This window comes from Peromyscus eremicus, chromosome X (genome assembly GCF_949786415.1).
Source record: "Peromyscus eremicus chromosome X, PerEre_H2_v1, whole genome shotgun sequence".
NCBI lineage: Eukaryota > Metazoa > Chordata > Mammalia > Rodentia > Cricetidae > Peromyscus > Peromyscus eremicus.
In genome coordinates, this window is record NC_081439.1 from 110405004 (window position 1) to 110477092 (window position 72089).

General features: G+C 40.6%; 1 protein-coding gene across 2 annotated transcripts; it reads left to right on the top strand.

The window, feature by feature from the left end:
- Window positions 1–6976: 6976 nt before the first annotated feature.
- Window positions 6977–37552, top strand: Arhgap36 (Rho GTPase activating protein 36). Of its 2 annotated transcripts, XM_059250615.1 has the most exons (13): window positions 6977–7123; window positions 29472–29630; window positions 30826–30891; window positions 31399–31637; window positions 31851–32043; window positions 32263–32318; window positions 32542–32692; window positions 33225–33373; window positions 33507–33683; window positions 33890–33987; window positions 34114–34220; window positions 34666–34842; window positions 36319–37552. In XM_059250615.1, the coding sequence occupies exons 1-13, from the start codon at window positions 7066–7068 to the stop codon at window positions 36447–36449; spliced, it is 1761 nt and encodes a 586-aa protein (XP_059106598.1). In that variant the 5' UTR covers window positions 6977–7065; the 3' UTR covers window positions 36450–37552. The 2 variants fall into 2 exon arrangements, with proteins under 2 accessions (XP_059106598.1, XP_059106597.1); XM_059250614.1 differs by lacking the exon at window positions 6977–7123 and having other exon boundaries at window positions 29378–29630.
- Window positions 37553–72089: the final 34537 nt, after the last annotated feature.

The following is a 72089-nucleotide window of genomic DNA, read 5'->3' on the forward strand; positions in this document are numbered from 1 at the left end:
GTTAAACCAATGAACCAGAGTGGTTGTCCTTAAAGTAATAAATAAATCATTGGGGTCCAAGAGAAGTAGAAAACTCCCCAGCAAACAGTGCTCAGGACATTTACCATGACGTCCTCTGCCTTGAATGCCCATGGTATATCAGCCACACAGGCGAGACCTGATTGCTCTCAAGGTGCCGCTCCCAGATTCCTCCTGGCCCGTCTCAGTTTCAGAGGGAGCTCATTCATTCCAATGGGATGTGACAGGTGTCATCTTCAGGCGCCTGGCTCTGCCCCCAGCAGCAGGGACTGTCGCTGCCTGCAAATCCCCCAAGTGCTATGCTTGTCTGAAGAGAGCAAGCCCTGAGGTGGGGAGATGACCTTTTGAGAACTCAGGAACTCAAGGTGGGACGGCAATGTGGTGTTACAAAAGGAGCCCTGGGCTAGAAGGTTGGACATCTGGCTTCTAGTCTCATTTTATCTACGAAATTGCTAGATGAATTTGGGTAAGTCACTTCCCTTTTCTAGATTTCTGTGATGCCCCCTGTGGTGTGAAGTTATACTAGATTGTCTCTAATGACACTCTCAGCCTTAATAAATCCTGAAACTGAAAAAAATCACCTATTTTTTTTAAATCTCCATCTCTAGTTGGAATTTCTTTGGGGATACCTTCTCTAGGGCTTCAAATCTTTCACTCCCAAATGGTCACTTAGTATTTGTTAACATTACTTTCAAGTTCCAGCTAAGAAGCAGAGTCCTTATAGATTATGCCTTGCCTTTTCCTTCCTGGTGAGCCAATTCTGCCTTTGGGGCTGGGCCATCCTGATGGAGTACTGTGTGTGAGGAATGAACCTTTGGCACTCAGACTTTAACTTAGGCTAGCAAGGAAGCTGCCTAAGAGAAGGTTCCCCTCAGCTTTATATTTTTAAATATTTTTATGTTGAAATAATGGCACAATAAATAGTTGTTTAGAATATTAAAATGTTGATTTCATGGAAATTGAAAACAAGGTGATTGTTATCAGAGGCTGGGATTTAAATATTATAATGCATGTGTATATCAAAGCATTACATGGTATCTTACCAATAAGTACATTTTTATGTTACTGTGTACCAGTCAAAAGTAAATTGAACTTGAAAAATACTTGTACATACCACCATATTAACAACTGTCCCCTCCCCCTTGTTGGGAAGTGTATTGCATTTTGATTCTGCTTCTAAACATTTTGGGATGTATCTAAGAATAAGAAAATTTGTAGTTGGAGATTGTTAGGCTTCCGAACTCTAAGAAAGGGGAATGTCTTCAGTATCTGACACTGGAGGTACATACAGTCTAAAGAGAGTCGATAAGTATATAATGTGTAGATTTCCGTTTGCATGTGAATAGCATATTCAAGGAACGCAGGCACAAGAGGAGGAAACACACATGACGGTTCAAATATAGGCTTAAAATAAAAGGCAGTGACCTTGGACAAGTCATTTATCTTACTTGATCTATAGTTTCTTCATCTGTACACCAGGGGTTATGTTACTCTTTCCTTCACCAGCTTTCCCAACTTCCCAAAGCTGTAGGAGACTCAGATTTGAAAATAGAGATGAGAGCACTTTGTAAGCTGCTTAAACACATAAGGGCCATTGATTTGCAGAGATGAGCTCCAGAGCTAGTGAAGGTCAGGTGCTTCTCTGGCCACAAGTCTGGAAGACTCTGGTAATACATTGAAGTGGATGCTTCCCTTGCTCATCCCCCCAAGCACTTGTAACTAGAAGCCACAGAATTTTCTAGATGAAAAAAATCTCAATAGTTTGTATCTTTTATGGTCTTTCAAGGATGTAAGCATACGATGTAATTCTATCTAGTTCTCTTTATGTAATGCCATTTGCTCTTATTGATTGTGGCAAAAAAAGAAATGATCACCTCCCCAATTTTTCTTCTTTGTGACATTTTCTGTGTCCCCTCAGTTTGTACTGTTCTCTCTGCCCCACCCTGTTGAGACTTAAAGAGCAGGAAAATTCTTCCATCCTGCCTACCCCCTCACTCAAAGAACAAAATGCTTTACAAAATTAAGTGAATATTTGGGATTTTTAACTTGAGTTTTATCTTTTCATTCAACCAGAGGGGTATGTGTGTGGGAGATGCACTTGTCAACTAAAAGCAATTTCTCTGCCTCCTTGGGGACTGAAGCGTAATCGTGGCTCTGTCTTTCTGATGTCAGGATGAAACTTGCATTTTCTTGAGTGGTGTCAGCACACTGACAGACAACTCCTGGGATCTAGCAAGGAGTACTGGCAAAGAACGGGCAGGGGGGTGAGAGAACTGGAGACTGCTCTCAGCTCATCTTTCTTCCCCTGGGTGACTTTAGAGCAGTCACTTAGTTTACCTCACTTTTGTAACTTAAAAACACAAGAACAAATCTCTCCACTTCTATATTACAAAGGTTAGTAGAGGACTTTCTCAGGCAGTAATAAAACAATAGGGTGGAAATTCCATGGAGGCAGTATATTCTAGAATGCTATTAAACAGCTGGAATGAAAGGTCCAGTTTTCCTTGTACAATTCTACATAACAGATAAGAAAGACAAGACCATCTGAGGCTCAAGTTCCACAAAATTCCCTCGTGATTTCATGGATAGAGTAACCATGATCCCAGACAGACTTCCCATGCAGAAAAGCAAGGAGGGAGAATCTTGAGGTCCTTGGTACTGGGGTTTCCTTTATTGAGTATGTATGATTGCCATATGGACATTCTGATAGGTCTTCTCAAAACAGGATGTGTTGGGAAGCAAGGTTGCTAATCCACCATTCCCTTCATAGGCCCATAGGTAGAGGACTGTTATCTCTCCTGCAGGACTGGTGGAGGGGGGCAATAGACTTGCTCTCCATTTCATAGAGCTCAGGGAAGCCACCATGCCCACATTTATTCACCTGATCATGTAGTGTGGTATTTCAGCCTCACTCCTGATGTTTTAACTCAAACACTCTGCTCTTTCTACATTGCTTCACCTCCCTCTTCCCTATTGCAAAGAGCCCAACACATAGGATGTTCAAATGACCTGACTAGGCAGTACCACTATACAAGGATTCCCAGAAAATTCAACCAGATGAGCTGGTGTGAAGTATGCTCATTTTGAATACACCCTGACTATAAAGATTAAGTTTTAAGAGTTGGACTATTTCTTATAGTACATATTTATCCATTTCCCCAAAAGGAGTGAAGTTAACGTGGTCAATTTTCCCAGATGGCTACCCCAAGGTTTCTTGTAGCTTGGATACAGTGGGAAAAGAATGGCAGAGGGTGCGCAGGGGCAGATTTATTTCCTTGGTATTACACCCTTTCAAATTTTAGCAACCATAAAAACTCCAATGAGTAACCTGTGAAATATATTTTTTTCTGGTCCTTATGTCCAAAATATTTTTATTTGTTTGTTTTACAAGGAGGATTTCCTGAGGATTGAATACAGGATGTCTCACATGCTAAGAAAATTCTTATTTTGAGATAGGGTCTTATTTAGCTGCCTATACTGGCTTGGAATTTGTGATCCCATGCTTCAGTCTCCTGAGTGGCTGGGATTACAGGTGTGTGTCACCATGCCAGGCCAGAAATTTTTATTCAGCAGAACTAAAGTGAGAGCAAGTAGTTAGTGTGCATTGTGATAGCACCTCCCAGTTGATGCTTCTTTCCCATAACACCATACCTTGAGAAACAATGAGCAATGACAAGTTTCAGTCTTAGAGTTGTACTTAATTATCAATTATTGTTTACCTGGGTAACAAGTACTTTTTTACTTCAGGGGAAGAAAAGTCTGAAGCTTTCCTTTACTTCTGGCCAACAAGTCCGTAGAATGACTTCATCACTGTGGCTAAAGACTTCACAGTAGACTATGACCTACATTAGGAACAGAGTTCATGGCTGAGACAGTTAATAGTCAAGCTTTAGGCCTTGAACTATCAGGACAAGGACAAAGATACCCAGTATGCCCTTTATTAGCATACACTTAGGAATGATGGGTTGCAGGTCCATGCCATTAGACTCCCGACTCCTTGATGGGGCTTCTAAGGACTCCTGTGTACTAGGAAAGATGCCCTAACTGAGTATGTGCCCCCATACAGCAAGTGAGTCCTGCATTTTACTCATAAACCAACTTCTTCAGCTTTTTCCTAGTCTCCAAAATGACCAATGCTATTAGCACAACCCCAAACTACAGTCCCAAGTCTTTAGTATATCTGGATTAGTCCTTTGATCAGCAGAGATATTATTGTTTTGTTTTTATGAGTAGAATTTTCTAACTCTAGAGAATAATGTGTTTATTAAAGAAAAATTGAAATATGCTACAATATGAAAATAATAAAACTGTTAAGATTGTCCATAATTACATTGCCTAAATACAATCATGACTAAGATTCTTCTGCGCTACCTCTTCGCCTTTTTTCTACATATAGACATATTATTTATTTGCATTGTCTGGATTATAGTGTTCACACATTTTGCATTCTGACTTATTTTCACTTAAAAATATCATAAGTGTATTTTCAGGTTATCATATAAGCTTCCAAATTATATATTTAAAAATAATTGCATAATAATTCATCCACTGAACCAGAATTATTTGCACGGCTAAGTATCTGGCACCAAGAGGACATTTGGCAAATATTTGTTGAATAAATTAGGAGATTGACGGATGAATACACTGCCCTATCATGTGACATTTAGTTAAAGATAAACATTTTCACATGGAACTTTATTATTTTCTTTTTAGAATCGTGAACTCCACGATTTCTGTTTCTCCCTTTACTGTCAAAAGTGTAGATGCTTTGATTTGCCTGAGGCTTGTTAATGACTATTAGCATCCACACTTTACATATGAGAAAACCAAGAAGTTGAATAATTCTCTCAAGATTACATACCTAGCACACAGCACTGCTGGATTTCCCATCTAGGTTTGTGAGTATTCTGGCATTTTTTTTTTCCTTTATCACATCACACTTCTTGAAAAACAACAACAACAACAACAACAACAACAACAACAAACCAAAACCCAAAGAAACAAACAAAAAATGACCATAGAAAAGGATCACTTTCTGGGTTTAGACTTCAGTTTGAGATATTCTGAAAGCAAGACATTCAGTTACCAAAGACCTAGAACAGGGGCAGGTAGCCTTTTTGTCAAGAGCAAGTCAAACAAAATTTCATTTAGTTGAATTTTTTTTAAGGAGGGAATCTGTTGAGGTCATTAAAGAGGCTGGTGCTGGATGAGCTCTGAGAGGAGGTCAGGTCAATATTCAGAACCTGAAGGTGGGCTTTTCTAGGTGGCAGCCTTGTTTGGCTTGGGGTATTTGCACAGCAGAAATTGGTAAAGGAGGAGGTATAGTGAATGTTTGCTATCTTTGATTGCTTTGAAAAGATATGGGAAATTGCAAATGGTTTAGAAAATGGTGCAAAGGGTGAGGGGTACTATGTTTCCCAGAAAGAAAGGAAAATGAGTTGAAGCCCTTTAAATTCTAACCATAGCTCTACTCTGCTAAGAATTGCATGGCTGAGTACAGGTGATTTTATTCACCCCCTTTGCCACATTAACACTAATATCAGTGGTTAGCCAAGCAAATGTAATAACTACCCTCCTCAAAGGACCTGTGATTGCAGCTTCCACTCTTCAGGTCCATAAACTAGCTGTTGGAATAGGATTTTGCTTATTTCTTTACACCTTCTCCTGCATTTTGACTGACAGAGCACCGTTTTCCCAGTGGAGAAAAACCTGGGTGCAGAGTCACATCTGTGCATCTAGCAATGAAGAACAGGGGCAGAAATTAATGTGGGTCTTTGGACTTGAAGGGAAAAAAGAAACTGGCTTTAGAAATTCTTCTTGCCCAGTGTATTTTGCAACGTAGTCCATCTCTGGTGGCTACGTCTACCTTAGGGTTGGGGAGGGGTAGAGCTGGTTTACCTCCACCAGGAGTCCCAGACACTGAGCCCACCTCAGCACATGCCTTGCATATGTATATAACAATTAAAAATACAAAGCCTTAAGAGAAGTGCAAAGAAATTTAATATAGTACCACTCCTCACTGAAATATCAAATATCAAATTCTTTCTAAAAATAAATATGGATGCCCCTCCTGTGCCAGTGTTCTGACAAAAGCATAGGCCTTGGCTGTAAGTTAGAAGCAACTGAAGGCACCCCACATTTGTAGGTACTCGACATTAGGGTAGGTAGGAATCAAACTCCTTAAAACAAAATTTCACAGGTAGAACATTGCTCACTTTCCTGAGAAAATCTCAAGGCCAGGGCTATAAAATTCCTCTCCGATTCTTCCTGGGGGGAAAACAAAACATGTCTTCTATTTACACTCTAGGTCCTCTACAAAGAATCAGTGTTTTAAAATCCATATAGGATTTGGCGCTACAATATCTGAGGTGAGGATTCTCCGAAAATGGGTGAGGGGAGTCGTAGACAGGAGTGAGAAATGTTCCCAAGGATTCAGGCCTCATTTAGATTCAGGGGTTAGGGGGCCAGTACTAATTTCCGCTGAGACTGAGCCTCCTGACAGCTGAGATGACCTCCCTAAAACGTGGGATTTCTAGGGGCTGGGATAAAGTCTCACCCTCAGAGCTGAGGTTCCCTGGGACAGGTGCACCATGTTGTCCTCAAGCGGAGCTTCTGGAAACAAGCCTGATTTTAAATGTTCCACCAAGGGCAACTGGGGGTCCAGGAAGGACCTTCACTCCTTCTCAGATTTGGGGCTCACCAGGGCTAAGGTGTCTTTACCCTTCAAAATGTGAGCTGCCAGAGGGTAGGGGCAGGGTACTGTCTTCAGAGTCACAGCTTCTCTGGACAGGAGCTGTGTCTTGGACTCCCTCTGCATGGGTGGGGGAAGGGGCTGCAGGGCCAGAGGCCCTCCCCTCCGGAGGGAGGGGGCCTCCCATGAGGCCCTGCCCCCTTTGTGACACGCTTGAGGTGTCCGGTGACCAAGATTCTCAGAGCTGGGTGCAGGGTGCGGCCTAGGGCGTGGTCACCGGGGGCTACTTAGAGCAAGCCTTGCGGGGCGACTGCACGGAGGTTAGCTGCGAGGCTGCCGGGCACTCAGCACTGGTTATGGCGTGGATGCTGGACTGCCTTTTCGCATCGGCCTTTGAGCCCCGCCCCCGCCGTGGTGAGTGGGGCCCACCTTGTCGCAGGGCTGGGGTGCTCAGCTGGGGGCTGCCGGGGGCTGCAGCCCCGGCTGGGTGCCCTAGGGCTTGGCTCCCCACCCCCTCTTGCCTCCTTTCCCGCTGGCTTTTAGCTAATTGTTCTTGGCTCGAGGGACTGCCCCGTCGAGGACCCGCATAAATCACCAGCTTTGCCGGGAACTCAGAGCAATCGCACTAATGGTTCCGCGGGACGCGGGGCGAGTGCGGGGGAGGAGTCCCTGGCTCTATGCTCAGGCCGGGACAGCCAGAGCCTCCTGGCCAGCAAGCCGTCCCCCAACCCAGGGGCTCTAAAGGTCCCAGGAGGACCTTCTCTTGAGGGGCAACCAGAACCCAGAGACCCCGACTTGGAAGTGGGGTTTCCTTTCGCCTTAAAGCTTGTCCCCACTGTCCCAATCTCAATTAAAGTATAGCAGCCCTGGCCCATTTGAGTCGTCTAATTCAACCCCTCCATTTAAGAGATGATGACATTGAAGCCCAGACAAGGGAAAGGCCTGCCCAAGGTCCCCCACGGAGTTGGCAGTAAATCTGGGACAGTTTAGGCTCTGCTAACTGCTCATTGCCCCAAGTTCTCAGTTGTAGAGAGGCCTGGGGTCTTTATTCTGGGTCTTTTCTTGGGTAACTGAGATCAGTGCTTGGTTCCCTTACCCCCATGGAATAGAGGGCACAAATATGTAAACTTCACGGCTCCTGTGAAAGTTGTGAATCCCATTTCACCCTTCTGGAAATGCCTTCTTCCACACAGCAGATTGGGAAAACTTTTCTTTTTTAAAGTTTCAGGAGGCTGGTGCGTTATTTTGGAGATTCCCTAGGAATCAGCCCCCACACTCCAATCTACACTGTCCTTCACTTCCCTTTGACAAGCCCCACCCCCTTCATGCTGCCACCTGCCCCCAGCCACCTGTTTTTCCATAGTCTCCAACTCCAAAATCTATATTGGTGAGAATGCGTCATTGGTCGCCAGCCATAGACCAAACCTGGAGTTGTCTCTGCTTTCTTCTGCCCCCTCACTGGCAAGGGAGGGGAGGCAGCAAGAGGAGAGGCCAAAGAAACTTAATTCATCAGAGATCTGATTTTAGTTCTTGCCAACCCCAGCACCCTGCTGACAACCATCCCAGTAGTCTAGTTTCCTGCTAAGAGACTGGAACAGCTTAGCCAGTTCAAGTACATACTCTGAGAGGCCATAAGCCCTCTGAGCTTAAAAAGGAGAGTGCAGCCACTGAAGGTTAAAGGTTTTCTTTTCTATGTCTGTAAAGTGTGAGACCCTGGTGAAAGAAAAAAATAAAGAAGTAAGGAAGGAAGGAAAGAAAAGAAAAGAAAAGAAAGAAAGAAAGAAAGAAAGAAAGAAAGAAAGAAAGAAACAGAGAGAAGCTGGGTGTAGTGGCATTAGCCTGGTAAAGTCAGAACTAGGAATGTTGAAGCAGGAGGATAGAGAGTTCAAGGTCCACCTAGGCTAAGTAGGAAGTTTGAGGCCAGCCTGAGCTATAGTAAGATGGGGGAGGAAGGGAGAAGGGGAAAGAAATAGAAAGAGGGAGAAGGAAGGAGGGCACGAGGGAGGGAGGAAAAGAAGGAGTCTTATGCCTTTTAAGGCCTTAAGTCTTGAACACCCTTGAAGGCTGTTGTGTGACTCCAATAAGATCAAGGTTATGAAGGCTCCTCCTTATGAAGGAGGAAGTCAGTATCACACAAGAAATCCCATTCCCATCATAAAACAAGGTCTATCATAATCAAAGGGTAATTTATGTCCTGGGGGTTTCTACTTGTGACTCTGGAATGGGACACTGTCAACCTTCTCTATCCTACCACTTTTGGCCAGTTCTTATCTCGTTCTAACCTCCCCAGTTTCTTCATTGGTTTGATATTTGCAGGGCCCACCTCTAGTTGCTCCTCTTGGAACATGCGCCAAGTTATAAATGCCAACAACCAGACCAAAAGAGGATTTCCAGCTGTGCCCTGTAAATATAGCCCTAAATGGCTGACTTACCCTCTTCTGGAAGCCTACACTGCACCCAAAGCACAAATGTACATAGTCATGAATGTGTATATTTGTACACATCCCAAATCCGTGCATACTCCCTCACAAAGCATGAACAAACATAAATGCACTATACATGGATTACATAATTCCCATACAACACAATACTACTCACATCATACACATGTGCCATGCACACATCCTATGCAAGTTCTACACATTTGATAGAAAGACTATTCATAGTGCAGTTATTTTCAAGTAAAGCTACTTTAAAACTTAAGTAAACACAAGTTCTTTTCACAGTGGCCATTCTCTGTTTAGTCAGTATTTAAACACAAGTGCAAGACTTTCTCTTTTCTGCTACATTTCCAACTAGTGAGCTCTGTCCATCAAATGTTTCTATAGTACACAGCACTGCCTACACCAGGTCTATTACCCACACAATAACAGTTAGTGTATAAAAAGTGCTACCTAAATGCTGGGACTTTGAGCTCAGCTTTACATGCATGGTCTCACTTAAGTTACACAACATCACTTTTAAATATAAAATAAAGGCTAGGGTACAAATTTTGACCAGGTAAGAGTATACTATATTGTACCCCCACTGGAAAAACTGCAACAGCAACATGAAGAGTAACTTTGGGAGTGGAATAATTATTGATAGTCTATGACATTATAATTGCCCTTGGCTCCTCTTTCCAAATGCCTTTTAAAAATCTGTAGACATCCGAGGTGTGAGAGATAGACGGCCACAGATTGAGCAGAATGTGGGAGGTATTCTAAATAGTTCCTTTGTCAGAGCAATCTTTTGAGGTTGGCAGTGTCAATGGATAGTTAAATGAAGGCCTTTGGAAAAGATATCACTAAGATCTGGGAGACATGGGGATGGCAGAAAGGCCTTCTTTCTCAAGGAAAGGGACAGCACCATTGACCCATTTGAAATTCTCTTCCCAGTTCACTCTTGGCTTAAGATTTGGCCTTAAGCAATAGAACTTCCATATTACAGCCCAAACTCTGAAACTGGAGGGATCCTGAGGTCCACTTCACATACAAATTTAATCTTTTCCTAGAGATGATACCTATTTGCTGAGACCAGGCCTAAGTGGGCAACAGTAAGATTATTTTCCAGATCAAGAGCAAAATTGTCAATGAGACACCACACTCCCCTGATCAGGGGATCAGATAAATATGCAATTCACTAAGGACATCAATTTCAAAAATTTCTTTGTGAATGACTTCTTTCCACCTCAAGACATTTCCTCATAAAGAAAAAAAAAGTATGAGGGCTAGAGTTAAGCTTAACAGGTCCAGCCACACACTTGTTACCAGGAGGATGAAGTGCAGAATTTGCGTGATGAAAGCTGGCAAATGTACCCCAGGCTCTAGCAGTAGAGCTCACATTCATCAAGCTTAAATATCAAATGACCGAAAGCACATTGAACATTGGGAGAGCAGGACACCAGGTCCCTGAAGGTGATTATGGCAATTGTGAAATCAACATCATTCCCTTGTTTTCACACTTAGCTAGTAAAACAACCTAAATGTCCAACAATAGTGCAGTGGCTAAATAAACTTTATGACATATCTACTTGATAGATAGTATACAACCATAAAAATGGGGTCCGTGAAGAACACATCATAGCATGGCAAATGGCATGATCAGAGCTGTCACAAGTGCATTTGGGAAAGACCAGAAGAAAATTCTGGGAGATTCCATAAAAGTAGCAAACCAGTACTTGGGTTCTTTTGTTTTTGCACTGTTTTCTTAAATCTGCATAAAATTTGTCCTTAAATTATTCTTTAAGCTTTAAAAGGTGATAAAAGGAGTAATCAAAGAGCTGTGACATACAATCAATTTATACACTAGACATAAATTCCATTATACATAGTTCATTCTAAACATTTTTCCCTTTGAGTTTTTGTTTAAATATAATGACTACATCAAGTCAGCTCATCATTATCTTCCTGATGTCTGTGAAATGTCCCCTATTGCTGGGTGAGAAAAAGGCACAACTGGTTGGAGTCCTAGCCTCCTAAGCCTGATCCTACAGTGTTGTTACAAGCCTGTTACTTCGCTTCTCTTAAAGTGACATGCCTACATTGTTGGGTTATTAATGACAGTAATACTTATCATTATTGTTGCACATGAAATTATATGAAATGACTTTTATGTTTTAGGTATCAAAAGATATATATTCTGTTTCTTCTCCAAATATTTACCAACAACCAGGCACTTTACACAAACTACTTCTTTTTACCTCTAGAACAACTCTCCAAGGTATTATTCTCCCTGGTTTAAAGAAAAAGCCAGAAAAGTTCTGTAATTTGCTCATTTTTACACAGTGACTGGGGAAAAATTACAATCCCTTTTGGTCTAACTTAAAACTTTGAGTGAAAGTAGAAGAGACTGTAACTACAAAAACTCCAAATACACTACTGCCATACAGCAGATATTTCCAAAGTGGTCAATATGATATCATTGGCGATGCCTTGCCCAGGCTCCAAATTCTGGAGTTTGAATTCTCGGATGGCTTATAGATCCCTTTCTGTGAACAAGTGCACATTTCAATGGGGAGGTGCAGTGCAAATACCACCTGTGTCCTTAGAGCTGGGACTATGAGTCACTAGGAAACGAGTTCTGTTTCCTTCTGGCAGTATCATTTGTTCTCACATGCATGCGCAGAAGTGGTAGATGGGATGTTTGAGGAGCCTTGGCAAAGCCTGTCACGTCTCAGATACACCTCTTGAGAAACCACGCTACTTCCTGGGATGGGCATGCAGTACCCAGCAGCCGGTAGGTCTCTGCTTTATAAGGAACCCATGCAGCTCTTTGGGCTTGTCCTAAAGTGCTGCTCCAACTGTTCTCTGTATGGTTTGGCTGACTCTTGTTATCCCTCTCACTTTTCCTCTCAAAGCAGAGGCCTCAGGACCATCTCAGATGCACATAGAACTACTGCTATAATAATATCTTGCAGAGTGGGTGCCAAGGGTTGGTGAGGGACAGGAACATGTATGACACTTTGGTAAAGGAGAGGGTGGGATTTAAAGCATCTTTCAAAGACAAAGAACATCAAAAAGCTGGCCTCTCAGAGCTCTGGCCCCTGTGAATATCAGTACTTTTCTCATCTTTTGTAGTTTTGGTCCCTCTCTAGAAATATACCCACCCAGACCATCAGCCACCCCCATCTCTTAGCCTTACTCTTGGCTCAAGTGTAACTCACTTTAGCTTGTAGTAAACTTGCTTTGGTCTCTAGAGGGAGGCAATAGCATCAGGGAGGAAGGGGCACAGAATAGGGTCTTGTCCCATGTCACCATTTTTGACAAAGGGGAGAGTTAGTTTTCCTTTAACTGGGAACAAATATGTACTCAATAGAGACTTAACTTTGATTCTGTCATATCTCTCAGAGAACCATGATTCCCCCCCCCATATTCCTCTTCCTCTTGGGGTTTGCTAGAACTTAGGAACTATTTCTTGATTTCCAGGGTAGAGATGAGGGGAAAATACGAAAAAATTGTAAGGCAATCTTGGCAAGAAATAGTCTCTCATTTTTTTAAAGCACAATAGCACCTATTTAGGAGGCAAGATTGGGGCTGGAGCTGCAGCTGGGGTTAGGGAAGTCTGAACATGTAGTAAAAGGTTTCAGAAATTCTTTTGTGGAGTATTACATCTCAAACCCAGGTCTCATTAACACTGCCAGGAGAAACTGCAGAGTGAGAATTGGACTTAAGGTCCAGTTCTTCTGGGTCTGCATTCGGCTGGCCAATACATCATCCTAGAAGAAGGGGGGTGTTTCAAGAGTCAGATAAACTAGTAATGATAAACATTGTCAGCTTAGTCAGTGGCACTAACCTCCTGGCTGAGATACTCTGTGCTCCATGAGAAAGGGCGGGAAAATGAAGAAGGGGGTTAACTAACCTTTTCTTGAACATTGGTTTTGAGTGTCAGGTTTTTGGCTGGTGCATTCTGTGGTTCATCTCCTTTTGTCATCTAAGCAATTCTAAGGCAGCCATTTTGCAGGTGGGGAAACTGAGGCTTAGAGAAATGAAGTTACCTTCCCAAGGCTACACAGCAAGTGTGACCTAGCTGGAATACAACTTCAGAGCTCTCTTACTCCAATGCCTGTGATTTTTATCAGCTCCCACAGAAAAGATAAAAGACCTGATGCTCAATGACGTTATTTTCATGGGGAAATGAAGATCTCTTTCCTCAGTAAGATTCACATTTTATTGCCTTGAGCCTGTAGATCCTTATGGTTTTAGGATGAAGGCAAACAAATCTCAGTTTATGTTGAAAAGTAATCTGGAGGCACTAAGGTACTTTCATCTTTACAATACTTCATTTAGTCCTCATTCTGGAGGGACAAACTTCCCATACTCCAAAGAAAGGGAAACTTATGGTAGCTATTTTAAGATATAAGGAAATTGGTGTACGGTGTGTGTGTGTGTGTGTGTGTGTGTGTGTGTGTGTGTGTGTGTGTGTGTGTGTTGGGAATGGGACACAGGACAGGAAGAGAACAGAGAGGACACAACTGGTTGGCCAGAAATGAAGCTGGTATGTTCAGAAGGGAAGGGTGGGGTTGTCTGAGTGACCTGTGCAGGGCTGAATGCCTAAGACCAGCTGCTGAGAGAGATGAATTTTGTCTGAGCTCCTTGTACAGATGTAAGTGTAGTGAAATCAAAGGTTTCAGGTGGTCTCTGTCCTGTGAATCTCAGACCTTTCACCTCTAGTCTTTTTCTACCCCCAAAGAAGCCTTTCTGTGTACCTAATACTTTAAGCAATGCTTTTCCTGCCCCGCCCTACCCAGGATGAGGTGCTGACCTAGGCCCAGCTGGGGGGCAGCTTTATGGATGTTCCTACTGCTTTTCATCCATACACGAGGCTCATTTGTGCCAGTTGAAAGGGCACAATAATAACAGTGGCAATTTAAATCGTGCTTCTCACTTTCCCCCCTGAAAAGTGGCAAAGTGACTCACCACCATTGAATTGTCCCTCTCTCTCCACCCCCTGACCTCTTTGCAGCAGTCCAGGATGGTTCCCTGGGGGCTCAGTTGGGAGCCAGTGCTTCCAGCCATCCTTTGGCTGTGACTAGGCTGACACCACGCCCCCCATAAATGTGTTCTCCCAAATGCAATGTATTGTTTTAATTAGAATTTCTCAGATGAAGCCGATTGGAAGGCAGTAGAGCAGCATGAGCCTCGTTAGGCAAGCACAGTGACCCCCCAAGCATGAATAACACAAAATAGGGCCCATTCAGTAATTATTTTGAGGGGGGTTCTACTTGTCTTTCTATGTGAAGTTTGATATGCAATTCACTGAGTAGCAGCTTCTGCTAGGGCTGCTATAAGAACAGGTCTGGGGGAGCTGTGAAACAGTCCCATACTCCCTCCTTGTCCCTTACCTCCATTCCTCCCCATTTTCAATTCTGCCGTGCTATGACCAGAGAAAAACACTCATTCTTGCTTTTCTTTCAGCACCAGCCTGAGGAGAGCTCCCAGAACTGGAGGGGGTGAGGTGCAATTAGATGGTGAAGAGAGACAGACAAAGTAATTATGCTGAGTACTCTTGGTACTGTCAGTAAACTCAAAAGAAAGAAGCCCTGGGAAATGATACTGTTTGATAAAGACTTCACTGTCTAGCAGGAATCAGAGCACTTTTATTGAAGCTGCCTGCTATAGCAGAATGATTTTAGGGAGCAGGGCAGACCTGAGTTCAAATACCAGCTCTGCCTCCTGTGATCTGCATGACATTGGGAAGAGGACTTAACTACTCTGAACCTGATTTCTGAAGTGTAAAATAGTGATAATTATACCTCTAACTACCTCTCAGCCTCATTGTGAGGACTGAAGGAGATAATACATATAATGACACTTAGCACCATGCCTGGTACACAGGAAGTGCTTAATAAATGAAAACAGTATTATGATGATTATCATCATTCCTCCTATATACCAGGTGGTCTCTGTTGCAGCCCCACATTTGAAGGGAGGGTCTATTAAATGCAATTATGTATGATCACGTCATAAGTATGAAGAGTGTAATTGTGATAGCCCAGAGGAGGGAGCCCTCAACTAGGAGGGAGGGGTAGAAAAAAGCAGAGAAAGTTTTATGATTCTTGAGTTAAGTCTTAGAAAAATAAGTAGGAGTTTGTCATTAGGCCCAGGGGGAAAGGGCTTCCAGGCAACTGAATCTGCCCACACAAAGTCAAAGAGGTGTGAAACAGCCAGGCCTTGAACAAATAGTTGTGCTCAGCTGGAGACTAACTGGGACCTCCTGGTGGGGTGGTGGTGACATGGGTCAGGGACCAACGATCTTTCCAGATTCCTCCCACTAGCCCCTGTGCCGCGCATTAGGCACCCTACCTGGTCAAATCCCGCGAAGCCCCTCCTCTTCATTCTTTAAGCAGCAGGTAAGTTCACACCCTGCCTCAGCAAATTTGGCAGGCACAGCGAGGCGAGGCGATGGGAGAGCTGACCTCCACCGAGGAGATCAAGCCTGTTGGTGCCCCTGCTGGGGTAGCCAGCCCATACCTCCTTCCTTGATCAAATCTTGGTGCAATGTACACACACACACACACACACACACACACACACACACACACACACAGAGAGAGAGAGAGAGCATGCAAAAGATCACCTGGGTTCTTCTAAATAACCCTGTGCTTGTACACACACACACACACACACACACACACACACACACACAGCATACAAAAGATCACCTGGATTCTTCTAAATAACCTGTGCTTTCACACCCATACACTCCCATGGTCTCCCTCCAAGACACACTGTATTCAATCCTCTGTGCAAGCATAGAAACGGACACACACATTCAAACCACATACTTGAACTTATCAATTAAAATACACATAAAATCCTCACATGCACAAATCTTTGAACACAAGCATTTCAGTACACTTATAGAGGTGCCTTACTCACAGATGCACACTCTACACACCACAATAAACACTACCTGTAAAACCACACTGACATACTACATCTGAGTGTAAGCACACACCAAATATACATATGCACACAAGCTTCAGTAGGCACACACACTGTTAACCTCCATACACTCACCACAGCAGAACCACAGACCCCGGCAGAATTACACATCGAACACACCTATATCCAGACCGCACCCTCATAGTCACTCAGTCAGGCAGAATCATACATCCTACAAGCATGCACACACAAACAGCACAAACACATGCCTCCTCCTGTCAGAGAGCAAAGACACCACACCAAACACTTGGGTTAAAACATGCACCTCACCCCCACCCCCCTTGCACACATACGTCTGGCCACACACAAACACATACACAGATGTATGGTACCCGCGCGCGCTTACACGAGTACATGAATACATACATACACATACAGCCCGCCCCCTCCTTCTTTCAGTGCGGAAGAGAAGGGGGCGAGGAGTGGAGGCGGGGAAGAAAGGAGGGAGGATGGGCGTGCAAGGCGGAGCGGGCACAGAGGCTCTTTTCCCTTTGACCTGAGGGTGTAGCCCCTCTGTCCCAGGCCAAGACAGTGAGTTGGGTCCAGGTATGGTCCAGTCGGAACCCAGGAAAACAGGAAAGTCCCGGGATTTCGCTAGCAGGCGCGAGCACTCTGCGAGGACCCTGACTCAGATTGTGGTCGACCCCGCTGGAAGCTCCTCCTCCAAGTACCCTCCCCCTGTCCCATCTATTTGACCTCTGCCCCTCCCCCAGGGTGTGCAACTTCTTTTTTATCCCTAGGAGTGGACATCTGAGGAGTGTGGGGCTTTATTGGTTTCAAAAAGTAAAGAGTTGAGATTTGTATAGAAGCTTTTTTTGCGAACCCCCTAGCTTCTATCTCGAAGACTTCTCTTAATGGAGAGCTCATTATTTTGCACAGCAACAGATTTACTACATAAAAGATAGTGGCAATTAGAAATCACTGACTCTGTGCTTGACACACAGTAGGAAGCAATAAAAGACCCCCCTCCCTTTACAGCAGCAAATCTGGCATGGCTTTTTGCAGCCTAGCACGAGCTTGTTTCTGCTCTCACACAGTCAGAGCGCTCGCACTCTCTCTCTCTCTCTCTCTCTCTCTCTCACTCTCTCCCTTCCCCCCTCCCCTCTTCTCCTCCCTTCCTCCTCCCCCTTCTACCCCTTCCCCCTTTCCTCCCTTCTCCCTCTTCTCCCCCTTCTCCCCCCTTCTCCCTCATCCCTCCCTTCCTCCCCCCATCTCCCCCCCTTCTCTTTTTTCCTTAGCACTCAAGCCCTGCGCTCCCTGCACATATGGACCGCGGACTTGAAACCACCAGCGGCAGGGGGCGGCAGAGTAGCTTAAGGTGGTTTACACTTCTTGCACCTTAGCCTCAGTCGGAAACTCCAAGGTCCCATCCTGCTGTAAGCAGGCTATCGGGGTCATTTCACAGTTTTCCATGGACAGATGACGGTTTAGGCTCCCGTTTTTTTTTTTTTTTTTTGCTTGTGTTCTTTTTCTGTGGAGATGGACCACGGGCAAGGGAAATGGAGGAAGATAAAGTCTTTCCTTCCCGATACCGATACCGAGAGCCAGTTCGCATAAAGTTATGTGCAAAGCCTGTGGGTTTCCAAGTGGTCAGTGGTTCGAATTCTCATGCTGCCACTTTGTAGATGACTACGTTGGCAAGTCGCTGGCTTAAGAAGCAGGGCAGTTGGGGCGTTGACATATAAAAGACATCTTCCTTCAGGGACCCTTATCAAAAATATAAGGATATGTGGGCTTGGGGACAGGAATCAGGACAGTTTTGAAGGTCTTGGCCACTAGCTGATGCCACTAAGCCAGATCAGGAAGGCAATGAGTGGACAGGGGTTCAATTAACTTTTCAGTTTCTTAAGCAGTGTTCTGTGTTGAAGGGAAATACCTGTGTGGATGACTTAGTGATGTCACTCTCCAACCATAAAAAAACTCCTAGTCACAGCTCTAGTTCTTGAAGTTGCCCCATCACAGGAACTTCTTACTCCTCTCACCTACTCTCCCCCTTACCAAGGTGGTACATTAACGTTCGTAAATTTATAGTGAACAATCATTAGTTCATGTTCTACCAGTGTCTAACACAGTGCTAGAAACACAGCCCAACTGTAATGCAGAACAGACATGTCCTGGGTGAAATCCCCTGGCAACACAGACTTGGAGGTTCAAAAAAAATATTGTAAAGAACACAGAAGGGGGACTCCAATAGTGGCACTACAGGCATTGTGGGGATAAAGGGTATTTATCCATTGTGGGCAAGGGGCTATTCTATTCCTCCTCAAAGCCCTTCATCTCTAAGTCTGGCTGGAAGGGTGTTTTTTTTTTTTCTTTTCCTTTTTTTTTTAAATGCAGCTGAGGCTTCTGCAATCAATTAAGGAGAAAGCCTCTTTCCTGGAGGGCAGAGGCCTTAGCCAGCCAAAGGGTGAGTCACCACCTAGGAGTTGGGCAGCAGAGTTGGTGCTGAAGTGGCAATGAATCAAGATAACACAGAGAGATTACCTGAATGGTGATGAGAAGGGGGATCAGACAGGAGCCTGAGCCTCAGTCCCCTGAGGCTGAGACTAAGTGATAGAGGGACTACATTTATATGCACAGAGTCAACTCCTAACTGGCCTCCCTACTTCTACCTCATGAAATCCCAAAGGACAGTCCTGGCAGCCTTCTTAGAGAAGAAAGTAGGATGCAAAGCACTCCTCCTAGGGCCAGGGGTGTGCGAGGAAGAGTTGGGTTCTCATTTGATTCTACCATTTGTTTGGTGATCCTGGACAAGTTCTTTTTCCTCTCAGGGCTTCAGTACTAAAGCAAGTGCTCAGTGTTTGCAGATGCTATCTGCTCACTTTTCTACAAAGCACCCTGAGGGTAAACATGTATTCTCCTATTTTGCAGTTGAGAAACCTGAGGCCAGGCCTAGCAACACTCACTGTTGGACCTATTTAATACTTAAGATCGCCTCTGTGTATTTATGTTACCACAGCAATCATTGCAATTTACGCCAGCAACTTGCCAGTCTTCTGCCTAAATTGGCTTCCTATGAATTCAGGTTTAAATTATGCCTCCCTTCTGCCTTCCAACACTAATATGTTGCTGGTTACTTAAGTGTTTTTTTTCCATCTCTGATAACATACCCTCCTCCCCAAATCTAGTCTTTCTCTGTCATGCCAGTCTAAACTTCCACCTTAAAAGACAAGCACCATAACTAGGATGTAGCTCAGTGGCTGGCCCAAGACCCTGAAACAAGTCTCCAGTACCACCCAAAGCAAATATTAGTAGAAAGATGAACCCAGTATCAGCCCCTTATCACAAGGAAGAGGGAATTGTCTGCAGGCTGCTGCAGTGAGGACTAGGGACAAGGCTGCCAGGGCCAGAAGGAGGGGCTGCAGGAAACTCTAGAGAGGGAGACAGGGAGAGAGAGAATGAGGATGAATATGCCAGAGACAATTGGACCAGCCTCAAATACTCCCTCCCTCCTTTTCTCCATCTCCTGGTCTGGTGCTCTAGAATGTATAAAGGGGAGGCACCCAGCCCATTTCCAACAAGAGAGGAAGGCAGCCTCTCCTTCAATGGAGAGCAAACTCATCCTGAGCATTTCAATTATACTTCTGAGTGGGGTAAGATTTATTTAATTTTTAGGGGGGAGCAGGGGGAGAGCTCAAGATCATCCTGGTGGTAGTGATGGTAGTACTTGAACCCCAAACAATACACACATATAGCCAAACCCAGAAGCTTCTCTCTCTCTCTCTCTCTCTCTCTCTCTCTCTCTCTCTCTCTCTCTCATCTCTATCTCTATCTCCAGTGCTCTACTGTATTCCCTCTCATCCCCCTCTTCCCTTCCCCCTTTTCTGAAAAGAAAATTTCCACTGAGCTTCTGGATCTCTCTTCTAATCTGGATTCTTCAGAGTCACGTGTCTTACTTAGTCTTTGGAGAAGTAAGGCCATGCCTTCCTGGACATTCTTTGTAGCCATGTATACCCAGAATGAGCAGCTGCTCTCTAACTATTCTTTTCTCCTTTCATCCTTCTTTCCTTTGCGTGGATTCTGCTTCTTTTTCCTTTTTCCTTGCTGGGCTCATACATAGTCTTTAACATTCTGGACTCTCACCTTCTCTATTCTTTTGCCTTTTAACAACCACAGTCTCCCATTCCCCACTGACTTGACCCAAGAGAGCAAGAAATTCAGTTGCAAGGGGAAGCCATTGTGCATTGGAAGTTTCTCTCATTGGAGAGCTTGCAACACAGCACCATATTGCTTTTGGAGCATCAGCGGAGAATATTGGAGCTACACTCTCATTGTCAATAAGTTGTTGCTTGATATGATGTTGATTTGTAGATATGATTGTTAGGCTACAGATTAGAAAAGGGGAGTTTTGGAAGACATTTTAGATGCATGGTCATTTGGCTTCCCCAGATGCCTAGACATGCAAAAACAATAAGAAAGAATGAAGATAATAGTAATGGGATGAAGGAGGTTACTGAGATCATTGCCATCCAGGTGGGTGGAGGACTTTGTGAAGGCAGCTACTGTTTGCTTCTCTTGCTTACTGAACTTTGAACAAACTGACCTTTTTAGAGCAGAGGCCTTGGACAAGAGTGGGAAACATGGAGCTGAAAAAGTGAGGCAAGATATGGTGGGTGGTGGTCTTTAAGCAGCCTTTGCATGCCAAGAGTCTACAAAGGATGTTCCCTGCTCATAGGTGCCAGGTTAGAAGGAATTAAATGTGCTATACCAAGCAGGGTGCCAAGCTGGGAACCAAGAGGTGTGGACCCTCACCTTGGCTCTAAAACTAGCTAGAGTGTTTGGGGGTACATTTCTTAAACTTCTGAACCCCACTTCTGCCTTTCCTTCATCTGTAATGTGAGACTGTGAAGCAGAGGGAGAAATTTGGAAAGCTCAGGGGACCCTTAGGGCTGAATCTTAAAGATGAGATTGTTTTAAATAAGAGGAGAAAAGATTGTGGAGTACGTTAAAAAACAGTGGGAGTAGCCCAGAGAATTCAGCAAACAGGTATGCCTAAAGCACGGAGCTGACTGCTGTGTAGAAAATTGCTATGAATCAGCCCCTACCCCACCGGCGGAAAGCTGTACACAGGGTGGGGGAAATCCGAGTGGCAGAGCCGAGCGCTCACAGCGCCTGCAGCTCGTCTCAGGACTTACAGCGGCCGCATTGCCAGGCTGACTAGCAGGTCTCCAAGCCTCTTATTCCTTGGCCGGACCAGGAGAGTCGCCAAGAGGTAGAACAGGGGCTCGACTTCAGGGGTCCGAGTGGGACCCTCTGTGGGGTGGCGAAAGAGGGAGGGTGAGGGTCCTCTCACTGGAGGGTCCGACGTGTGGGAGGGAGAGGAGAGCAGAGAGTGTTGAACCTGTTGGCAGGGTTTTCGGGTAAAGGCATCAGGGGAGAGTTTGGAGAAAAGACGGAATTTTTTCAGTTCACCCTGGGTGGGGGGCGGGGGGCAGCGGAGAGTAGTTTTGGGCGCGGGAGGGTCTTGGTTTAACTTTGCAGATTAAGTATTCCCACAAGCTACATAGGGGCGGGACAGGCGCTGCGAAGCCCAACTCAGTCTCAAGGCCTTGCTTCCCTGCCTGGTGGCTGCCACGGGCTGAGGCTAACCCCCTTGATTGGAGGTACAGAGTTTGTGCTGACCGCCCCCCCCGCCCCACCCCCTTCAAGAGCCTGTAGCTGGGGCCCCAGCTTGCATAAGGACAAGAAGGAGACCAATTCAGTACCCCCACCTTCTATACTATGGGCCCCATTGAATCCACTGAGGAATGGAGGGGGGCTCTTTTTTGAGTAGGAAGTATGGCATCATCACTGTGACCCCCAGTCCTGGAGTTCATTCAGGCCCTTACTTAGAATAATCAAGGACTCTGCAGTCAGAGGGCTCTGTCTCTAAGATAATGATGACAAATTATGACAGTTTTGGGCTTGGTGCACACCGACTTGCCCAGGACCCCTGACTCTTGGTCTAAGGCTTTTTGAAGAAAGTGGTCTACTTTGGAGAGGGAGAATATGTAGTTTGACACTGATATTTTAGAAATATGGTATTTGAAGGTAGTTTTAAAATGCCATTCCTGTTCATGAAACTACATGGGGAAACTATCTCCCACAGACCCAATTCCTGATGACAGTTATTCAGACAGGACTTTGAAAAGAAAACTGGCAGAAAATTGTGTGCTTGTTGAAGGGAAGGAAAATGAGTGGGGAGGGGCACAGAAATGAAGGAGAAGCCCTGAGCCTAGGCTATGAGTATTTCTTTATTCTACAGGTTTCCTTGATATGACCTCTGCCCAGATGGTCTGGGGGATTGTTTCTACTGGTGTTTTCTTTCTTGTGTGTGCTGTGTAGAAGCCACAGATATGATCTGGAAAGGCAAATGGTTCATGATGCTCCCTTTAATCGATTCTCATTTCTCTCTATTATAGTGAACACAGTGTATAAATATGTGGAAGAGTGTGGGGATGTGAATGTGTATATGGATGTTTGTAAGCAGAATATAGGTGGGAGGAGAGAGTGAATATCCGGGAAGAATTTACTGAGTGTGTACTGAAAGCCTACAATTAAGTGAGGGTCTGTCCAGTGCAAGCAGGCCTGGAGATATAGTCAATTCTTAATAGTCCTTAAAGGAATAAAAAGGAGAGGAAATGGATTTAAATTAGTGAAGGGAAACATGGAAGGATGATGATCCTCTCTTTTAGTCATGTGACATTTGTGTGACCTTCAACTAGGCTATAAGATCCCAAGGGCAGGAGCTGGGGCCTTCCATGCAGATAGCTCTCCCTTTCTCTCTCTCTCTAGCAGGCAGTGGGTATTCAATTCCTTTTGTGACCCAATTACTTTTCCCTACATTTCACAAACTAATCTCCCCATATACTGCATCTCCCATGAAGGAAGACCCAGTGAAGAACTAGCTCTCCTTTCCCCTCTAAAGTGTGCTTCCTGCTGGCAGTAGGTGAGTACTCATTTTCAATTTTTAAAGCTGGGTCAGGGGTATTCTTCATCAGGGAGAGACTCTCCCTCAGTCCCTGATAAAAGTACTTCAGCATAGCAGTCCTTGCAAAGTTGACTTGAAGAGTTTTATTTTTTGAGGGAGAGAAAGAGAGAGAGAGAGAGAGAGAGAGAGAGAGAGAGAGAGAGAGAGAGAGAGAGAGAGAGCACTCTGGGACAAGTGTACCCTTTAGACGATTTTTTTCGTCCCACCCTACATTTGGGTTAATATGCATCGCTAACACATACTGTGTTTGTTATAATGGCATAGACTTGAGATTCACAGAAGTGAGATACTTCTCACTCTAAGCCATACACTTGGTTTTTTGAACATGTAAGGCTGAGATTTGAGATTTGAATCTAGGCTTACACACACACACACACACACACACACACACACACACACACACACGAGAGAGAGAGAGAGAGAGAGAGAGAGAGAGAGAGAGAGAGAGAGAGAGAGAGAGAAGAGAAGAGAGAGAGAGAGAGAGAGAGAGAGAGAGAGAGAGAGAGAGAGAGAGAGAGAGAGAGAGGAGAGAGAGACAGAGAGACAGAGAGAGGGGGGGAGGGAAGAGAGAGCCAGAGAGAGCCAGACACACATATACAGAAACACACACACACACACACACACACACACACACACACACACACACACACACAGAGAGAGAGAGAGATGGAGACAGACAGACAGACAGACAGACAGAGACAGAGAGGGAGTGGGAGAAATGGAGAGAGAGACACACACATACACACAGAGGGGGGCCTTTCTTCCCACCTCTCCCATGGTTTCTGTATAACTTGAGTTAAGCCACAAGCTCTCAAGAACTCTAGTTTGTTGTTTTCTGTAAAGAGGGGATAATCCCAACCCACCTCCTTTCCAGGGGTTGTTGTAAGAAGAAAGTGGCATGATTCATTTGTTCATGAATCATGGATAGCTGCTTTAATTGTAAGAGCTTTATGTTCTCGCAAACCCTTAGACTTTATAATCCCATGATTCACCCAATGAACACTTACTGAACACCTACTGTGTGCCAGAGTTTAGACATAAAAGACATATAGAAAGCTTTGGAGAAAATGAGAAGCACAAGGCAAATTAAGCATTATTTTTTTAACCACCCATTGATAGAACATCTTAGTTTTTTGCCTCTTCTGCCACCATTGAACAGAAGTAGCAAGTGGAAGGGTGAAGAGATGGCACAGCTTGTGATGGCAGCACTGTGACGCACCCTGACAGGTACTGCAGATAAAAGCGAGAAAATCCAGATCGTGTTGTATTGATGTCGCATTGCCGTGTTTAAACTATCCTTCGGGATGTTTACAGCAAAAAGATTGCCTTTCACCACCCTGAGCTGGAGTTGTTTCTTTAGTCTATAAAATTTAAAAAGGGCATCCCTCTTTCTATGGAATGACAATTGTACTTATTGTACAAAGATGCTGTAATATCTGGTGGCTGCTTGCCTTCTATATGATTTCCTCTGGCTTTATGGAATTAGCCTTTGATTATGTGTGCATTCTGGAGAGTTCATTATCTAGCAATGCAAAAATCTTGCAGCTCTTGAGATGAGGTTGTAGAAAATGCCCTGGCACTGAGAAATGGGTTCATGTCTAGTCTCTGAGTCTCAGTTTTCTGAAATGAAGAAAAGAGATTTTGGACTAGGTGACAGATAAGTTTCCCTCCAGTCCTCATAGTACACTATTCTTTAAACAGATTTTAAACCCAGGGATTTTCTTGAGAATTTTTAACAATACTATCTCCAGTTTATGAGCTTCTGTCATGGCATGATGGGCTGACTGCATAGACAGAAGAACTCTGTCCCCAGATTTAATTATCTTGGGGCATCACCACCGCATAGGCTAAAATGAGTCATTTTGTTCACTGCATCTGCAGCCTTTGCTGAAATGGAGGTTATGGATAACAACTTAAAGGCTAACTCATTAATGCTCCAGATGAATGAGGTAATGTGTCAGCAGACCAAATCAGTGCCCAGATGTGTTCAGCTAGAGCTCTGTATCTCTTTCCCAGGTTGTGATATATTAATGGGGGTGTCTTTACCCATTGTCACTGCCTGTACACATTTGAATAATGTAGATGCAATACCTTCTGGGCACCCAGCCCCATGCACTATCAATTTCTCAAACTCCAAGGAGTTTTCAGTGGCTTGCAGCAAAATTCTAATGATGCCACAAGGTGCCTAATTAATAGAGATTCAGACCACAGAGCCAGTGTGATCCCCGTTTTTTTCATCCATGTGTACTGGTGAGAGATAGACCAATCCTAACTATTTGAGGGGAGCAATAAAGTAAATTAGGCCCCCAAATTGTGAAGGCTGTTGATTTATGGTTAGCTGAGAACATTTTTGTCCTCTCCATGTTGAAATGGTTGACCTTTTCAACATTAATTTGTTTCCCCATCTGTGCCATGAATTTGAGGAGGACCTGGAGAACAGTCTTCATGCCACCCAAGGGTGCACCCCCCCTTTTCGCACTCCTCAATACTTGATTTGTTCCTCTGCCATTTGTTAAGATTCTCCTGCTTGGTATCTGCTAATTTCTGAACTCCTTTACTGAGCTAAATGGTATTACATGATCTTTTGCTGGTAATATTGTTAAACTGGGTGGTTTGAAAGAGAAATACATTGGGGGACATAGCTGCATTTTACTGTTTCAAATAACAGCATTTGCAATATTTAATTATGCAGTGAGTTTTCTTGACTCTTGTAAGATGATTTAAAATGCTTGAGGTTGAAGAGTGAAGAAGACAGAGCTTTTTCCTAATAGATCCCCAGATCTCTTTATCTGTGCTAATTTAATTCAAACTTAGTAGAAATTGAGCAGAGGAGACTAATCAATGCATCAATACAGATTCCCATTTTATGTAATCATTTTTGCAGTCTGACAGTTTCAGAAAGATTTGGGTGCTCTGCAAAGAATCTTTGATACTACATGTATCAAAAAACTAAAAATTAGTAAAAAAAAAAAAAAAAGCAAAAAAACCCCTATTGCTACTTATCACACACACAGTATTCATTTAACACGTAACTGTGGAAATAGAAGCCATGCCATTCCCCATTTCACAGAGCAGTTCACCAAGGCTCAGAATTCAATTGCTTTTTCTCTGCTTATACAGCTAAGAAATAATAAGGCTTGGCTTTGGCTCTAACTTTATTGCCCACTACAGGTGTTTGTGTAAAAAAAAAGTATTTTTGCAAATATCTTGGATTATTTGCTTTCACATTCCTCCTTGGGTATCTTTTTGATCAAACATGGCATGCTGAATGGGGGAGGGGAAGACACTGAAGCAAGAGAGGTCTCTTGGCACTTTGTTCCCTGTGGTGAGCCTTCTTTTGTGTTCAGCTTGGCAAGTCAGGATTGAGGACAAGTAGATTGGTTAAACCTAAAGAACTTGTTTTGTGCCGTCCCTTAGTGCTGAAGTCTTGTGTTTCCTATTTGCTTCTTTTGGGGGCATTCTGATCTTCCCAGCTCTGCTATAGTCTTGGGGCCTACTGGTGATCTGAGAGGGTTAAAGGTACATAAGATGGACTCAATTTTGTTGGCAGTACTGCAGCCTATGACTGCTGTTAAGTTCAGCCCTGTATGTTCAAGCAGAGAGGCAAATGACAAACGGTTTATTGTAAGGCCTTTGATTTCCTTTGGAATTGTAAGCATCTAGGCTGACTCATCTCTCCAAGGCTTCTCCCTCTCCCCCCCCCTCTCCTTTTCAGGCTGATGATGATTTGAGGTTTCACTGTTTGTTCTCACCTTTTTTTTGAGGAGGGGAGGGATTTATTTTCATCCTGTATTTTTGGGGAAAGAACCAGCTCTGCTCTTTGAGTGAACAGCTCTGGTAAGCCTCAAGAAGAAATAGCTGAAACTCCAAGAGAGGTACAAAGATGTTTGGACTGGGATAGGGGAGGAGGACTGGGATATTAGAAATTTGAAGGCAAAGCTAGACTCTGTGTCAAGATGAGACCCTTGTTTGGTAGACTTTAGGCTTGCTATTGTGGGTGGGGTTTGCTAGAAGTTCAGTCTGTAGCTTAAATGCATATGCCTTTGGTTTAAATGGTCACTTTTGGTGGTTATTTGGTGGTTGAGCATTGGTGTTCACCTTGGGTTCAGGGTATGTGCTTTGCAGTTGAAGAAGCTTTAGAATCTATGGGCTTTCTTCTTGGCTTCATTTAAAAGCCACAGAAATAGCCCTTGTTCTTTCTCAGGCTAGACCTCAGTTATCTGGCAGTCATTTCTGGTATCTATGACTTTCTGTTAAGGTAAGTGGGTAAAAGAGAATTTTGTTGATAAAACTCAAAAAGTATATATTCTTTTTAGAATATATAGCTCATTTATTTAGACTACTGTATGATAAATATTTTTCTGACCTCTTCTCTGTCAACAGCCATGTTATCTGAATTTTTGAATTTTAAGCCCCCCCCCAGAATAATATATAGAACATATTTGTAAACCTTCATATGAGAGGAAAGCTTAGAAAAATGGTATGAGGTTGCTTCCTTTTGTCAAAAGGCTTAGTTCTCCATGTCCCAAATTACTTTCTCTGCTAGAAACTAGCCATAAACATATCCACACAAACCATAAATTTGGAAGCTATCCTAAACTTTTTCTTTCCATTATAATGAATTTTGCTCTAAATCTTATCATTTCCATGAAGGGTCTCTGGCATATGTAACCAATCCTTTGCCCCTTAGCTGATCTACCTGCTTCAGGCTTTCTACTCAAACTATAATTTTCATGGCTCTTTGTAATTTTTCAAAAGTACAGCTATGACTCTGTCACTTTCTGCCTAAAACCATATAGTAGTGCCCTATTGCCTGGAGAAAAAAAAAAGTCTACCTTTTTAGCATGACATTATAGGGTTTTCATTGGTTATCTTCTAGCTTCTGTATATTGCTTTAAGCAGATGTCAGTCTTTCCTCCATCTCTTTGCCTTTGCACAAGCTGTTATCTCTGTCTCTGTCTCTCTGTCTTCTCTGCCCTCCTCCTCCTGATCCTGTCTCCAGGCAGACATAGATATTTTCTCCTTCTGTTCTCACAGTACTTTGTTTATACCTTTGCCAGCTGACATATCAAAAGGTTTTATAAACTGTTGCTAACCTGTGCATGTCTTTCACTGCACTATTAAATCTTTTATGAAAGGAGCAGTATCAAAGTGGGCAATTAATACAGATTTATTTTTTCCTTTTAATGAATGGTTGAAAGAACAAATGAATAACAGATGATGTCATAAAAGATGCTATGTGGGGTCCAGGGAGGTCTCCAGTGAGGGATGTGCAGCCTGAGCACAGTATCAGATAGGGCCATGGAGGAAATCCATATAAAACACTTTTCCCATTACATTAAGACAAACTTCACTCTGATCCCTAATTCTGTCCAAAGTCTTACTAGAAATGGGCTAGAGATGAAGTTTGTTTTCATAAAAGTTGACCCCCCCAAGAAATGCAATATAATCAGGTTTAATAAACGAGAGAAAGTAAAAGCAAACAAAATACTACTACTAAAAACTATTTGTTAGAATTTAAGTGTGTTTGTTTCAGTGGTTTATGCATGTTTTTCTTCACATAGAGGTGATAATAATGTCTATATTTTGTATTTGTTGTTGAAAAAAAATCTCCTTATAGACATCAATGTATGGTTGCATCATTTTCCATACTGTCTATTACATAATCTATATAACTAATCTCATTTCTGGGGTAGTTTTTTTTATTGGATGGTTCATTTGTATATGATGTTTCCTGTCTGTAGCAAAATTTCATTAGAATAGATTCCTAGAAGGGGAATTACTAGGTCAAATGGCCTGGGGACAAATTTTGGCTCCAGATCCATGTGTCCAGTTTGTCTTCTGAAAGAGTTATTTAAACTTACAGTATTCCTAGCTTGGATAGATGCCTTCTCTTTACCTAACCCAGACAGCTTAGAGCATCATCATGAAAAAAAAATCGGTGCTTTAATTAATTAATAGAAACTATTATGTCTTATTGTTGTATCAAAGTGCTTTAAAAATAAGGTTGCTTATTTTCAAAAAACCTGTTTTCTTTAATTTTTTGTTAGTTTTTTTCTCTTTTCTGAACTGCCTATCTGTTCAGAGCTGGTTTTGTTTTTCAAGTTTTTTTTTCTTCTTCCTCTCCCTCTGAATAATCTACTAGAGGCAGCCCTGCTTGAGGGTGAAGCCGCCTCCCAGTTTTCCCTCCCTCTTTACCTCCCCCCCATAGTTCCCTCTACCAGGTCCAGTGACAGTTGGATGATGCAGTCTTGATAATCATCCGATTCCAGAATGGGTGGCTGCATGCCTTTTCTGAAGGCAGCAAGGACACAGTGTCCCAGAATCATGCTTTTTTTGCTCTTGTTGTCTGCCTTCATTTTTTTAGTGAGCGTCCTGGGAGGAGCACCAGGACAGAACCCGGACAGCAAGATGGACATGGTATCCATTCACAGCCTCTCCGAGCTGGAGCGCCTGAAGCTGCAGGAGACTGCTTACCAAGAACTCCTGGCCAGACATTTCCTCTCTGATTTCAAGCCGGACAGAGGTGAGCTATACCCGGAGTGTGGCGTCCTCGCCTTCGGGGCGAGTAGACCCCCCGGGCGGGATGGGGCAGATTGGAGGTCCTGGAGGGTGAGAGGGGTTCTCGGAATCGGACCAATCTCCTGGCGCCCCGGGAACGGAGGAAGCAGGAGTTGAATACTGTTTGTTGAATTTCAGAAGAGATAAAAGATTAGTTGAGTAGAGTCGAAGCCTGGGGTTTTGAGGGAACGGTAAGCCCGGTAGGACCGAGGACAGGTGAAGAAACTGGGCTCACCAGGTGTAATGGGAGAATCGGGCAAAGAGGGATCGAGGCTCAAAGAGGCACTCTAAAGAGGTTTGGGACGGGAAGAGACTGCACGTTGGAGAGAGATAGAGACGGTGGGAAAGAGGCAGAGAGACACGCGCCAAGCCCCGCAAAGAGCAGGAGGGCTGTGCGGGCTTGGGGGTTGGCGGCGGTGCGCTCAAAGCGCAACCCAGCTCTACTGGCTGTGGGGAAGCCAGGGGACCAGGTGCAGGATCGGGCCCCAGCGCTCCGGGAGATCTCAGGGGTACGCGCACAGATTTGGCTGCAGGCTATAGGGGAGGTGGGAGACATGGGAGATGTTCGCCATGCTCGAGGGGCGCTCCCTTAAGACCGGGTGGGGGCCAGGTTCGCCAGGCGCGCACCTCTGGCGCAGCCTGAACTGGGTGAAGCAAAAGGCGAGAAGACCCCGCTGGCAGTCATCACTGCGGGGATTTGGAGCGGAGAGACAGCCAGGTGTCGCCGATTCTCTCACCGCAGCACAGGGAGCCGACGGCAAATCCGCGCGTGAGCGCTTCTGCAGTAACTTGGAGACCCTCACCCATGGTGGCGCTGCAGGCAGAGCCCCTCCTCTCGCCTGTTGCATGATCCGAGCGGCTCTGAGCTTTTGAATTTATGTTTTAAGTATTGTGCTGAGAAATTACTGGTTCATAGCAAGATGCATCTGGCGCATTAAACTGATTAGGTCAAATTCTTGGAATCTTGCATGTGCTAGGTAGGACAAGTCTTGTTGTAAGGAGGGGAAACTGAGGCTGGGCCAAAGCAAAATACTTTTCTTGAGCTGAACAGCCTCCCCCCTCCCCCTCCCCACTCTGCAGATCAATTCATTGCGATGTTTTAGTTACTTATCACTTCCTATATGAATATATATGTCTTTTCTTTTTTCTTTTTTTCATAGCTCTACCCGATGACCGTCCAAACACCCTGGAGAAGTGGTTTCTGATTCTGACAGGACAGGAGAGGGGTAAAGGGGCTTTTTTCTTTTCCTTAGGAAATAAATAAAAGGCTAAACCCCGTCTGGTAGCGTCCCTGGATACTGGATTCTTGCTGGTGCTTACTCCCCCCCGAAGAGTCCTCCCCCTCCCTCCCAGAAACCCACTAGAGGGTTCTATCAGAAAATGGAGGAATAACTGCTGGCTCTTGGGGTGGTCCCCTCAGACCTGCCTTAGCTTCCCCGTTGATGTACCCCAGACAGATCAACCTGAGAAGAAATGTCCCCTATTGCTTCACGGTGGTCAAGCACTGACAACACATAAGCAGGAATGAGACCTTAAGCCATACATCGGGGTAGTTGAGTGACACTGAGTCTTTTTTACCTAACTAGTGCAGGGTCTCGCTCCACAGAGAGGGGCGCTGCGGGCCTGGGGGGCGGGGTTGATTATTGATGATTGCTTGGAAGAGGACTATAAGCCCATGTAGCCCCCCCTAACACAAGTGCTACCGGGCTTTGACATTTCTCATTCTTTCCCAGCTGCAGCTTTCAAGACCTTTGGCATCCGCCTGGAAGAGGTGCTGATGAATGAGCTTACCCGCCGCAAGCACCTTGAACTGACAGCTGCGATGCAGGGTGAAGATGCCACAGGTCCCGCTGCAGGCCGTCGTCGTCGGGGAAACGTGGTGCAAAGGATGTTTGGACGCTTGAGGCGCTTTTTCAGTCGCAGGAGGAATGAGCCCACCCTGCCCAGAGAGTTCACTCGCCGTGGTCGTCGAGTGAGTTCAGTCTTAGAGGTTTCAGGCAGGGGCCCTTTGTGGAGAAGACTTAAGGCTTGTGTCATTATGGTGTGGGGACAGAACAGAAATAGAAGGGGTAGGCCTATCTTACCACAGAGAGACTGTGAGGTTCTGAATGTCATTCAGCACTTAGGAAGGTCCCAATGGATGCTCCTTCTTCTTCATTTCAAAACACTGGATTTTTTTCCACAGGGTGCAGTGTCTGTGGATAGCATGGCTGAACTGGAGAATGGGACCCAGCTGATGCAGAACCTGCAGCTCTCAAACGTTTCATTTCCTATCGGGCAGCGACTTCTGGGATCCAAAAGGAAGATGAGCCTCAACCCAATTGCTCAACAGGTCCCCCAGATTGTTGAGACTTGCTGCAAATTCATTGAGAAACATGGTAAGGAAGCCACAAGCGGTTCAATCAAGGAAGGCTGCAACTGAAGGGTAAAGGGAAAAAGAAGAATGTTGTAGAAAGGGAGAGAGAAGGATGGAGGGCTTGAGTAGCATCCCCCTGATACCACTGAAAGTTGGGATGCAACTGCTAAGGGAGAAAAGGGGAAACTTGATTGGGAAACAGGGGTCACAGATGCTTAGGATCTCTGATCTTTTCTTTCAGGCTTAACCTCCGTGGGGATTTTCACCATTGAGTACTCTGTGCGCAAAGTGCTTCAGGTAAACTGACTGTATTTACATGTTTGTTCCTTAGGTAAGAAAAGGAAGAGAGGAATAAGGGCTCTTTCGTAGACATGGGGTAGTATCATGATTGAGAGTAAGATCTTCTTTATAGACCCCTAGACACACTCCATTGCCAGCTATCTTCACTGAAGCTTGTCACTTCTTGAGGTGCCTATGGTGGGCAAGGCAGACATTTCACATCTTCTTTCCCCTTTTTTAGCTTCGTGAGTTATTTGAAAAAGGTCTGGATATTGTGCTGGATGACAATGTGAATGTACATGATGTGGCCGAACTCCTCAAGGAGTTTTTCCGTGAAATGAAGGACTCACTGCTGCCTGATGATCTGTACATGTCCTTCCTCCTGACTGCAAGTGAGTCTTCTGTTGCACTTCCATTGTTAGTGCAAGAAAAAGAAGCAATACACAAATCTAGGGAGCATATTGAGAGAGCTCAGGCTATATGACCCTCATGAATCTAGGAAAGAATGAACATCAGAATATGAAACATACATTTCCAGAATATACAGTCATTATTTGTTAATGAAAATAAAAATTTAATAAAACCCTCTCCATGTTTTTTTCTGTGCCTCTTGCTCTTCCCTTACAAATCTATTGCTTGAAAATTTCTCTTAAGCTTCTGGAAGTTGTTGGATATGCTCACCCTCTCAGGGCAAAGAAGAACCAGGCTCTATAGAGTTTTGATTCTGATTTTGAGTTTGAGAAGGGCACTTCTTGTTTTCAGAGACCCTGATCTAGTCAGGTATTTTGTAAGGAAGCAAAAGCATGTTGCCTGAGTACTTTTTTCCACAATCACCAGCAAGCATGAGGCAGAAATGGGTCTCCTTTGATATCAGGCTGCTGCCAAGACTAGCCCTCTGAACCAGCCCCATTTTCCTTCCTCTAGCTCTGAAGCCCAAGGATCAGGTTTCTGCCCTGCAGCTGCTGGTCTACCTGATGCCACCCTGCCACAGTGATACCCTTGAACGTCTGCTGAAGGCACTGCATAAGATCACGGAGAACTGTGAAGACTCCATTGGCATTGATGGACAGCTGGTAAAAATTTGTTGGGTAGTGAAATCAAGTTGGTTGTGAAGTGGGTAAAGAGAGAAAACCAACAATAAAAAGATACACACCTATTGTACAGCTTCTAGGGCTACCTCAAGGTTGATTTCACTTCTTCACCTAGGTTCCAGGTAACCGGATGACTTCCACAAACTTGGCCTTGGTGTTTGGAACTTCTCTCCTGAAGAAGGGGAAGGTGGCCAAGAAGGAATCCAGGAACACAAAGCTGGGGATTGATCACTACGTTGCATCTGTCAATGTGGTCCGTGCCATGATTGATAACTGGGATATCCTCTTCCAGGTAAGCAGGGCTTTTTACTATACTTATTCTACACATCCCTTTTCTGTTCACAAGATAAGGGAGAGTTCTACATGGATAACAAAGTCTCCTATTCTAGAAATTCCTCCCACGTTTGCTGATCACAGTGTCTTCAGTGCCAAATACCTAATAAAGATGAGTAAAAATGAAAAGTGATATGCAATTAAGGTTACTACTTTTACCTCCAGGTGCCTCCCCATATTCAGAAGCAGGTTGCTAAGCGTGTGTGGAAGTCTAGCCCTGAAGCCCTGGATTTTATCAGACGCCGGAATCTGAGGAAGATTCAGTGAGTGTGGTTTTAACTTTCTGGCTTGTTTATGTTTAGCCTATAGGACTTACAATTTCATACCATTTAGATATTAATCAACTTTGGGGCAAACATACTAACCTTTTCAAATTCCTTCCCATTTAGGAGCGCTCGCATAAAGATGGAAGAAGATGCTCTGCTTTCTGATCCAGTGGAAAACTCTACTGAAGCCGAGGCTGCTATCCTTGCCCAGAGCCAGCCCTTTGATGAAGGTCAGTTTCCTTCTAGTGATCAGATCTCTGCTAAAGGTTAGGCCTTTCCTGAAGGTCAGTCCCTTGCAGAAGGCTAGGCCTTTCCAGAGAACAGGGTCCTTGCTGAAGATAAGCCCCTTGAGGAAGGAAGGTGAATCCTCTGAGAAAAATATGTCTGTAAATGAAGAGTTAGTATTTTAATATTTCAGCAAGGGAGTAGTTTTGGGGAAAGTTCAAGGTCTTTAAATCCCACATTACCTTGATATTTATGACCCACATCTTCAGGGCATATCAGAGCTTGATGAAGAAGATGATGGTGAGGATGAGAAGGTGCTGGTGAGGATGATGATGACACCCTAAATTTTGATGGTCTTCCTTCCCTTGAGGATATTCTAGAACTTGATGAAAACCCAGAACTCATTGAGATCCCAAACTTTGAAGAATTACCTTTTTTTTGTGGTTGCAGACCCTGAAGGAGCCCCAGATGTGCATGATATCTTGAACCTTGGAGAGAACTTGGACTATGACTTTGAAGAAGGATCAGATTTTGAAGACCAGGACCATCTATATCTTGCAGAGGTTCCCTATCTTGATGTAGTTCCAAACAACGAAGATTCCAACTCAGACGCTGATGCAATCCCAGGTAATGATGAAGCCCCAGACATTAATGAAAGCTCAGATAATATAAATGTCCCAAATAATGATGAACCCCAAGATTCAGAAGAAGTTCCCAATTTTGAAGATATCCCAGCAGCTGAAGTCCCAAATGATTAATCCTCAAAGCAGAAGAGACCCCAGACCATGTAGAATATCCAGAAATTAATGGGTTTCCAGACTCTGAAGGCCTTGATTTTGATGAAGTTCCAGCTCTTCATGTGGTCCCAAGTCCTGAAGAAGACCCCATAGGACATGGAATCCCAAATCATAAAGAGTTCCCAGAAGTTAATGGACTCTCAGACTCTGATGAAGATCCAAATCTTGAAGAGGTACCAGATTCTGATGGCATCCCAAGTGATGAAGAAACGTCAGATGCTGAGGAAATCTCAGATCATGAAGAAGCTTCAAAAGTCAATGGAGTTGTGGAGTTGGAAGAAACCCTTAACCCTGAAGAAGTTCCAGCTCTCCATGTGGTCACAGGTCCTGAAAATACCTCTGATTCTGGAGAAATTCAAGAACAGGAAGAATCCTCAGAGGTGAGTAAGGCCCCAAACAATGAAGAAGCCTCAAATGAAGAAATACAAGGACATGAAGAAGCCTCCGGTGTTAGTGGAAACCAGGACTCTGAAGAAAACCCTGATCTTGAAGGATACTCGGTTATGAGTGCAGTACCTGAGCCTGAGTATGTTCAGATTCACAGTGAGATTCCAGATTTGAAGAGAGACGGAGTAGGTGTTTTCGATGAAGATGAAGTTAGCATGGTGGTTCCGGAGACTGAAGATGCCTCCATTCTCAGTACAATTCTTGATCTTCCACAAGATGTGCTTGTCAATCTTGAAGATGTCATGAATGTAAAAGTTCCTGTTCCAGAAGATCTCAACTCGGAAGAAGTTCAGAATCAAAAGGCAATTTGATTTCAAAAAGATGGGGCAGATATTACATTCCCTGTAGGTACTACTCTGCTTAAAAACAAGTCTCTGTCTTGCCAAGTCATGGGCTACATGTCCTTCCAAGAATCACAGAAGAATAACACCTGCTTTCTGCCCTCCACACAGTGTTGTAAGCTTCCAGCTCCAGCTCTGTCACTCATTTGCCTGGTAAAGTTAACCAGGCTACTTGTAGGGTGGTTTTCATGGCTAGGAGTTCACCCTTTCCCCCGTATCTGTGGTGGTATGGTCTATTTGCTTTGAGCATGGGGCATCTGCCTCACTCTTTGTGTTTCCTAACCCAAATCTTATGCCAACTTCCATAATGCTCCTAGATTCAAAATTCTTTGTTTTTCTATTAGGCTGAAGTTTTCTTACATGTTAGATGGGGGTGATTTTCCTTGCTCTGCCTTTTTGCCTCTTATTGTGTTTGAAACTCATATTGTATTTGAAAAGAATAGGTCTTAGTGCCTTGGATAGTGTGCAAAGTATGAAGTTTAGAAACATAAGAAGCTAACATTGTTACTATTTTCCAGGTTCCTCTGAGGAGCCCACTGTGCCTCCCGGCACTGCCCGTTCCCATGACGATGAGGAAGGAGCGGGTAACCCCCCCAAGGCTGAGGAAGAAGAGAAGGAGGGCAAATCTGGCATCGGCTTCTCTCCTTAGATGTTTTCCCTCCCATAAGGCACCAGACAGGGGAAAAGGGTGGGGGTAGACCTGGAATGTCACAGGAAACATTCAGAAGTTTTGAAGTCAAAGACCTGAGGGTAAGAAGGAATTCCACCTGATGCTCGGGTCAGGATGGGAATTCCAAATACACTGCCAGCCCCATTACTGGGGATGCTTGGTATCTTCAGCTGGTAAAAGCAGAGATGTTTCTGTGTCATGCCCAGGCTCCCTGGTGCTACCTTGCCTTCTCTTTTACCCCTGATCCAGGCTTTCTCTCATTACAGCCCCTTCCTTTAATTAATATACATTTGTGATAAACATCTGTCCCAGAGAAGCTCACAAATCTCGAGGTGCTTTCCCTCCCCCACCCCCAGGGGATTGCATGCTTTTCCTGACTTTCCTACCCTCCTCCTAAGAGCTCACTGGAAAGGCCCTCAAGAGGCATGTTAGAACGTTAGGTCAGCCTACAGACAGCTGACAAACAATTAATGCTAAACTGTGTCACACCAACTCATTGCCGTGTCCCCGCAGCAATTCCACCGCCTCAGGATTCTTTCCCCTGCTCAAATTATTTAGACCAATGGCTCGTCAAGCAGCCGCTCCCAAAATTCTGTGCAGTTTTGCTCAGGATGTGCCAACAGAGAAACCTCAAGTATAAGCCTAACTAGCTTTTCTGGGGTCAAAAGTTAGAGGAAAAAATTAGATTTTAGTCCTGGACCTGTTTTAAAGGCAGCAGGTGTTCACACCCCCGTTGTCAGTAAAACAACCAGTTAGGCACAGACACATAGTTTCAAGTAGTTAACATCACCAGATTACAAACTTTCTTACCTATCGTCTCTGTACTTCCTCTATACAGGACGGTAGAAATTTGCGGGACTTGCTCTGGTAAAACACAGGTATGGGTTATGTATGACATCCAAATTATAACTGATATTTATGGCTAACAACTGCTAAGGTCCTTAGAATGAAGAATGTATTGTATTGAGGGATAGAAACTGATCATACAATGGGTAACAACCACAGAGCTCGAAGATTTGTGATTGTTAAAACTTCTCTGGCATTTCATCATTAATAAACATCTGTATTGTGACCCCATCATATTCATGGTGTACAGTGTGGTTTCTTTAACTTAAAACTTTGGGGGTGAGTTGGGAAGCTCTGAGTGGACATCCACAGGGGAAAATAAGACAGGGAAGAGAAACAAAGGGGAGGGGTTGATATGAAATGAAAAAGAGAAGATGGCCTAATATAAAAGGAGGGGATGTGTAGTAGAAAAGAAGGAATGGATGATATGAGATAAGGAGAAGGGGTGATGGGTAATAAAGAAGAGAGGATGGCATGGGATAAAGAGTGATGGGGGATAAAGACATGAAATAAAGATGATGGTGGATAAAGAGGAGGGAATTATATGGCATAGGGTAGATGGGTGATGGGGAATAAAAAGGAGATGGCACAAAATAAAGGAGAGAGAAGATGGTGACTAAAGAAGAGGGGATGGCATGGGATAATAGGGAAGGATGATGGGTAATAAAGAGGAGAGGATGCTGTTGTATGAGGGGCAGGGGTGATTGTGGATGAAAAGGAGGGGATGGCATGGGATAAAGCGGAAAGATAATGGCGGGAAAGAGGAGGAGATGATATAGAGTAAGGAGGAAAGATGATAGAAAACAAAGAGATGGGATGACATGGGATAAGGGGTGATCAGGAATAAGAAGAGGAACATAAAAGGGAAGGATAATGGGGAATAAAATGGAAGGGAGATGAGTAATAAAAGGGAGGGGATGACAGAATCAGGGGGAGGCTATGGCATAGGTTAAAAGGAAAAGATGTTGATAAAGAGGAAGGGATGAAATGGATTGAGGGGGTGATGGGGCATAAAGAGAGTACAACATTGGATAAATGGAAAGATAATAGTGTATGAAGAGCGAGAATGATATAGGATTAGGTGGAAGGGTGATGGAGAATAAAGAAGATGTGACATGGAATTAAGGGGGAAGGCAATGGTGGATAAAGAAAATGGCTTGATATGGGGTAAGAAGGCGGGGTGTTTGAGAATAAAGAAGAGGGGATAAAAGGATTATGGAGTGATGAGGAGTAACAAACAGAAAATGGCATGAGATAATGGGAATAGATAATAGAGTATGAAGAGGAGGGAATGATACAGGATAAGGGGGAGGCAGTATGGGATAAAGGGGAGGGGTGATGGTGGATAAAGAGGACAGGATGATATGAGGTAAGAAGCAGAGATGATGGGAAATAAGATGGGATGACTTGGGGCAAGGGGGTGTTCAGGAATAAGCAACAGGGGGTGATGGTATAAGAGAAGGATGACAGGGAATAAAAAGGGGAGGCTGACATAGGATAAGGGGGAGGGAACATAGGATAAGGGGGAGGGGTGTTTGTGGATAAAGAGGAAGGGATGATGTGGGATAATGGGGAAGAATGATGGAATAAAGAAGAGGAGATGACTCGAGATAAGGAGGAAGGATAATGAAGAATAAAGAAGAGAAGAGAAAATGAAATAAAGGGGAAAGATAATGGAGAATAAAGAAGAGATGACATGGGATAGGAGGGAGAAGTGATATAGAGTAAAAACAAGGGTATGATGTGAGAAAAAGAGGGAGATGATTGTGAAAAAAGGGGGGTTGGTATGCAATAAAGGGGAGAGATGATGGTGGATAAAGAGGAGGGGATAATATGGGATAAGAATGAAGGGCGATGGAGAATAAAGTAGAGGGGATGGAAAGGGATAAGAAGGAAGGGCACTAGGGAGTTAGGAGTATGTATGACATGAGATAAGGGGAGTGATGGAGAATTAAGAGGAGGGCATGATATAAGAGGAATGGTGATAGGGTGAAGGAGGAGGCAACATGGAATAACAGGAGAGGATGATGGATGATGAAGTGAACTGGTAAGACAATAAAGAAAAGATGATGTGAAGTAAAGGGTGAGAGAAAAAGAATAAGGGATAGTATAAGATAAAGAGAGTGGGGTAACATAAAAAATATGAGATGACAAAGAACAAAGGGGGAGTGATTTAGGAAAGATATAAGGGTATGATAGATGGGAGAGGTTCTCAACCTGTGGGTTGTGACCCTTTGGGAATCACATATTAAATATCCTACATATCAGATATCTACATTACTATTCACAACAGCAGCAAAATTACAGTTATGAAGTAGCAACAAGATACTTTTACAGTTGGGGAACCACAACATGAGGAACTGTCTTAAAGGGTTGCAGCATTAGGACTCATTGTTATAGAGAAAAGAGGCTGGGTTGTATAGAATAACTGGGAAAATGGTATTGGTTGAAATATAAGGATATAACAACTTATAATCATAGAGGAAATAACATAGGATAAAGAGAAATAAGGGTATAAAATAATAGGGTGGGATGAAGGGAAATAATAAGAAATAAAAGGAAAAAAGTAAATTGATCTGATAAAGAGAAGTGAAGAGTTTAATAAGATAAATAGCTAAAGAAAGGAGAAGTAAGAAAATATGAATAAACTAATGGGAGAGTCTATAGTTTGGAAGCGGGAGGCATAAATGGGGAAAATGGTAGATTTCCTCGACTGAGGCATTCTCTTTGAATTTTCTGACAAATGAAAATGTAGAAGCAGTTGGAAACACATGACCTCCAAGCATAAAAGTAATGTCAAACTATTGCTTGATTGATGGGGACCACTAACCCTTCTGAAAGCTTATGGCATTAGGACACACTGAGAAATTTCCCATGTACAAAGTGGAATAATGAGTGTTATTTGTTTATTTAATTTTTTATTTTTGAGAATTTCCTATATGGATACTGCATTTACATTATTTCCCCTTCCATCTCCCTCCAATTACTTTCACATCTCATCAACTACTTCTGAAAACGCTGGCCTCTTACTCTTTAATTATTATTGTTACACACACTCACACACAATCTGCTGGGTTTATTTAGTGTTATTTATTTCTTTTAATGGAGGTATATAGACAGCAGGCATTTAACAAGGGTTTCTCCTATAATAATAACTTTGTAATAATTACAATGATAGTTAATACATGTGGAATTATTCCAAAGTGTCTGATATCATTACACGTTTTACATGCATTTATTTAGCTTAATAGTCATACTAATTCTAGGAGATACATGTTATTGCCATCTTCATGAAACTGAAACATAAAGAAGTTGAATAACCTGCCCAAATACAAAGCTCATTGGTAGACAAAACTGGGTTGTTTAAATAGTAGAGTCTATTGGCCCAGTCACGTAGAGGCGGGGGGAGTTGGAGTTCTCAATTTCAGTGAGTAAGCTTCAGGTTTTTCTTCAAATACATCTTTCCTCTCCACACAGAATAAGCTGTTGAACAAAAAATTACACTATCTCTAACAGATTTTGCAGTTGTATTCAGGTACTACAGTTATTAACAGTCATTTATCCGAACCTTTCTGCTATGTTAATGGCCATACCAAGGCTGTCCTGCTCAAGGCCAAAAGTCTGGGAATAAGATTCACTAGTTTACTCACCTACATTTTTAATACAGCCCAGGCCAACTGCCTAGTGATAGTACTGCCTACATAGGGCTAGACCCTCCCACATCAATAAGTAATCAAGAAAATCCCCCCCATAGGAATGCCCACAGGCCAATCTGATGAAGACAATTCTTAAATTGAAGTTCTTTCTTCCCAAATATGTCAAGTTGATAACTAGGATGAGCCATCACACTGCACAATTGTTTATAGAGGCCTTCCTATAATAGTACGAAGCTAAAAGCAACCAAAATGTCCTTCAACAGGTGGATGAAATACAATTCAGCACAAAAAGAGACAAAGTAATGTTGCATACAATAACCTGGATATACCTCAAGAAAATCTTATTGAATGAAAAACTCAAACCCTAAAGGTGACATATATATGATTCTACTTAACAATCTTGAAAATGCAAAATTATAACAATAAAACCAGATTAATTACCAGGGGATAAGAAGAGAGGACAGTTGAAAATGAAAGGTAGGTTTATTTCTTTTGCTATAAAGGGCAGCAGAAGTGATGCCGGTAGTGATGGATCTTATTGTATATGGGCTGTTGTGGGGGAATAGAGAAAGAAGGGGAAGAATGAGAGTGCAATAACTGAACTACAGTACTGATTTGTGCACTTCAGGAAATGAGTTCAAATGGTGTTGACTTCCTTTAAGAAAAGAATTTACGCCACTGTATGGTGTAGAGTTAGCATACACTGAAAGGGGTCCCTATTCAAGGGGAGTGATGATGAAACTTAAATACAAATGGGGAAGTAAAGAGAGAAAGTCAATGCTGGGGCACATGAAGAATAGCTTCTCACTGGTGGAAGGACCAATATCTCAGGTGCTGTTCCTTACCCCCACAATGTTCAAGATGGGACTGATGTGGTCTTACATTTAGAGGCTAAATACTACAGATGTAGCATTTGGAGAACCATGGGATAAAAATGCACTCAATGCTAAATCCACTTGCCCCAAGATCCTGATTAGATAGGAAATAAGTGAAAGAGGGGACACTGGGTCCCTAGAATCCTCATTCCAGACCAAGAGCAAATGTTGAGAGACTCAAACATTGTTGGAAGATTTGGCTCTCAGAGGGATGGAAGCTCAGCTCATTAGAGGTACATGCCTAGAGATGTCAAGTGACTGGGGGTCGTTGGAATGCTGAAATCTATAGATTGGAGAAGTCAGGATGTATGGGCAGTGTCTCTCATGCCAGTCGGGCTGAGCACAGGACTTGAAACATCAAGGAAGTCTGTGTGCTGGTCTTTACAATAAGGTTTAGAAAAATGTCTACATTTATGCCAACTTTGCCACAGTTCCTCAGTTAGTAGTCTGATAGTGAACAACATAAGAAACCTTCATTTTAGGGAATCTGGAAAGTAAAGTGATTGTATCGAAATGATTTGCTTTTTCCTTAATTATCTGGGTATGTTTGATAGTTTGGTGGGGGTTTCTTTATTTGAGTGAGCAGAAATGCAAGCAAACACTTTATGGCTTCTGCTTCAGTTTCTGCCTCCAGGTTTCTGCTTTGAGCTCCTGCACTGGGTTCCTAGATGATGATCTGTAATCTGTAAGCTGAAATAAACCATTTCTTCCTTTAAGTTGTTTTTGGTTATGTTTATCATAGCAACAGAAAACTATTGAGGACATATAGAGATTTGGGGCAGATAATGTGTTTTCATTTCTCTGGAATAAATGTTCAGATGTACAGTTGTATGTCCTAGATAATAGTGTGTTTATATCTATGAGCAGCTGGCCAACTGTTTTTCAGAGCTTTATATATATATGACTTTATATAACCCCCTAGCAATGTATGAGTGATACAATTACTCTGCATATTTTAGCATTTGATGTTGTTACTCTTTTATTTTACTCACTCTGATAATTGTGTTGTTATAAATTATTATGGTTTCAATTTATTTGTATTTACTTGATACTTAATGATTTTGGACATCATTCTTTGAGTTCATGGGTCACCTATATGCTCTACAGAGAAACGTTTGTTCATATGGATATTTACTCCAGCAGTATTTACTGAAAGAGTGTATTTCACTTTATCAAATTGCCTTTGTGCATTTAACAAAATCAGTTAGTTGAGTCTTTAATTTTTCTTTCATTGCATTGTGCCTGTTGCTCTACCAACTACATATTGTGTTCCTCATTGTAGCTTTAGACTATGTCTTGATATTGAGCAGTGTAAAGTCGCCTGACTTTATTCTTCAGTATTGCCTTGGCTATTTCAATGTTCATTTACATACCAGAATAGATAAGTGTATAAATCGCATTTACACATGTCCTTCATGTTTATTGCTTCATTATAATCTATATGAATGGATCACACTTTTAAAGAAATTCCAATTGTTCATTGATAAAAATATATAGGAAAGCAATGAATTGCTGTATGTTGACATTCTATTATTTATATTTGAAATATTAGTTTATTCATTGATAAGCAAAATAGCTAGGATCTTGGTTGGCTTGTTTGGGATAGCATTGAATGGGTAGATAAAGTTGAGAAGAATTGGTATCATTTACAATATTGAATTTATGAACACATTTATTTATATGTTCTTATATTCTTTAGGTTCTTTTATCAGTGTTTTCAATTTCTTCTGTGTATACACACACACACACATTTATAAATGTCATTCATTTTTTACTGCTATTAGAAGTGGTATTGCACTTTAAAATTTCCAATTGTTCATTGAGAATATAAAGGAAAGCAGTCAATTCCTGTATATTGACAGTCTATGCTGTACATTTGAAATACTAGTTTGTTCAAGGAGCCTTTTCTTTCATCTCTTCCCTCTCTTTCTTTTTTGAATTCTTCTCTTTTTGTTAGATTTCTTGGAGTTTTCTATATAGACAATGATTATTTTAGGGGAAAATCATGTAGTTTAACACTACATGATACTGGATGGAGTTTTCCTTATGTTTTTTTTTTTTTTCGTGTTGAATGACTTTCTCCTCTACTCCTAGTCTATGGATTTGACCATGAGTAGGAGTTTAGTTTTCTCAAGAGACTTTTTGTTTATGTAACTAATTTTTCTGCTTTAGCTTTTAATGTGAGGGATTATAACAGCCAATTTTCAAGTATTGAACCATCCTCGCTAATGTGAGGTTAATCCCATTTGTTAATGGTGTCTATTTTTATACATTCTTATATTTAATTTGATTTTGTTGCCAAATTTGAAGTTCATTTTCATAAATTTTTTTCTGAAGTTTCCTTTCTTATACTATTCTACTCTAATTTTGGTGTGAAGGTAATTCTAGCCTCATAGAATAGTGTTCTCTCTGCTGCTGTTTTCTGGGAAATGATGATGACAAATTGATATTAATCGTTCTTTAAATATTTGGAAGAACTCATAGTTGAAACTAAGAGAGACAAACATATCCTTTTTAGAAGATTTTGAATGATTAACACATATAAGGATATTTGGGCTATCTGCTTCTATTCAGGCAATATTTCTTTCCCTTGAGTTTTAGTTTCGATTTTATTTTATCCAAAGTTATAAAATGTTCAAGTATAGGTTTTGTTTAGTTATTCCTTTATTATTATTTTACTACACGTGTGAATCAGCAATGGTAACTTTTATTTCATTTTTGACATTGAAAATTTGTGTATATAATCTTATTGTTGGTGAACTTGGTTATGAAGTTTTCAATATTACTTGTCTTCAAAGATTTGGAGGATGGAATGAATGGGGCAAATGGGGAAGATTTTAACTGGAAATGGGAGCAAAAGGGTAATACAGAGGGAAAGGGAGAAAGGACTGTAAATAACACTAAGGATGTTTGAGAAAGCCAGAGGAAAGCACATTATTTTATAAGCTTATTTTTTATAATGCAATTATGCCTTATGCCACATGGGATGATCATTTCTCCCTAAGAGACAGACTATCTAAAAAACCCCGGTGTCAGACATGGGAAATCTTCTTTTAAGTTGTTGGTTGGTGGGGTCCAAGAGGCTCCCTAAACAGTATAAGCTATTAATGTTGCCTTTAGTGCATCCTAGAACTTGAAGGTACCACAAACTTCACATGGACACAGGACTTGGAAGAATAGGGCTGGTACTGACCTGGAAGCCTCTTCTCAGAGGACTAGCTGTTATACTATGCAAGCTGCCAAGAGAGAAAAGCAGTCAAAAGCCCCACCCAGCTGTAAATCCTACAAACCACAGCAACGAGCAGCCTGGTACGATATGTTTAATTGCTCATTACCGACATTTTTATCTTGGGAGTAAGCAACAGCTATCTAATTGGACTTATGGTCTTCTAAATAGGAGGGAATTCATGCCTGGTACTGTAAACCTAACCAAGTACTCATGACCAGAGAGATCATAGACTCTAGAGGAGACCCTACTGCTGCCATTTTCCAAATGAGTATAATTTCTTACTGCATTCTAAATACTTAAATTTATACTCACCAACATGTGTAGCTCTCACCCTTCATCAAGAAGCTTCTTTTTGTAGCAGAGACCATTACAGAAATCCACAACTGGTCAAAATGCACAGAACAACTGACCATGGAAGGCAGGCAGCCCCAAATGATACATCTACAATGTAACCCCTAAACCCAAGGTTCAGGAAAAATCATGGAAGAGAGATGAGAAAGTTTGTAAGAGCCAGAAGACCAAGGTGTCTCGTGGTGATATTGTGTTCCCCCAAATATTGTGTACCCTAATAAACTTATCTGGGGTCAGAGAACAGAACAGCCACTAGATGTAGAGGCCAGAAAATGGTGGCACACACGCCTTTAATCCTATCCTTGGGAGGCAGAGATCCATCGGGATCTCTGTGAGTTTAAAGCCACACTGGAAACAGCTAGGCATGGTGACTCACACCTTTAATCCCAGGAAGTGAGCCTTTAATCCCAGGAAGTGATGGCAGAAAGCAAAAAGGTATATAAGGTGTGAGGACCAGGAACTAGAGCCTGGTTAAGCTTTCAGGCTTTCGAGAAGCACAGTTCAGCTGAGATCCATTCGGATGAGGACTCAGAGGCTTCCAGTCTGAGAAAACAGGATCAGGTGAGGAATTGGCAAAGTGAGGTGGCTGTGACTTGTTCTGCTTCTCTGATCTTCCAGCATTCACCCCAATACTTGGCTCTGGGTTTGTTTTTTATTAAAAAGACCAGTTAAGATTCATGCTACAATGTCTCCTGCTAGATAGTGTCTTCTAGACATTTTACAGAGATGCAGCAAACATGAAATCTCAGCAATATGGTTGCAGAAACAAGACCAGGATAAGGACATCAGTTGACAAGCCAGTATAAATAGAGGAAATTTCACAAGGCCTCATCCTTAGATAAAGAGCTATAATAATCCGTAGCTTTTAAATGCGGAAGAATAATATTTTCTGGGGACAGGAACCCTGATAGGCAATCAACCTTAAACAATCAGCCCTAAACACAAGTATATATGTGCAACACTAAATGGACTCAATAGTGTGTGTGTGTGTGTGTGTGTGTGTGTGTGTGTGTGTGTGTGTGTAATCTAACAAGACTAATTGTAACAATAGCTGAGTTATAGAACTAACCCAGATGTTCAATAGTAGAGGAATGGATAAAGAAAACTCAGTATAGACCCACAACTTTTTGTTTTTCCATGAACAAAGCTATGTTGTTTGTAGGAAATGATCATAAGTGAATTAGGCCAGCCTCTGAAAGGTAAGTATGAATTTTCTCTCATTTGTCATTCCTAGATTTCGTATCTACATTAAATTATGTCTGCATATATGACATGAAAGTAGAAGCAAACTTTCTAGGAAAACAAAGGGAAATAATGGGAGGGAGAATTGAAAAGGAAGAAGAAAGGGAGAGTATGATCAATGTACAGTACATACTTGAATGAAAATGTGCTTATGTAACACAGAACCATTTACAATGAATGTACACAACGAAAAAAAAAAGTAGTTGGAGATTGAAGAGGAGATCTATGAAACACTGTGTTCCAGACATCACATTGCTGTTCCAACCATAAACATATAGCAACTTTGGCTACCTGCACTGGACTTCTATAACAGCAGCAAAAATGGAAAGAGGCATGGGAATAGGAGGAGGGCTAGTCAGGAAGAAGAAGGGAGTAATGAACAACTGAAGCAGATGAGAGAGAATAGTGGAGATACATATGATCCCAATACACTCCATATTCTAATAAAATTTGCAAAATAAAAATAAATATATTGAAAAAGAATTGCCTTTGTTTTAATTAATTGTTTTCTAAACTATCAGCTTGTGCTCAATTATTAAAATTAATTTTTAAGTTAGAATGCCAAGTAATGGGTTTCATTATGACATTTTGAAATACATATATCACTGTACTTTGTTCTTATTTATTCCCCTTTACTACCCTCCCCCAACCACTCTTTTCCCCCTCTTCTTGGTCCCCTTCCTTCCCTCAAATAGGCCCCCCTTTTCATGTCATGTGACCTTATTCTATTCCTCTTTTTCTTCTCTCCCATACCCTTTAAACTCCTTAGTTCCCTCTCATTTGATTTTTAAAATTATTTAATTTCTTCTGATTGCTTTAGTTGTTCATTTTAGTTTCCTAAGCACTGTTTATGTTAGAATGACATAGTTGTCTAGTATATATATTTAATGCTGTCTGTTTTCCTTTTAGCTTGCTTTTGTTGTTTGCCACAAACTTTTATAAATAGAATTTTTCTTTTTACTTAATTAAAACTATTTTAAAATTATCTTTAGATGTGTTTATTGGCTTATAGTTATGTAAAAGTGAATTTTCAATTTCCAAATACTTGAGATTTTAAGCTATCTTTTTGTTATGGATTTCTAGTTTAATTTCATCACCATCTAAGAATATGTTTTGTGTGACTTCAATTATTTTAAATTTTAAGGTGTTTTTTTATTTAAAAATATTTTAAGATCACTCATAAGTTCACAGCAAAATTGAAATGAAGTTACAGATATTTCTGTAAATATGTACATGTGTGCAGAACCTTTCCCATTATCAATATTTCCTACCAGGGTGGTATATTTGTTGTAAGTGATGAACTTATGTGGACCCATCACTACCACTCAAAGGCTATTCTTTACATTAGTGCTTATTCTTGGTATTATACATTTGTGAGTCTGGACTAGTATTTAATGAATAACATGTATCCTTCATAATGGTGTAATCTAGGGTATATTCACAGTCTTAAACTTGCTTTGTGTTCTGCTGCCTTTTAGTCCTTCCATTTATTAATCACCACTAATGCTTCTCTTTTTATTGTCTTCATAGTTTGTCAGAAAACCATATTGTTGAAAACATACAGTATATGTCCTTTCTATAATGGCTTCTTTCACTTAGTATTATCATTTCCATCAGGTCTTTTCATGGCTTGATTGCTCATTTCCTTTTTAACACTGAATCATATTCTTCTGTCTAGATGTACCACAATTTATCCATTCATCTATAGATGTATATCTTTGTTTTATGCCCCAATATGGTTTATCTTGATGTTCCATGTGTATTTGAGAAGAATGTGAATTCTGCTGTGGGGTTAGATATTTAATAAATGTCTAATAGGCCAATTTAACTAATAGTGCTGTTGAGATAATCTTTATCCTTACTGATTTTCTGTGTGCTTAATCTATCTTTTTTTTATAATGATTTTCCCTGTTCCAGAGTCAATCTTCTTTAACTATAGCAGTGCTAGTGCTAATGTGGTATATCTTTCCTCATTTTTTTCATTTAACCTATTTTTATCTTTTCCAGCAGAGTTTTTCATAAACACTGGTCTGTTCTTATTGGTCTTTAGTGCTGCATTTTGATCAGTGACATTTAGAATTATTTTTGCTATGTTTAGATTAATGTTGACCATAGTTATATTTTCTATTTATTGTAAGAGGTACTTTTCTGCATTCTCTGATCTTAATTGAGCATTTTACATGATTCCATTTTTAGCTCATCCATTAGAGTACTAATTATATGTACATATCTCAAAAATTTTCAGAGATTGTACTAAACGTTACTGCATGTATTTTAATTAATTTAGGTCTACCTGAAAACAGGATTACTGGTTATCATTTAGTGAAGGTACTTCACAACAGTGTATTTCAAATTCCTCCCTTTGGTCCATTAATGCAATATTGTTTTTTATTTCACTTATCCACGTGTTAATATCACCCCACATATTACAATTCATAGTTTAGTAAAAAATTTTAAAAGGAGTAGGAACTGAAGTGATGGCTCAGTGGTAAAGCACACTTGCTCTATTTGTAGAGAGCCTGGGTTCAGTTCCCAACACCTGAATGATGGTTCCCAACCTTCTGAAACTCCGGTTCCAGAGGATCCTATGTTCTAACTGACTTGTGTGGGCACTAGGCATTCATGTTTTACACACATAAGCACGCAGGCAAAACACTCAGGCACATAAGATAAAAACAAATCTTGTTGAAAAGTTAGAGTATTTGAAGTTGTGAGAGAAGTTGTCATGATGGCAGGTATGAACAAAACACACAATATTCAAGTGTGAAATTCCCAAACAATAAATAAAAAGGAAAAACATGGTAAGTTCAATTTTACATACTCTGAAGATAATAAAACTAGCCCAATATTCTTTTAAAATAGGAGGACATTGTATTTCTGACTATATTATTTTGATTCTACCTTAGGAAATCTTTGAATATTTCCTGTAGAAAGGTACTCCCGGAACAAAATGCTTTTTGTCTTCATCTTAGGAACTCTTCTTTTCCCTTCCCTTTGGAAAGCTAATTTTATTAAGTATTGAATTCAGTGTTGGCAGGTCTTGCCTTCCCTCTGCTTCACAACTTCTGATAAGAAGTCCACTGTGATTCCTGTTTGTGTTCTTTTACAGGCAAAGTGACTTTGCTCCTGGCTTCTTCGAAAACTCTATCATTATCTTTGCTTTTCTGCACTTGACTATAATATATTTATATAATATTTTGAATATTTGATTTTGCTTACTCTTTTCTGAGATTCCAGATTCACAGCTCAGTGTCTAACATTGATTTTTAAAAGTTACCTGCAATGAGTATTTCCAATATTTCTTCTTCATTCTTTCTTATATATCTTTTTGGTGATCATTTACATATAATCCATCATGTGGATATTTCTCACAATTTTTGATGTTCTTTGTTTTTCTTTTTTCCCTCTTTGCACTAAGGTTTGGAAAATGTCTATGGACCTACCTCTAAGATCACTTTATCAGTTCCTGAGTTCTGCTGATTCCACTAATGAACCCATTCAAAGTATTCTTCATTTTCTCTTTAGTGTTTTTCATTTTAAAGAGCATTTAAACCATTCTTACTTTGAATTCCGGTCACTCTGATTATATTACTCATCTACTCCTACATGTTCCTTACTTTTTCATTAAATCCTGTAATATACTTAATTTAAAATTCTTCTCTGAAAAGTCCCAAATCAATAGTACATAGAAGTCTTGTTCTGATGCTCATATTGTTTCTTCAGACTGTGATTTTTTTGCCTTTTGGTGTACTTTGTAATTTTTGTTGAAAATTCAGTACATATTTGATATTAAGAATTAAGGTAACTAAGCTTCTAGTTGAGAATTCATGTTCATCTCACCAGGAATTGGGTTGTATTTAATCCTTTCCGTAGTTATAGGTGCCCCGAGCTTCCACTTTTTTAGTGGTTTTATTTGTATTTCCCCAGTTGACGTTGTGCTTTGCTAGGTTGTCCTGTGAAAGATAGTCTGTATTTTGCAGCTCTTTCAGCTGCAATCCACTGATATTATACTGAAGCCTGGTGTGGTAATAAGGTGTGAAAGGAGGGTTAAAATTTTTAATTAGCCTATCTTAATCACATAAAAGATTGAGTTTCATCGTGACATTTTTGTGCATGTGTATAACATACTTTATTCTTATTCACCCCTTATTGCTCCCTCTCATCCTTGCAGGAGGCAATTTATAATCTTCTGATTAAATCTATTTTTAATGGGCCTGTGCCTCTGAGATGTGATCTTTTTCAAAGGGTTTTTATCGTGAGAGGTTTTCCTATTCTGTCCCCTACTACTTTCCTTGGCTGAAAATTTTTCTAATCAATTTCCTTAAAATTCTCACCCTTCAGCCAGGTGTGATGGGTGGATCATAGCTGAAAGGCCAGTACTTTGAAGATGGAGGTTGGAGGTTTTCTGGGAATTCAGGTTTACAGTAGGTTACAAAAGAGGTCATCCTGGGCTACAGACTAAGATTCTGTCTTAACAACAACAGTAAAATCTCTAAAATAACAAAAACAAAACTTTGTCTTTTTTGAGTACTATTCCTTTATGTAAGTTTAGAAGGTGCTGGAAATTTGCAGAGTGCTGGATAAAGTTTCAGAATTACTGTTAATGGTTCTAAGAAACCTGGAGAAGTAGATTTATTGTGTAGAATTTCTTTAAATACATTTCAGAATGGTGACTTTTCTAGACTTTTTCCCAAAGTCAGATTTTTTTTTTTTATTCTGGGACCTCTTTGTAAAACCCTGATAAGATTCCTAGGAGGAAAGTGTTATTTAAATGAAAATGGCTTCTATAAGCTCATATATTTGAATTCTTAGTTCCTAGTTGGTGGGACTGCTTGGGGGAAGGGTTAGGTGGAGGAGGAGATATGTCACTACAGATAGGAGTTGAGGTTTCAAAATCCCACACCTGGCCTGGTCTTATCTTCTGTGCCTCCAATTTGTGGATTAGGATATAAATTCTTAGCATCTGCCTGTTGCCCTCTGAACTTACCCTCTGAAATTACAAGCAAGGCCCCAATTAAATGCTTTCTTTCATAAGTTGCTTTGGTCAAGGTGTCTCTTCACACCAATGGAATGTAACTAAGACAGAAAGTGTATAAAAATGTGGCGGCTTCCTAAGCTGTGGCTCCTCCTAGTTCCTCATTCTTGTTCTAATCCACACTCATAAATGTTCCAAAATTACCATTTCAATGTTCCTACCACCTTATGATCCCAATGGTTTCCCCACTAGTAAAGCAGATGCTTTAGATGTGTCTCTTTCTCCAGTTGTGGTAGTTTCTACTAGTACTTTGGATAGCGGATGAATCCAGGAAAAGTTGTTCTTTTTTTTCCCAACATTTTTTATTTCTAATGAGAATATAAAATAATAGACTTCATTTTGGTATTTTTTTGTTGTTCCTCCTCTACTCCTTTCTCCATTTCGTGTGCTCCCATATCTGTCTATCCTCACTTTCTATTTCACTTTATTTTTGTTATTAGTTCTGAGAGTTTTGTGTGTATTTTGATGATATTCACCCCACCCAACTCTTTCCATATTCACACCATTCCCTACCCACTCAATTTTGTGTCTTTTTTCCTTTAACCCATCAAGACCAGTTTTTGTGGTCCAAATATTCTTGAATGTGTGATCTTAGAGAAAATTGTCTTTTACTCTCCCAGAAGCTAAAAATTGCAAATACATGACAAACACAGTATTTCATTCCTAACTCAAGTCCATGCTGAGATTTGATCTGGTTTGCACTTGCTCTTTTGCACGATGTCACAAATACTGTAATTTCCTATGTGCAGCTGTGGAGTTTGAATAAGAGTGGTTCCCATGTGTTCATGTATTTGAGTGCTTAGTCATCACAAAGAAGCACTGTTTTGGGAAAGATTAGGAAGTGTAGCCTTGTTGGAGGAAGTGTGTCACTGAGGATGGGCTTTAAAGTCTCAAAAGCACCAGCCAGTCCCAGTGGCTCTCTCTTCCTGCTGCCTGTGGGTCCAGATATAGAACTCTCAGCTATTTCTCTAGCACCATGTCTGTCTGCCTGCCACCATGCTTCCTGCGATGATGATAATGGACTAAACCTCTGAAACTGTAAGGCAGTCCCAATTAAATGTTTTCCTTAAAAGAGTTACCATGGCCATAGTGTCTCTTCACAGCAATAGAACACTGATGAAGACAGCAACCATGCTGCTATGCCTAGAAGACATTATATCCTTATACTCATCCACTTATTCTCGCTTTCACACCCTTTCTTCCCACCTCCTATTCCTCAATGATCTCTAAGCCTTCAGAGGAGAGGATGTAGTGTATATGTTTCATTTAGGACTGAGCATTCTGAAGTCTCTTATTATCTGTACCTTGACCAGTTATGTTAATCACCAGCTATTGAAAAAAAGAAGCTTCTCAGATGTGGTTGAGAGATGCATTTATCTATGGGTATAACAGTAAGTCAACAATAAACAGCAAGTCAGTTTAATACTATATCCATTTAGCAAAATAATAATATTAAATTCTCCCCTATGTCCTATGCCTGTCTAACCATAGGTTCTTGACCGGATAATGGTACCAGGTATGGTTTTCACCTTGTGGAGAGGGACTTAAATTGAGTCAGAAAGTGGTTGATTACTCCAATGATATGCCTGCCACAATTGCACCGGGGGAGTATCTTGCTAAGTCAATCATTACTGCAGTTTATAGGCTTGCAGCTGGGTATGACTAATGATTACTTTCCTCCAATAGTAAGTAGCGTATAGTTTCCAGGTCTATACCAGCTTTTCTACAATTTGAGTTTGTGGTATTCTCAATAATAGTCTTACGACAAATTTTAGAGGGTGACCAAGAACAGTGGAAATAGTAGTCTTTTAGTTAGTCCAACTTTTTCAAGCTGCTTATGTGTTGAAGCCAAGACCAGATGTCCAGTATAGTACTTTCTCTGATGCTGAGAACCAAACCCAAGATTTCACACTTGTTAGGCAAGTGCTCTGCCACTGACATACATCCCCAAACCCAGTATAAAATTTTAAAAACTAAAATAATTAACTAGTTATGTGTGTATGTATATGTGTAAGCACATACATGTCGTGAAGCATGTTAGAGACAACTTGGGGCAGTCAATTCTCTCCTTCTACCATGTGTTTCCTTAGGATTAAACTCAAGCCTTCATCTTTGGCAGCAAGTACCTTTATGGGCTGAGCTGTCTCAATGGTCCATCTTTTTAAAAATTATCTTCCCATGTTCATTGTTAATATGCAGAAATGGGGCTGGATTTTGTATATTGATATTGTATTCTATGTCATTGTTTAACTTATTTCAAAGAAGGTAATTTTTATACATTACCTTATATTTTTCATGTAGATAATCATGTCATCTGTAAATAGTTACAGTTTTAGATAAGCTTTTCATTTTGTATGCATTTTATTTATTATTCTTACCTAGGTACAGTTACAAAATTTACCAATATTATTGTGGAATATTTGTTTAACTATGCAAAGATGTGTTGCATTCTTTAACTATGAAAAGATGTATTGTATTTGTTTATGTTGAAAAATATTACTTTAACTATGTAAAAATGTATTACATTTCTTTATGATGCATTTGTTAATTATGTAAAGATGTGTTGCTGTTTTACCTTAATGGCCAATAGCTGGGGAGGAGGTATAGGTGGGATTTTGGGGCAGGGATAGTAAGTAGGAGGAGGAATTTAGGCTTGGGGGAAGAAAGAAAAAAGGATGCCAGGGAGATGTCAGGGGCCAGACAGACAGGGAGGAAGCAGGAAAGTAGGACATACAGAATGAAAGAAGGTAAAAAAACACCCAAGACACATGGGATTATAAAAAGAACTGTTGAACTAAACCGTATTGCACAAATCTTAATTGGTCTTATAATAAAAACCCAGAGCCAAATATTGGGATAAATACTGAAAGATCAGAGAGACAAAGGAACAAGCCACATCTACTTCTCACCTCACCTACTCCACAAATCCTCTGACTGAATGCCTCTGAGTCCTCAGCCAAAAGGGCCTCGAGTTCCTGACTCCTCATGCCTTGTATGCCTTTCTCCACCCAGTCATATCAATTCCTGTCTCAACCTTCCTAGTGCTGTGATTAATGGTGTGTGTGTTTCCAAAATACTGGGAGCAAAGGCGTGGGATCTCAAGTGCTGGGATTAAAGGTGTGTGTTACCACTGCCTTGTGGTCATATATTGTGTACCCTAATAAACTTGCCTGAGAATCAGAGGACAGAGCCAGCCACTAGATTAAACATAGAGGTCAGGCAGTGGTGGCACACACCTTTAATCTCAGCACTTGAGATCTCATGCCTTTGCTTGTGAAGCACACATGCCTTTAATCCAAGGAAATAATATGGCAGGGCAGAGAAAGGTACATAAGGCATGAGGAAATAGGAGCTCACTCTCTTTAAGCTGAGGATTTCATAGAAGTAAGAACTAGAGGCTGTCTGTTCTGCTTCTCTGATCTTTCAGTTTTCACCCTGATATCTGGCTCTGGATTTTTTTTTTATTAAAAGACTGTATAAGATTCAAACAACACTGCTTGGTTGTGTGTTTTTTTTTAGACTAGGTTAATCTCATGTAGTTTAGGGTGGCCTTGAACTCACAGAGATTCAGACGGATCTCTGCCTCCCGAGAGCTAGGATTAAAGGTGTGTATCACCATTGCCTGACCTCTATGGATAATTCTGTGGCTAGTTCTGTCCTCTGATCTTCAGGCAAGTTTTATTAAAGTTCAACAAATTATCAACACATTTCCCTCTTTTTTCTAAAATAATAAAAGGTTATAGCTAATATAAGAAAAGCTATACAATAAGTATGATAACTATATACAATATATACAGTCAAGAATTACATTGATTGTAGCTGAAAGTTTCTCCGGTTCCACCTGGCCCCACAGTCTCATGTTTCTGTAATCCTGCCCAGTTCCTTGGTCCAGTGTTTCTCTGGTCCCACCCAGCCCCACAGTCCTGCAGCCACTTATAAAATAATTACCCAGAGGCTTAATATTAATTGCAAATTATATGGCCTATGGCTCAGTATTGGTGTAAATATTAAGGCCACTCCATGTAGTTAAAAGGAGATATATTTAATGGCATAACTTACAAATTAAGGGATAGGTAGGTCGCGCGGGGTCTGGGGAAGGTGTATCACAGTCCAGTGGTGTTCTCTGGAGCTCTGCTTGGTCCACCTCCACCATCCAGGGTCTCGGAATGGAGAGAGCGCCTGCCGATCCAGATCTCGGGTCCCCAGCCGCCTCCCTTGGCCCCGCCTTGTAGGCATGACAGTTGCCGAAGTCTCAGTGGGGGTTGGAACTTCCAGATCAAAGCTGGAATGGCTACCCACTACAGCTCAGGCTTCTTACTAGCTAGCTCTTATAACTTAACTCAACCAATAACTATTAATCTATATATCGTCACATGTTCCATGATTTTACCATTACATGTTGCTCCTTGGACAGCAGTTTGGCATCTTCCCTTACTCTCCCTTCTTCTCTCCCGCCTGGCTCCATTCTGCTCCGCCATAGGTCAATGTAGCTTTATTTATCAACCAATCAGAGCAACATATATTCACAGTGTACAGAAAGACATCCCACAGCAATTAACAATGCCCAGTCCATTATCATTTGACAAATTCAGAGAAAATACTCCATTATTTACCCTATTTTGGTGAATCTAAAGTGTTGTTCCTAATTTACTTTCTATCCTAACTTGTATTACCAACCAAAAACTATCTTTTGATGTCTTTCAAACTTACACACTTTACACATCTTTAGTGAGTTTCTTTTCTGAATTTGTTAACAAGGAAAACTATAACTATAACTTTCTTGTCTTCACCTACCCCAGAGACCCAAGAAGGAAATAATATTAACTGAGTAAGCAAGAAGTGCAAACAAGTGACTTCTAAAAAATGTGAGAAATGACAGAAACAGCTGGCTGCCTAAACAGTTGCCTAAAGTTCCTCTGCAATGTTGGGGCATCCATCTTTGGCCTAAAGGCCTAGCATATCTGACAGACTCATCTGTGAAGCAGGATTTTCTAAAAGATCTTCTTACCTTGTCTTGGCAAGGTTTGGCAGTCCTTTTTTTTTGTGTCCTGCTTTTCCATTTGAACAGCATATTGTCAGCAATCAAGGCAAGAGCATTTTCTTGTCCAGTGGCTAACTTTTGCTATAAGAAAGGAGTTTTTTTGATGCCCATTATCTTCTCTGGTGCTGCCAGGAGCAGACATGTCTCATTGTCATAAAAAAATATATGTTATTAAAACATCTTAAATGCCATATTCTGTAGCCCTCTGAAGTGTTTGAAGATGACCTGTCTATCTAAAATATATCTCTTTTTGACCTTGAAAACATACCTAACCTGACTACAAGTTCAATTGTAATGACTAGCTACTAACTTTCATTTCCTTATTATCCTAAATATTTTGTAATATTAACTTTCAAGGACTAGCAATTTGCATTACACTGTTAAATGAACTGTATAGGTGCAATACTTTGAACAAGAGTAGAAGTGTATGTACAGTATGCTCCAACAAAAATAATCTAAACTTTGTATCAATATACAAAATTTGTATACAATATGCAAAAATTCTATCTAATGTAAAATATTTAAAACTAGTAGTTGCTTTTTAAAAATAGATTCAGTAATTTACCTTTTTATATTATCATATCTATATTCTCCCTTTTTTCTTTTCAGAGTAGATTCAATAATCTACCTTTTTATCCTATCATTTCTATATCTCTTTTTTCAGAGTAGATTCAATGATCTAACTTTTATCTTACCATATCCATAGCCTCTTTTTTCAAACAAGAACTCTAAATCAAATCTCCTTTGTTTAGCTTTTTTCTTGACTATTACCAGTAACAACTTGTAATCAAACACCTTAAACAATGACAATTATCCATAAGCCATTTGAATGACCAATACCCACCTACCCCACCTCTTGGGAATGTGGGCATCATGTTCATAAATTACTTCCTGCTGTCTAGGGGCAAAGGCATCTTTAGGGGATCATGTAAAGAAAAATTTTGGGTCAATTGTCAAGTCCTGCAAGAGGTAGCTGTATTATTTGTTGGCCAGTCTCTGCATAATGGGAAAGTGCAGGGCTTGTCTCAAGTCCTAGCTAGAGCAGTCTCTGAGGCTGGATCATCTCAGGTATCCATCTTGATATTGTCCTGAGTAGTTTGTAGTCCAAAGCCGACCTTTTGGTGGTGTTTGTCAGCTTAATGGCATTATTATAGTCCATGTGAAATCATTGTTGTGGGGTCCCATCATTTTTTTTAAGACTTCAAATGTCACTGTTAGGAGTGGTCATGGTTCACTGCAGAAAATCTTTTTCTTGGGATAAGTTTTCTGGATGATTCATCCTTTTTCTTCAGATGTCTCATTTGTCCAGTGATCTTCAGATTCCTTAGCTGGATGCCTTCATTCTCCTGAAAGACAAAAACAAAACCCTTCCCCAACCCTAACTTTGGGAGGTTCCAAATATAATCTTTGTCAATTTTGATTTATACCTTTTCCTTAATTATTTGTTCTCTTTTCTATAGCTGTTTTATCACCCAGAGCAGTATGGTTTTTTTTTAAAACAGGCATTAGGTTCTTTAACTGCTCTGAGAAGGGGTCTCTTCCAAGATGAGAGGAAACAACTGAACCAGATTTGATGTGGGGGCTTGGGAGAAGCCCCTCAGGGTGTTTCCTGATGGCAAAGGCAAGAGATTACTTTGTCCCTTGTTGATCTACATTCATTAGTCCAATGTCTGCCTTTGCCACACCTTCTGCATAATCCAAAAGGGAGGGGCATTCTGTTGGAATTATTTTTTGAAAAAACATTGTTTCTAGGAATGCCCTGTTTACAGTTCTTTTTTTTTTTTTTTTTTTTTTTTTGGTTTTTCAAGACAGGGTTTCTCTGTGCAGTTTTGGTGCCTATCCTGGATCTCACTCTATAAACCAGGCTGACCTTGAACTCACAAAGATCCACCTGCCTCTGCCTCCTGAGTGCTGGGATTAAAGGTGTGTGCCACCTCCACCGCCGCTACTACCACCACCACCCAGCGTTTACAGTCCCTTTTTAAGTGACCTTGTTAACTGCAATTGAAACACTTGACATTATGATTTTTAATATTTATTGTATCTCAGATCCATTCCTCCAAGGGTGCTGATCTTGCCTTTAATGGCCTAATTACCCTTTTTCATTGCACATCAAAAGACAGAGATTCAATTATTATTTTTCTAGTTTCTGAATTTGTTATCATTCTATTTACTGCTGAAGCCAATCTTTGTATGAAATCAGTGGTTTCTATTGGGCCCTGTATAACTATTGTAAATGACTCAATTTTCTTTCCTACTTCTTCAATTCTGTCCCATGCATTCAAGGCTGCTGTGATGCATAAAGCCAGAGTATGGTCATCATATAAAGATTGTCTTTGTACATCAACATAATAGTCCCTCCCAAGAAGTTGATCTTGGGATATTTCAATACCTCTACTTCATTGTTTAATGGTCTTAGCCTCATCTTTCCACCAGGTCCTCCATTGTAATTGGGGACCAGCCTCTAAGACTGTGGTAAGCAAATCTCTCCAGTCTTGAGGGATAATTCTACCACAAGTTGACCACAAGTTTAACATCTGCTTCACAAATGGTGAGTGCATGCCATATGAGACTATTGCTTTTTAGAATTTCCTCAAATCTAACATTTGCACAGGAATCCATTCAGCTCTAACCAGTCTTGGGGATATCTATCATTTGGAAGTTACTGGATAAATTAAGGTTGGCTGTTTGAAAGCCTTAGGCTGTTTTTCTGTAACCTTATAACACAATGATGAATTTGGTTCTCCCTTAAATTCTTCTGTTTGGGTCTGAATATCTCTATGATCTGTTTTAATAAGTTTTTCCAAGACTTATATCTTGGTACTCATATTAACCAACTTGGCACTCATATAAAACAACATTTTTAGGGATAAAATAAGAATGATCAAACTGATAATGTTTATAATTGACATTACATCAATTCCATCTAAGTTAATTATTCTCTCATTTAATTGTTCCATTTTCTTTTCTTTTTTCCCCCTGGAGCTGAGGACTGAACCCAAGGCTGAGCGCTTGCTAGGCAAGTGCTCTACCACTGAGCTAAATCCCCAACCCCTAATTGTTTCATTTTCAAACCATGTAGCATATAGTCAAACAGAGACCAAACTCCTTCCATTGTAATAGTGTTTACCATTTTTTTTAATGTGGGGAAAAAACTCTCATTTAACTAATTTCTCCCTTTGTTCCAGGAAAAGGCGCAAAGCTACACAGAGAAACCCTCTCTCGAAAAACAAAACAAAACAAACAAACAAAAAGAAATATCAATTGACTCATCAAATCTGTTGATAATGATGATTCAGATGATGGTGTGGCAGCAGCCTGAGGAGGGGGCCCAGAGAAAGCCAGAACCCACTGGGAGAGGAAAGAAGAGAAAAATTGGGCTGTCTGCACAGGGGAATGTGCAAAAGCAGCTAATTCTGGCATGTTTGGAGCCTGAGCCTAGGCCTGGGCTTCAACTTGTGTCTGAGCCTGAGCCTGAGCCTGAGCCTGAGCCTGAGCCTGATCTTGGGTTTGCACTTGTGGAGTCAGCTGTCTTGCCCAGGGAAAATGGGCAAAAGTGGCTAACTCCTGTGGTTTTTGAAGCCCAATAACCTATGGGGTTTGCTGCAACAAAAACTTAGATGGTGGGGTAGGAATTCTGGCTCAGGTGGGGTGCAGATTTGGGCCACATGTAGCTCCTGACTTTAAGATGGAATTCAGAAAATGTATTGCTTTGGGGAGATATTATGCTTCTGCTTCCACAGGAAATGAAATCCTGTGGATTCCTTCAAAATTAATAGAGACCAGATTTGATTGGGGGAGACCCCCTGAAAATCTTGGCTACAGACATAAAGAAATAAACCCAGAAAACTACAAGACAGGTCATGTATATGCTGATCCCTTGACATGGGAGCAGCTCTGAGACTAGATGAGACACCATAAATCTTGTTGGTTACACAGTCCTCATGACTTATTATGCTATCCTTTCATATGGCACAGATAGAGGTTTGGTTATACAGCCCAAACAAACTTATAAAGTTGACAAATGTCTTTTACCTGCTCAAACACAAAACAAAAAATCATATTTGCCTGACTTGTGTACAATGCAGTCCATACTTGTGTTAATGCAGATATGCATGTTACCTTTGAAAGTTTGTGTGTTTTCAGAGCAAGTGGACCAAACACCAATGAAAATGGGTGGCCCAGGTGATCCAGCCTTTCAGAGTGCCTCTGTTGCAGTTTCCTCAGAGTTCTGCATTTAGAACAACTTCAAGGCTGCTACCTGAGATGGTCCAGCCTCATAGACTATTCTAGCCAGGACTTCAGATAAGCCTTGCACTTTCCCATCACACAGAGACTGGACAACAAATGTTATAGCTAATTTTCTTAGGACTTAATCATTATCTCAGTTTTCTCAGGGGGTGCTGTTGTCCCCAGACAACAGGGAGCAGTCTAGAGGATATAATACATTCCCAAAAGGTGGGATGGGTGGTTTTTGGTGATTCAATGAGTTATGGATGTTTGTCATCATTTAGTAGGGATATAAGAATATAGAAAAAAAGATAATTATTCATCTCAAATATTTTACATTAGTATGGATTTTTGTATATTGATACAAATTTAAGTTTATTTTTGTTATACCATATGTATGTTTCTACTTTTGTTTAGAGGTATTGTTCCCATGCAGCTAATTGAAAAATGTAATATGAAGTTCTAGTTTTTGAAAGTTATTATTACAAACTGTTTAGGATAATTAAAAAATGTAGCTTAGTAGTTTTCATCTAGAACAATCAAACTTATAATCATGTTAGGTAAATTTTCAAGGTTAAACACACTGATAGGTGATCATCAAATGCTTACAGAATATGGCATTTAAGATGTTTAATAACCTAAGGTTTTTCATGACACTGAGACATGTCTGCTCCTAACAGCACCAATCTACTTCATAAATAGATATAATTGGATGATGGGCATCAAAGAACCTCCATGTGAAGTTTGCTTTCATTGTGACAAAGCTAGCCATTTGGTCAAGAAACTGCCCTTGCCTTGACTACTGAAAGTAGTGGTACATATACACAATGGAATACTACTCAGCAGAGAAAAACAATGACATCATGAGGTTTGCAGACAAATGGATGGATCTAGAAAAAATCATCCTGAGTGAGGTATCCCAGACTCAGAAAGACAAACATGGTATGTACTCACTCATAACAGGACGCTAGATGTGGAACAAGGATGACTGGACTGCTACTCACATCACCAGGCAGGCTACCTGGAAAACAGGACCCCAAGAAAGACACAGGGATCGCCCAACGACAGAGAAATGGAATGAGATCTACATGAACAGCCTGGACATGAGTGGGGGTAGTGAAGGGCGAGGGTCGAGGGAAAGAGAGCTTGGGTGAGTGGGAGATCCCAGCTGGATCAAAAACAGAGAGGGAGAACAAGGAATAGGAGACCATGGTAAATGAAGACCACATGAGAATAGGAAGAAACAAAGTGCTAGAGAGGCCCACAGAAATCCACAAAGATACCCCCACAACAGACTGCTGGCAATGGTCGAGAGACAATCCGAACTGACCTACTCTGGTGATGGGATGGCCAAACACCCTAATTGTCGTGCTAGAAACCTCATCCAACTACTGATGGATCTGGAGGCAGAGATCCATGACTAGGCCCCAGGTGGATCTCTGGGAGTCCAATTAGCGAGAATGAGGAGGGTTTATATGAGAGAGAATTGTTGAGACCAAGGTCGGATAAAGCACAGAGACAAATAGCCAAACAAACGGAAACACATGAAATATGAACCAATGGCTGAGGGGTCACCAACTGGATCAGGCCCTCTGAGTGGGTGAGACAGCTGATTGGCCTGATCTGTTTGGGAGGCATCCAGGCAGTGGGACCGGGTCCTGTGCTCATTGCATGAGTTGGCTGTTTGAAACCTGGGGCCTATGCAGGGTCCCTTGGCTCAGCATGGGAGGAGGGGACTGGACCTACCTGGACTGAGTCCACCAGGTTGATCTCAGTCTGTGGGGAAGGCTTTGCCCTGGAGGAGATTGGAATGGGGGGCGGGCTGGGGGGAAGGTGAGGGGGGCGGGAGGGGGGAGAACAAGGGAATCTGTGGCTGATATGTAGAACTGAATTGTATTGCAAAATAAAAACAAAAAAAAAAAAAAACAAACTGGGCAAGCAGGACACGAAAGAAAGTGACTGCCAAACTTTGCCAAGACAAGGTGGAAAAATTCTTCAAAATTCCTATTTCATAGAAAAGTCTCAGATAATCTAGGCCTGTAGGCCAAAGATGGATGCTCCAACATTGCAGAGGAACTTTGGGTGACTGTCCAGGCAGCTGGATGCCTTTGTCATTTCCATACTGTTGGAAGTTGCTTGCTCTGCATTTTCTTTTTACTCATGTAATATTATATCCTTCTCAGGTCTCTGATGGCGTTGAAGGCAAGATAGTTATAGTTTTCCTTGTCACCGATTTCAGAAAAGAAACTTACATAAGAGATGTAAAGTTTATAAGGTTGAGAAACAAAAGCTTAAATTGTTAATCCAAGAAAATATTTTGAGGTCCAAAAAGGTAATTTTGGGTTGGTAATACAAGTTAGGATAGAAAGTAAATTAAGTACACAACTTTGGACTCATCAAAATAGGATAGATAATGGAGTATTTTCTCTGAATTTGCCAAATACAAATGGACTCGATTTTGTAAATGTAATTCTTACTTGATACCGGGGCAAGATGGGAGCTGTGGTTCAGAAGGGAAGTCCGGGGCAAACTTGATAATTGCTCTTATTGTATATAGTGTTACTATGCTAAAGTTAAAACATTTCTTTTTATTTAGACATAAAGGGGAAAATGTTGCAGAATATTTATTTAAGTATGCAAAGATGTGCTGCATTTAACTATGTAAAGATGTGTAGCGTTTGTTTATGTTACAGAATATTTGTTTAACCATATAAAGATGTGTTGCATTTGTTTATGTAAAGATATGTTACTGTTTCCCTTGCCTGCATAATGTACCTGATTGGTCTAATAAAAAGCTAAATAGCCAATAGCAAGGGAGGAGGTATAGGTGGGACTTCCAGGCAGGGAGAGTAAGTAGGAGGAGGAATTTAAGCTCAGAGGAAGAAAGAAAATGTTACCAGGGAGATTCCATGGAGACACCAGAGGCCAGCTGGCTAGACTCAGAGGAAGCAAGAAAGTAGGACATACAGAATGAAAGAAAGGCTAAAAGATCCAAGGCAAAATGTAGATGAATAGAAACAGATTAAATTAAGTTAAAGAGCTAATTGGATAAGCTTAAGCTAAGGACCAGTATTCACAACTAATAATAAGTCTCAGTGTCTTTATTTGGGACCTGGTTGGTGACCAAAGAAAATTCCAATTACATATTATGTTGAGTATGAATGCCAAGAAAATACACACTTACATTTTCTAAGTCTTGGAAGAAAAAATATTTAGTATTTTGCCATTAATTGTGATGTTAGATGGGTTTGTATATGCATTTTATTACATTGAAATCATTATCTTGTTTCTTAATGTTCAGAATATTTTTGTAGAAGTAACCGTCTTATTAAATAAGAAACACAGAGCCAATGTAAAGATAAAAGCCCAAGAGGTCAGAGCTAAGAGCCTTACCCTTCCTGCTTCAGCGATCATCTTCAGCCAAGAGAGACCTACTTCCTGTGTGTTTGTCTTTATATAGACTTTCTCTTCTGCCTTCTCATTGGTTGTAAACCCAACCACCTGACCGCCTTGTCACTGCCTGTCTGTACAGACCTCCAGGTCTTCTATGGTTGGTATTGAGATTAAAGGCGTGTGTCTCCAATGCTGGCTGTATCCTTGACCACACAGAGATCTACCTAGCTCTGCCTACCAAGTGCTGGAATAAAAGGTGTGCGCCACAAACGCCCAGCTCTGCTATGGCTTGCTATTAGCTCTGACCCCCAGGCAACTTTATTTATTAACATACAAATAAAATCACATTTCAGTACAAATAAAATATCACCATATATTTTTATTATTAAAGACTGATTTTTTTCAAGTGCATTAAATGTTACTGTTGATACAGTCATATGATAGATTACACTGCTTGATTTATACATTTTTAGCCAGCTTTCTCATGGAATAAAGTATACTTGATTATGGCACTGAAGGTTACTTTTGACACTGGTAGGTTTACAATGCTAATTTTAAGAGATATTGTGCATGTATTGATGTGAATCTGAGTTGTGCATTTTATTTTGCTACTATTTCTATCTGATTTTGGTATTAAGATAATGCTGGTCTCATAAAATAAGTTTGACATTCTTAATCCCTCCTTTGCAGAGTTGATTTTCATTTTTTATACATTTTGTAAAATTCTCCTGTGAAACCACCTGAAAGTATAGTTTTGTTTGGGGGGCATCTTGAAATTAGGAATCTAATTAATTTAATGATGACAGAACTCTTCATATGATCCATTTCATTTTATTTAGTTTGTTGACTTGCAAAGAATGAGTTTTTTCCAAGTTGAAGAGTTTACAGCTATAATTTTTTTCTTTGCTTCATTTTATTAGCTTTTGATTTGTTGTTCTTTCGTTTTTATTCTGTTGATACCTTTTTATTACCTCTGAGACATTTTCATTGACCCATGGCTTGTTTAGATGCTTACTTAAATTTGCAAGTGTTTTCTCAGCATTCATGCTTTTTCTGATCTTGCTCTTATTGATTTGTAATACTGTCTGTCCCATCCACTCTGTGTGGCACATGTATTCTAGAGGAGTAATAAGGCTATGGTGGGCCACTTTCTATTGCTAAGCTTCTAGCTAAGAAATGGAAGGCTTGGATCAGAGATTTTTGTTGAATGGGAGTTCATAGATATTCTGTTTCTGTGTTGTTATTCTATTCATGATGGGGGGAGTCCAAAATTGGTACACCCTTTGCCATCTTCCAAAGCTGTCATTCAATTTATCACTTATTTGTAGGGTTTAGAGTTGTACTTAGTATAGAAGAACTTGTAAAGAAAGGTTCTTATAATTTTTCCCTTGGGGATGTTTAAGAAATATTTAGGAAATTTCTGTAATATACAATTTAGGATTTAGAATGTATAATTTAGTCTTTAGAATATGTGAAGACTTACGTTCCTATAATTTAAAATAATAATTCTGTCATCATCCTCAAAGACTCCATGGACTTACTAGCTGTCACTCCCTATTCTTCCCAAATCCCAAGTCTATGTAACCACCAAACATTGTATTTCTACTAGTTCCTACTAAGTATTTTCTTCATAGTAAAATCATGTAGTATATGATCTTTTGTGAGTGATTTCTGTTTAGCATATTTTCTAAATTCTTCTATGCTCAATCAGAACTTGATTCCTTTTTAATACTGACTAATATTTCACTGTATGACTATTCTATTTTTAATTTGCATTTAACAAGAAAATTATGATGCTAAACATTTTTCACATTTTCTTCCACTCTTTGGTGATGTATCTGTCCAAATCTTTTGCCATAATTTAAGTGGCATTTTAAATAGAGTATCAATCAATTATTTTTTGTACAATATGAGTAATTCTTTCCAGTTCGTGACTCAACTTTTATTCTCTTGTGTCTGTTTTTCCCCAGAGCTGAGGACCAAACCCAGGGCCTTGTGCTTGCTAGGCAAGTGCTCTACCACTGAGCTAAATCCCCAAGCCCTCTCTTGTGTCTTTTGAGGACTAGAATTTATAATTTTTTGTAAAGTCTAGTGTATCATTTAAAAATTCTGTAAATCTTTCTTTTGATAAAATTGCTAGGAAATCTGCTTAACTCAGTATCACAAGACATCATTCAGGGTTGACAATAGAGTGAGAAGAAAGGGGATGTAGAGAACAATACTGAAGTGGAACTGACTCTCTGGATTGATTAAGTTTCAGAGAGTGACAGAATCTCAAAATTTTGTACTCTATAATGTTTTTTTTTTTAATCACACCATCCCTGGTCTTATTTTGTCTTGCTTTATCCCAGAAAATTTTCTATTTGTGTACTTCTAGTCATTAATTGAGAGCTATTGTATTTTTCTATTGTTAATATTGCTATCATGAACATGCTATTTTTCATGCAGCAGTTTTCATTCAAGTATTTATTCAGGAGTGAGCTAGTTGCAGCATATAGTAACTTTATAATTTTTTGAGAAACTACCCAATACGTCTCAAAAATTACATTTTGTATCCCTAAAAATACTGTGTGAGATTTCTAATTCCCTACCATTTAAATATATATTCTTCAAAATCATCTTTATTGAATCATAAGCTATACAGTATAAAACAAGTTCATTTTATGTGCCCAGTTTGATGCCAATAATTAATTTATTCATTTAATTACTATGATACAGAGAATTTTCATTACCCCCTGCTTTTCATCATGTCCCTGTATGTTTAATTCTTTTCTGCATCTAATTATATGCTTCCCATCATTATAGACTCATTTTTATAATTCTGTAGTTCCATTCAATTGGAATTGGACAGTACATCTTTGTTCTGTGTCATTGTAGTTTTGTTTAGCATACTGCTATTGATGTTCATCATTTTTGATTGGCTGGATCAATGTTTTGCTCCTTCTTACTCGCCAAATGTTATTTCATTGCATAAAATTATTTATAATTATAATTATATATATTATGTACATTCCATAATTTATATAATAATTAATTGACTGATTTTTGAATTGTTTTTAGTTTGGGTTTATTATAAACTGAACTCTTTTTCTTTTATAATTTTTTTCTTATTTTTAATTGAATTTTTTTCATTTTACATACTAGCCACAGATCCCCCTCTCATCCCTCTTCGTATTCCCCCCAGCCATTCCCCCCTACACATCCCCCATCCCCTCTTCCAAAAGGGTAAGGCCTTCCATGGAGAGTCAGCAAAGCCTGGTACATTCAGTTGAGGCAGGTCCAAGCTCCTTCCCACTGCATCAAGGCTGAGTAAGGCATCCCACCACAGGTAATGGGCTCCAAAAAGCCAGCTCATGCACCAGGGATATGTACTGATCCCACTGCCAGGGGCCCCTCAGACAGACCAAGGTACACAACTGTCTTCTATATGCAGAGGGTCTAGTCTGGTCCCATGCAGGTTCTACAGCTGTTGGTCTAAAGTTTGCAAGTTCCTACAAGCTTGGTTCATTTGTCTCTGTAGATTTCCCCATCATGATCTTGACCCTCCCCCCCTTGCTCATATAATCCTTCTTCCCTCTTTTCGACTGGACTCCTGGAGCTCGACCTGGTGTTTGGCTGTGAATCTCTGCATCTGTTTCTATCATTTACTGGATGAAGGCTCTATGATGACAGGGTCATCACCAATCTGACTGCACGGGAAGGCCAGTTCAGGCACCCTCATCAGTATTGCTAGGATTCTAATCTGGGGTCATCCTTGTGGATTCCTGGGAATTTCCGTAGCATCAGGTTTCTCCCTTACCCCATAATGTCTCTCTCTATCAAGATATCTCTTTCATTGCTCTCCCACTCTGTCCCTCCCCTAGCTTGACCATCCCATTCCCTCATGTTCTCATCCTCTATCCCTTCCCTTCTGTTGCCCCCCTCATGCCCAGATAAACTGGACTCTTATACATATTCATGTACACGTATCTATGTGGTCACTCATTTTCATTTAATTAGGATATTCTTGGCAAAAAGAGTATTGGCTCACACATATGGTAAGTAGTGTGACTAACTATTGATTTCCTATGGACATCTGTTATTTCCAGCACAGTATTATTAAAGGATGAGTTTTCCTTCATCTTACTTCCTTGGTAATTTTTTTTAAACTAGATAACTAATTGGCCATATATGTGTAAATCTATTTTCCTCTCTATTTGTTTCTATTCACCTATACATCTATGGTAAAACTAATACTATAAAGTCTTGCTGACTGTAGCCTTGAAATCATGTTGCATTATTCAACCTTGTTCTTTTTTTAATGATTGTGCAGATTATCCCAAATTCTTTGCTTTCTGTATAGATTTGAAAATAAGTACATTAAATTCTAAGAAAATGTGCAATCATTTACATCAGTGTCATACGAAGTATATTGGCTATTTTAATGGAATAAATTGATATTTTAATACTGAATATTTCCTGTGAAATGAAGTATATCTTTAAAAATTCCATTTTCCTTATTTTCAATCACCAATATTTAATACTTTTCAGTATTTTTTATATACTAGACAAATTTAATCCTATATGCTTAATGTTTATTGATACTTTTGGAATTCCAGTTGTATATTTCTAACATATAGAAACACATTTTATTTTTGGCTATATTATATCCTTTGAGTTTCTTAAATTTATTTTTTTTTAAGATTTAGAGGTTTCAGACTAGAAAGATAACTCAGTTGATAAAAGTCCCTGCCACGCAAGCATGAGGACCTGAGTTCAGACCTTCTAGCACCTACGTAAAACCTGGCCACAGTGGTGTGCACCTATAATCCTACCTCTGGCAAACGACTAACAGGAGCTATGTCAGAGGCCCACTGGTCAGCTACTATCACCTAGTTGGTAATCTTCAGGTTCAGTGAGAAATTTCTGAAAAATTAAGGGGGAGGGTGACAGAGGAAGCCACATGAACTGACCTCTGGCCTCTAAACACAGATACACACCACAGAAACATTTACACATGCATGCAACACACACACACATCTAGAGGTTTCACATAATTATCTGCAAATGAGTGCTTTACTTCTTTATTTACAGTATGTATGCCTTTAAACATATAGTTCTTTTTTTTTCTTATTGTCTTATTGTACTAGACAGGAAGACCATGAAACTCGTTATAGAAGTAGTAAAAGAAAATATTATTATGTTGTTCCCTAGTGTAGGAAGATTTCAATGTTCGTCAATAGTACGATGTAACTTAAAAGCTCATTAGTTGAGAACAATTGATTCATTTCTAGTTACCTAAATTTTTTTAAAAAATTGTATTTTTCATATATTATCTCTATTGAGATAAGAAAGGCTATGTTTGTAATTCTGTAAGAATGGTCAATAGCTTTAGCTAGTTTTTCACATTTTAAATCAACTTTGCATGCTCAGAATAAATCCCAGTTTCCCATAACAGGTTTGTCTTTTACATACTTTTGAACTGAAATCTCTAACATTGTGTTAACACTTCTTTTGATTATGTTTATGAAAATATTGATGCTTATATCAATTATATTTTGTCTGATATTTGTTTAAGGATAATTGTCTTTGAGAATTGTGGAGCAATTTATTCTTTCCTGAATAAACTTGAGGAAACTTGGTATTCTTCATTCATTTAATTTTGATAGTACAAACTTAAAGATATGAGGCCTTGATATTTTCCTTATGAGATTAGGAAAGGTTTTTGTTACAATTTCAGTTTCTCAAGTCCATATAGTCCCCTTGATATTTTTATTTCTTTTATGATATTAAAAAACCTCTTATGTTTAAACAATTGGACCTATTCATCTCAGTTACTGAATGTATTGGAGTGGAGTCATTTTTCTTATCTCCTTATTGTTTGTGCTGTTTGTATTTGCATCTTGTTTAGTACTGATAGCAGTAATTTGTGATGTTGTTTTCTTTCCACTCAGCTATTCTTATAAGCATTTTATCTGTTTCATTAATTATGTCAAAGAAACAATTTTGCAGTTCTGTTTTGGCATTGTTGATTTTTATTGGTTGCTAATTTTATATCTCATTGATTTTCCATCTTATTTATATTATTTTCTTCTTTTTTACTCCGGGCTTAAATTACTCTTTTTATCTTAGTCTTACAGGTTGGAAGTCACAGTAATTGTTTGCAAATGTTTCTTTCTATTTTAAACACTTAAAGCAATATATTTCTCTTTAAAATTTGCTTAAGTTACAGCCCACAAATTTTGATATGCTGTATTTTTATTGTCATTATTTCAAAATATTTCACCATTTTCTCTTATGGCTTCTGTTTTCAATTCCTGAGATACTTGAATGAGTTATATTTTCCAAATATTCAAAGGTTTAAAAGTTATTAGTCTGCAATTAATTTCTAATTTAAGTCCATTATAATTAGATAACATACTGTGTGCAATTTTTTAACTTACAAATGTATGAAAGCCATTTAAAATTTGCACAACATGTGGTCTATAGTTGGAAATGTTTCATATGCATTTGAAATAATATTCAACAGTTCTATGTTGCAGTGTTCTCTGAATTTCAGTTAAAGTAAATTGGTTGATATTGTCCAAATCTTCTATAACATTACTGGCTTTCTGCCTACATTTCCATCGGTTACTGAAAGCAGTGTAGAAATTGCCAAATGGATGGGAATGTTTCTTCTTAGTAAACCTTTATGCTTTGTGTGACTGTTTTAGTGGTATGTAAATTTTTTATTTTATAATTTAATTTAATTTAACATATCAGCCATGGATTCCCCTGTCATCCCTCTCCCAGCCCACCCCCATTCCCATCTCCCCCAAGGCACCAGTAGCACAGACACTGAGAGAAGTAATTAATCAATGGGACCTCTTGAAACTGAGAAGCTTTTGTAGAGCAAAGGACACGGTCAACAAGACAAAGCAACAGCCTACAGAATGGGAAAAGATCTTCACCAACCCCACACCTGACAGAGGGCTGACATCCAGAATATATAAAGAACTGAAGAAATTAGACATCAAAACACCCAATAGTCCAATTAAGAAATGGGCTATAGAGCTAAATAGAGATTTTTCAACAGAGGAAGCTCAAATGGCTGAAAGACATTTAAGGAATTGCTCAACATCCCTAATCATCAGGGAAATGCAAACCAAAACAACTCTGAGATACCACCTTACACCTGTCAGAATGGCTAAGATCAAAAACACTGAAGACAGCTTATGCTGGAGAGGATGTGGAGCAAGTGGAACTCTCCTCCACTGTTGGTGGGAATGCAAGCTTGTACAGCCACTCTGGAAATCCTTGAAGTGATGTGACTCTGAAAGCCCCTTCCCCGTCCACAGCTGACTGTTGTGTGGGCTCAAGTTGTTTAGGCCCAGTGTTAGCAGGCACGACTGTTGTGATTTTGTGATCATTATGCCTGTGTTGTATTTAGAAGATGTTATTTTCCATTCCTTTATCTTCCTATCTATATTGCTTATTAATTTCTTTAACAACATCTGAAAACATTTCGACTGTGGCTACATTATAACAACAGATTCATTTGGAAAGAATAAAAATTTTAATATTAGTTGATAATATTTTGTCTTTCAATTTGTTTTCATTTTCTTTAATTTCTCTCACCGTGTTTTTAGTATAAAAATCATATGTGTTTTTATTAAACATATTGCTAAGTAAAAGTTCATCTGGGTTGTGGAGTTCTATGTTCCTCTGGCTCATCTTTTACAATGTTCAGGATTTCTGTGCTA

Excerpts from the sequence above, each read along its gene's own strand:
- Arhgap36 (XM_059250614.1), top strand. The coding sequence starts at position 29,378 with ATGGGTGGCTGCATGCCTTTTCTGAAGGCAGCAAGGACACAGTGTCCC. Across the intron at positions 32,319-32,541 it reads CTGTGCGCAAAGTGCTTCAG|CTTCGTGAGTTATTTGAAAA; the intron begins GTAAACTGACTG and ends CCCCTTTTTTAG. Across the intron at positions 33,374-33,506 it reads TTGGCATTGATGGACAGCTG|GTTCCAGGTAACCGGATGAC; the intron begins GTAAAAATTTGT and ends TTCTTCACCTAG.